This window comes from Psittacula echo (genome assembly GCF_963264785.1).
Source record: "Psittacula echo genome assembly, chromosome: 3".
In the NCBI taxonomy this organism is placed as follows: Eukaryota; Metazoa; Chordata; class Aves; order Psittaciformes; family Psittacidae; genus Psittacula; species Psittacula echo.
The window spans coordinates 127980003-128050348 of NC_137736.1; positions in this window are offsets into that span (position 1 = coordinate 127980003).

Below are 70346 nucleotides of genomic sequence, written 5' to 3' on the forward strand. Positions count from 1 at the left end.
GGATGTTCAAAGGCAGGGTCTCCTCTACACATCATGCAACCGATGCGACATGGAGTAAATGGGCTGCACTAATTACACAACGAGCTCGAATAGGAAATCCCAGTCGTCCAGGCATTCTAGAAGTCATCATGGACTGGCCAGAGGGCAAAGATTTTGGAATGTCACCAGAGGAGGAGGTGATGCGTGCTGAAGAGGCCCCACCATATAATAAACTATCAGAAAGTGAAAAGCAGTATGCCTTGTTTACTGATGGGTCCTGCCGTATTGTGGGAAAACATCGGAGATGGAAGGCAGCTGTATGGAATCCTCAACGACAAGTTGCAGAAACTGCTGAAGGAGAGGGTGAATCGAGTCAGTTTGCCGAGGTGAAAGCCATCCAGCTGGCCCTGGACATTGCTGAACGAGAAAAGTGGCCAGTACTTTATCTCTATACTGACTCATGGATGGTGGCAAATGCCCTGTGGGGGTGGTTGCAGCAATGGAAGCAGAGCAACTGGCAACGCAGAGGTAAACCCATCTGGGCTGCTGCACTGTGGCAAGATATCGCTGCCCGGGTGCAGAACCTGGTGGTGAAGGTATGCCATGTAGACGCCCATGTACCCAAGAGTCGGGCCACTGAGGAACACCAGAACAACCAACAAGTGGACAAAGCTGCTAAGATTGAAGTGGCTCAGATGGACTTAGATTGGCAACATAAAGGTGAATTATTTTTGGCCCGGTGGGCCCATGACACTTCAGGTCATCAGGGCAGAGATGCAACATACAGATGGGCCCGTGATCGAGGGGTGGACTTAACAATGGACACTATTGCCCAGGTTATTCACGAGTGTGAAACATGTGCTGCAATTAAACAAGCCAAACGGTTAAAGCCTCTTTGGTATGGAGGATGATGGCTGAAGTATAAATATGGGGAGGCCTGGCAAATTGATTATATCACACTCCCACCAACCCGCCAAGGCAAGTGCCATGTGCTTACCATGGTGGAAGCAACCACCGGATGGCTGGAAACATACGCTGTACCCCATGCCACTGCCTGGAACACTATCCTGGGCCTTGAGAACCAGATTTTGTGGCGACATGGCACCCCAGAAAGAATTGAATCAGACAATGGGACTCATTTCCGGAATAACCTTATAGACACTTGGGCCAAAGAGCATGGCATTGAGTGGGTATATCACATCCCCTACCATGCACCAGCCTCTGGGAAAATCGAACGGTACAATGGGCTGTTAAAAACTACACTGAGAGCAATGGGTGGGGGAACTTTCAAGCATTGGGATACACACTTACCAAAGGCCACCTGGTTGGTCAACACCAGAGGATCTGCCAACAGGGCTGGCCCAGCCCAGTCAGAACTTTTACATATTGTAGAGGGGGACAAAGTTCCTGTGGTGCACATGAAGAATTTGCTGGGGAAGACAGTCTGGGTTATTCCTGCTTCAGGTAAAGGCAAACCCACTCGTGGGATTGCTTTTGCTCAGGGACCTGGATATACTTGGTGGGTAATGCGGGAAGATGGGGAAGTCCGATGCGTACCTCAAGGGGATTTGATTTTAGGGGAAAACAGACAATGAACTCAATTGTACGCTGTTGCCTGCTATAGTCCATCAACTAGAAGTCTGCAGGGCACCAGCGACTGGCTCTGACTTCCCTCCGACCATCATCCCAACAGAGAATGAACTTTGATAGAACCGGACGAGTTCTACAGTAAAGGAATGATCAGCGTCAGCAGGCAACGATCCAACACTGCATACAGCTTCTTCTGCCCTGAAAGACTGTTCCAAGAGATGGAGCCCAACATCATGAACCGAATGGACTCAGTAGCTTTATAGGAATTGGTCCGTGCACTAAGATAACAGTGCACCGAGATGAGAGTGAGGGTATATGGAAAATGTGGGATCTGAGCATGACGTGAATGGTATGGAACAAGGGGTGGATACTGTCCTGGGTTCAGCAGTGGCAGTCAGTTTTTTTTTTTTCCTTCTTAGTAGCTGTTGCAGCGCTGTGTTTTTGACTTTTGGCTTGGGAACAAAAAACTGGTAACACCGATGTTTAGACTGACCAAGGACTTTGTGAGTCTCATGCTCTGCCAGGGAGGAGGAGGGGCTGGGAGGAAGCGGGGACAGGACACCTGACCCAGACTGGCCAAGGAGGTGTTCCATACCACAGCACGTCATGCCAGGGGATGGAACTGGGAGCTACCCGGAAGGGCACGTCCCCTGGTCGGTCGGGCTGTCTTTTCCGGCGGGCGGTATCGTATTCTTTTCCCTTGTTATTTCTCTTGTCGTTGTTATTGTTGGTGGCGGCAGTGGTGATTTGTGTTATACCTTAGTTATTAAACTGTTCTTATCTCAACCCGTGGGAGCTGCATTCTTTTGATTCTCCTCCCCGTCCCTCCAGAAGCGGAGGGAAGAAAGGTGGGGGGGGCAGTAGACTGCGTGGTTCTGATTTACAGCTTGGGCTTAAACCACGACAGTAGCTCTGAAGAAAGGTAATTGCCAGTAAAACTTTAATGTTTTATAAACTAAAGGACAGCGGATTGAGCATTTAGAAACTTGTGTTAGGTATAATTAACATTGAAATAAATTGCCCTTTTCTTAGTCGTGTGGTGTTAAAGATTGTAAAGGCTAAAATGTGAAGTGGTATTAAAACAATGGCTTATGAAAATGAGCAACAGAGAAGTAGCATCTGAAACCAGATCATGGTTCACCAGAATAACAAGTGGCTGCTTTCCTTGGATAAAGCATCCACAGAAATTCTTTGACTGTCTAGGCTCATCTGTCTCTATATGTGTGTGTTTCCAGAACAAAACCAGAACAAGTCACTCTTGGCTTTAGCTAATGGATTCTATCCCTTTGTTTTCCTGTCTTTCTCCCACCTCTTTCTGTAAGCCCTTACTACTCAGAGTGTCATTCCTTTTGTGGTTAATGAAAAAAGTAAGATATAACATTAAAGTTAATGGAGATATTGTGGTATGTTGAGTGAAACTACAAACACAAGGAGGAGCTGCCAGTGCAAATTAAAAGGGCCATAAACCTGTCAATATTCAACTGTAAAATCATAGATCATAGAATGGTTTGGGTTGGAAGGAACCTTAAAGACCACCTAGTTCCAACCACGCTGCCGTAGGCAGGGATACCTTCCATTAAATCAGATTGCTCTAAGCCCTATCCAACCTGGCCTTGAACACTTGCAGGGATGGGGCAGCCACTTCTCCAAACAGCCTGTTCCAGAGCCTCACCACAGGATTTATTCCTAATATCTAAATCTACTCTCTTTCACTTTAAAACCATTCCCCTTTGTCCTGTCACTTCCTGCCCTTGTAAAAAGTCTCTCTCCAGATTTCCTTTAGGCCCCCTTTAGGTACTGGAAGCCTGCTCTAAGGTCCCCTCTGAGCCTTCTTGTGTCCAGGGTGAACAAGCCCAACTCTTTCAGCCTGTCTTCACAGAAGAGGTGCTCCAGCCCTCTGATCATCTTTGTGATTCTCCTCTGGACGCTGGTCCGTGTCCCCCTTATGGTGGGGATGCCAGAGCTGAACACAGTACTCCAGATGGGGCCTCAGAAGAGCTGAGTAGAGGGGGGGAATCACCTCACTCAACCTTCTGGCCACACTTTTGATGCAGCCCTATAACCTAGGGTGAAAGTTCTACTTATTACTATACAGCTATAGCAAGGTATGCCTGCTGCTATGTTTTGTTCTTGTCGAACTTGTCTTTTCTATTCTGCTTGCCTTTCTTTCTCAAGAAAGCTTCAACTTCTAATGAAATCAGAGAAAATTAGAAAGGGTTATGATAAGTTTTTCAGCAACATAATCAACATAAAGTGACTGTCACAGTGCATGGACGCCCTTTGATATAGAACAGAATGTGGTGTAATCAAGTGGGTTAAGGTACTCTTGACCTATATATTTTTTTTGCTGGAATCCCTTTTTGTTTTCTGTTTATAAGAGTATGGGCTAGGTTAAATGTGGAAATAAAAAGATCTAGTTGTGTTATGATCAGATGTTTGCACGTATTGTACCTGTTAATGTTGGAACGGGAGCTTATTTTTTCATATTCTATGCTTCTAGGATAGGAGGGGTTTTATTACTTTTACTATTTATGTCCTGTCTAACATAACAGGATATAAATTTTGTTTCTATCAGGAATAATGAACAGTATGTAGATTGTACAATATAAATACATTCTATTTGGTCACTGCATTATGGCCTCTTCAATCAATTGCTAAGGGAAGTCTCATGGGAAAGGGTGTACTAGGTGGTAAAGGGGCTCAAGATAGTTGGTCAGCATTCAAGGACCACTTCTTCCAAGCTCAGGATCAGAGCGTCCCAATGGGTAGGAAATCAAGTAAGGGAGCCAGGAGACCAGCATGGTTACACAAGGAACTGCTGGGCAAACTCATGTGGAAAAAGAGAATCTATGGATTATGGAAGGAGGGGCTGGCCACTTGGGCGGAATATAGGACAGTTGTTAGAGGATGTAGGGAGGCAATTAGGACAGCTAAGGCCTCCTTGGAACTTAATCTTGCAAGTCGGGTTAAGGACAATAGAAAGGGCTTCTTCAAATACATAGCGGATAAAGCCAACACAAGAGGCAGTATAGGCCCACTGCTGAACGAGGAGGGTGCCCTGGAGACAGAGGATATGAAGAAGGCAGATGTGCTGAATGCCTTCTTTGCCTCTGTCTTTACTGCTGCAGGCTCTCCCCGGGGGCCCCAGATTCCTATAGCCTCAGAAGGAGTCAGGATAAAGGAGGAGTTTGCTTTGGTAGATGAGGATTGGGTTAGGGATCAGTTAAGCAATCTGGACATCTATAAATCGATGGGTCCGGATGGAATACACCCACGGGTGCTGAGGGAGCTGGCGGAGGTCATTGCTAGGCCACTCTCCATCATCTTCGGTGAGTCGTGGGAAACGGGAGAGGTGCCTGAGGATTGGAGGATGGCAAAAGTCACGACAGTCCATAAGAAGGGCAAGAAGGAGGACCCGGGTAATTATAGACCGGTCAGCCTTACCTCCATCCCTGGAAAGGTGATGGAACAACTTATTCTTGACACCATCTCTAGGCATATCAAGGATGAGGGGGTCATTAAGAGTAGCCAACATGGTTTTACCAAGGGGAAGTCATGTTTGACCAACCTTATAGCCTTCTATGAGGAAGTAACTAGGTGGATGGATGATGGTAGAGCGGTAGATGTGGTTTTTCTTGATTTCAGTAAGGCCTTTGATACTGTCTCCCACAGCATCCTCATAGATAAGCTAAGGAAGTGTGGGCTTGATGATCAGGTAGTGAGGTGGATCAAGAACTGGTTGAAAGGAAGAAGGCAGAGAGTTGTGGTCAATGGGGCAGAATCTAGCTGGAGGTCTGTGACTAGTGGAGTCCCTCAGGGGCCGGTGCTGGCACCAGTGCTGTTTAATATTTTCATCAACGACCTGGATGAGGGAACTGAGTGTACCCTCAGCAAGTTCGCTGATGACACTAAACTGGGAGGAGTGGCTGACACACCAAAAGGCTGTGCTGCCATCCAGCGAGACCTGGACAGGCTGGAGAGTTGGGCGGGGAGAAACTTGATGAAATTCAACAAGGGCAAGTGTAGAGTCTTGCATCTGAGGAGGAATAACCCCATGTACCAGTACGGGTTGGGGGTTGACCTGCTGGAAAGTAGTGAAGGGGAAAGGGACCTGGGGGTCCTGGTGGATAGGAGAATGACCATGAGCCAGCACTGTGCCCTTGTGGCCAAGAAGGCCAATGGCATCCTAGGGTGCATTAGAAAGGGTGTGGTTAAGTAGGTCAAGAGAGGTTCTCCTCCCCCTCTACTCTGCCTTGGTGAGGCCGCATCTGGAATATTGTGTCCAGTTCTGGGCCCCTCAGTTCAAGAAGGACCGGGAATTGCTTGAAAGAGTCCAGCGCAGAGCCACAAAGATGATTAAGGGAGTGGAACATCTCCCTTATGAGGAGAGGCTGAGGGAGCTGGGTCTCTAGCTTGGAGAAGAGGAGACTGAGGGGTGCCCTCATCAATGTTGACAAATATGTAAAGGGTGAGTGTCAGGCTGATGGAGCTAGGTTTTTCTGAGTGATGTCCAGTGATAGGACAAGGGGTAATGGGTGTAAACTGGAGCATAAGAGGTTCCATGTGAACTTCAGGAAGAACTTCTTTACTGTGAGAGTGACAGAGCAGTGGAACAGGTTGCCCAGGGGGGTTGTGGAGTCTCCTACGTTGGAGATATTCAAGGCCCAGCTGGACAAGTTCCTGTGTGATGTACTCTAGGTTACCCTGCTCTTGCAGGGGGGTTGGACTAGATGATCTTTTGAAGTCCCTTCCAACCCTCGGGATTCTGTGATTCTGTGATATGTGGTGGGGTTTTATCATCCCAGTGTAGCTCTCTACTCTTGAAGATGTGTGTGAATGGCCAGAAGAGCTCTGGGAAGAAGCTTGTAATGAATGAGTCAGGGCCCGAGAGTCTGCTTGGGAGTGTGTGTGGGGGAGTGTATTTAGAGTTAGTGTCTGAGGCAGAGGGTGTGAGCGTCTGTGTTCAGAGCGTCTGAATGTCAGTCTGCGTATGGTTGTCAACCTAAGTCTCAGAGCGAGTGTGGCCTGAGACTTAGAGGCAGAAGCAGCTTTTGTTTGGGGTTGCGGTGAATCATGGCAGGTTGTTGTTGCAGATGGGGAGATGGTTAGCCACGTGTCAGAGGCTGATGTAGGAGGCTTGAGAGGAGTGATGGTACCAGGTGGGTGAACTTGTTGTGTCAGAAGGAAGTTCCAGCTTATTCTCCTGGCTGGCTTAGGACTTGCTGTATGTTTTTCATTTGCAGGTGCGGAGCGAGGAGGGAAGGGAGATGGGTGCCCCTGAGCTGACTTGGGCCAGGTGAGCTCTGCTTAGCTGACTGAAGCAGCAAGGGATTCTGTGTCTTGTGATTTTTTGTGGAATTTGAAACATCCCTTTTGTTGTGTTTTGTAGGCGATCCACGATCTCAAAGCGGAGAACCGAAGACCATCAAAGGTCAGCAAAGGAGCAGTAGAATGATGAGAGAGGGAGATGTCACTTTGTGAGGGAAGGGTGCAGCTTTGAGCCCTCTCTGAGCGTTTGTCTGCTTTTGTTTCTTTTCCAGGTGCCGCAGCCGAGTCCGGAGAGCTGATACGGTGCAAAGCGGACGGCTGTGAGCAGGTAACAGGGCCCTGTGTCTGGATGGTGATAGAGAATGTGAGCCGGAGGGTCTCAGCAAGAATGTCTCAGTCATAGTGTCTTAGGCAGAGTTTGAGTCAATGTGTTTGAGCCAGAGAGTCTGAAGACACAGAATCTCATCCACAGTCTGAGCCATAGCCTGAGGTGGAGAGTTGAAGTCAGGCAGTCTGAGTCAGATAGAGTCTGTGTGTGTCTAACGTGAGATTTCAGTCAATCTGTGAACCAATCTCTACGCAAGTGAGCCCGAGTGAGTCTCTTTCGTAGTGTCTGCGTGGTGTGAATGTGAGCCTGAGTCTGAGCCAATCTGTTTGCAAGTGAGATGGCGTGCTCTGTGAGATTTGAATGTGGGTCTGAGCCAGGGAATGAGAGCCAGAAAGTGAAAGACAGAGGGCCAGAGGCAGACAGGCAAAAGAGCAGGTTGTGGCTTATCAGGCTGCTTCTGTCCCAGCTGGTGGTGTGCCCCACCCGGACCCAGGGCATGGAGGGAGGGGTGGTCGTGGGTGGGGCGTGGGGTATATGAAGGCCAGCCATTCACCAGGGAGCTCATTTAGTGACTGGCCTTCATCAGGGCAAGTTTTGTAGTGGTGGTTTGGGTTTTGTGGCTTTAGGGCTTTATGGTTTATTTCTGGTGTTGGGGTTTTTGGCGGGTTTTTTGAAGTGGTCAGGTCTGAATTAAGACCTTGAGGCTATGTCAAGACTTCCTAGTGCATACATTAGTAAATGTCTTTGTGTAGGGTTTTTTTTGTTGTTGTTTTTTGTTTTGTTTTTTCCCTTTTCTCTTTGTTGCTGGCGATGAGCTAAGTGGAAGCCTGTGGCTGGTCTCAGGAGGAGGAGTTGTGGCAAAGGCCAAGTGTGGTCAAGGTACTGATAAATTGTGTAGCGTTCCTGTTGGTTTTTTCAGATGATGAAGAGGAATGTGGCTACTGAAGGAATATCTCAGTTAGGTGAGAAGAGTTTTTTCTCAAGGATGGCTTTGGACCTCTGCCCCTGTGAAAGCTAAGGTAGAAGACTGGGCTCGGGGAGGGTCTGGAAAGAGATGTAAGGTGGGTGTGGGAGAGAAGCTCGTCAAGACCTGGTCTCTGGGCAGGGAAAGGGAGCAGGTTACTGTTCAGCTTGAGCTTTTCTTGCTTTAGAAAGCTGAAGTGTAGATGAGGCTTGTGGCTCAGAGCCTTCAGGTCAGTTGTCTTTTGGGGCATGGCTCCAGATTGCCTCTGCAGCTCTGTTGCCTGTGTCCCTTTGCACAGACCTGACTCTGTGCACCTAGGTTGCTGATTACTGGGAGAACTGACTAGGTGGCTGAAGCGGGAGCTGTATGTGAAAAGGCTTTAAGTAGCCGAAGGCAACATTTGTTAACATTTTGCTAAGGTGGTTTTGTGCTGCGATAGTTGAAGGTCGGGAATGCGCTCGGAGGTGCCTGAGAGGAGAAGGGTCAGCTCTAGAGAAGGTAGCGACTGAGAGTGAAATGCCAGGATGAAAAGGTGACGTTTGTGGGGCTTAAGTCCGGGGTGTTGTGTGAGGGACAACAGGCCACGGTCCGTGGCGAAACACACAAAGGTGGGAAAGTACCGTGGGTCCCCTTTGGCTCCTCCCCGGAGCGTTCTGCTTTGGCTGCTTCCCGAGAAGTCCAGCTTTGGTTCCTACCCAGGAAGTTCTGCTTTAGAAGTGCCTGGAAAAGTCCTGACCCTTGGAGACTTTCCTAGCTCTCGGTGGCCGCTCCTTCCCACGTGGGCTGGCCCCCTGCGTCGCAATGAGTGTGCATTTTTGTGAGTCTGGAAGCCCGAGCCTCATGCTATGCGAGGGAGGCAGAAGCTCATCCCACCCAGGCGAATGTTGCCTGCGCGGGGACGCCCGCTGAGGTTGAGCCTGCCGCCTCGAACTGCCGTGATGATGATTCATGGAGTTGGTTTGCTGATGGTCTTCACAGGGTCCTTGGGGTTGGGAAGAGAAGCAAACAGCAGAAGTATCCTTTAGTGCATCCTGTACTATCTCTATGGTTTCCTGTATTAATCAACTGGTGGAGAGTTCTCTGTTTGTCTTTGGTGTTCTCCCACCTGGAAGCCTCAAAGCCTGGAACAGCTGTGATGGGTTTTTATCATCCCAGTGTAGCTCTCTACTCTTGATGATCTGCATGAATGGATAGAAGAGCTCTGGAAATCAGCTTGCATGTAATGTGTCAAGGCCAGAGAGTCTGCTTGGGAGTGGGTGTGATAGTTTATCTAGAGTAAAGGTCAGAGCCAGAGTGTCTGAATGTCAGTCTCTGTATGCGTGTCAACCTAAGTGTCTGGGTAAGTGTGGCCTGAGACTTAGAGGCCCCATTAAGCTTACCCTGGCAGCACAGTGAATAATGCAAAGTTGTTCTTGCAGATGGCGAGATGGTTAGCCACGTGTCAGAGGCTGATGTCAGAAGGTGGAGCAGAGTGATGTTACCAGGCGGGTAAACTTGTGGCGTCAGAAGGAAGGTATGCCTTATTCTCCTGGCTGGCTTATGACTTGCTGTGTATGTTTTTAATTTGGAGGTGCGGAGCGAGGAGCAAAGGGAGATCTCTGCCCCCGAGCTGACTTGGGCCAGGTGAGCTATGCTGCGCAGACTGAAGCGGCAAGTGAGGGAGTGTCTTGTAATTTTTGTGGAATTTGAAACATCCCTTGCGTTGTGTTCTGTAGGCGATACACGGTCTGAAAGCAGAGAACCGAAGATGTGCAAAGGCCAGCGGATGAGCAGTAAGGTGACGAGAGAGGGAGATGGCACTTGGTGAGGGAAGGGTGCAGCTTTGAGCCCTGTCTGAGCGTGCATCTGCTTCTGTTTCTTTTTCAGGTGGCGCAGCCAAGCCTGGAGAGGTGATGGCACAAACTGCAGAGAGCTGTGAGGAGGTAAGGGGTGTGTGTGTGTGTGTGTGTGTGTGTGTGTGTTGGGTGGGCGTTGAGGAGAACGTGGCAAAAGGGCTCAGTATTTGTGTTTGGGATTGCAAGGTCTAGTGTGTGAGCTTAGGGTCTAGTGTGTGAGCCTAGGGTCTAGTGTGTGAGCTTAGGGTCTAGTGTGTGAGCTTAGGGTCTAGTGTGTGAGCTTAGGGTCTAGTGTGTGAGCTTAGGGTCTAGTGTGTGAGCTTAGGGTCTAGTGTGTGAGCTTAGGGTCTAGTGTGTGAGCTTAGGGTCTGCTTGGAGGACTTAGGGTCAAATTTGTGACATTAGAGTCTCATTTCTGGGTTGAGGGTCTGCTTGGAGGTCTTAGTGTCTAATGTGTGATCTCAGGGTCTGCTTGGAGGACTTAGGGTCTAATGTGTGATCTCGGGGTCTGCTTGGAGGACTTAGTGTCTAATTTGTGATCTCAAGGTCTGCCTAGAGGGCTTCTTGTCTAGTGTGAGATCTCAGAGTTTGCTAGGAGGACTTAGCATCTAATTTGTGACATTAGTGTCTGCTTGGAGGACTTAGTGTATAATTTGTGAGGTTAGGGTCTGTTTGGAGGTCTAAGGTTCCAATATGTGAGCGTAGGGTCCAATATGACAGGTTAGGGACCAAGATGCGAGCTTAGGGTCGAATATGTGAGCTTAGGGTTTAATTTGTGATCTTAGGACCACCTTGGAGGACTTAGTGTCTAATTTGTGATCTTAGTGTCTGCTTGGAGGACTTTGTGTATTATTTGTCATCTTAGGGTGTGCTTGGAGGGCTTAGTGTCTGACCGGTGATCATAGTGTCTGAGCTGTGATCTTAGTGTCTGAGCTGTGGACTTAGTGTTTAATTTGTGATCTTAATGTCTAATTTGTGATCTTATTGTCTGCTTGGAGGACTTATTGTCAAATTTGTCATCTTAGTGTGTTCATGGTAGACTTTGTGTCTAATTTGTGAGCTTAGTGTCTAATTTTTGACCTTAGTGTCTAATTTGTGATCTTAGTGTCTGTTTGAAGGACTTAGTGTCTAATTTGTGACCTTAGTGTCTTCTTGGAGGACTTGGTGTCTAAGATTTGGACTTGTTGTCTAATTTGTGATCGTAGGGTCTGCTTGGAGGACTTATTGTCAAATTTGTGATTTCAGTGTGTTCATGGTGGACTTTGTGTCTAATTTGTGATCTTAGTGCCTGTTTGAAGGACTTAGTGTCTAATTTGTGACCTTAGCGTCTGCTTGGAGGACTTGGTGTCTAAGATTTGGACTTGTTGTCTAATTTGTGATCGTAGGGTCTGCTTGGAGGACTTATTGTCAAATTTGTGATCTCAGTGTGTTCATGGTGGACTTAGTGTCTAATTTGTGCGCTTAGTGTCTCATTTGTGAAATTAGTGTCTGCTTGGAGGACTTAGTGTATAATTTGTGATCTAAGGGTCTCCTTGGAGGACTTAGAGGCGAATTTGTGATCTTAGTGTCTAATTTGTGATCGTAGGGTCTGCTTTGAGGACTTGGTGTCGAATTTGTGGACTTGGTGTCTAAGTTGTGGACGTGATATCTAATTTCTGATCTTAGGGTCTGCTTGGAGCACTTAGTGTCTAATTTGTGATCTTAGTGTCTGCTTGGAGGACTTAATGTCTAATTTGTGATCTTAGTGTCTGCTTGGAGGACTTAGTGTCTAATTTGTGATCTCGTGGTCTGCTTAAAGGACTTAGTGCCTGATTAGTGCTCTTAGTGCCTAATTCGTGGTCTTAGTGTCTAATTCATGATCTTAGGGTCTGCTTGGAGGACTTGGTGTCTAATTTGTCATGTTAGGGTCTAATTTGTCATGTTAGGGTCTAATTTGTCATGTTAGGGTCTAATTTGTCATGTTAGGGTCTGCTTGGAGGACTTAGGGTCTTACTTGTGATGTTAGGTTCTCCTTGCATTTCTTAGTGTCTAATTGATGATCATACTGTCTGCCTGGAGGACTTAGTGTCTAATTTGTGATCTTAGGGTGTGCTTGGAGGATTTTGTGTGTTATTTGTGATCTTAGGGTCTGGTTGGCGGACTTTGTGTATTATTGGTCATCTTAGGGTGTGCTTGGGGGGCTCAGTGTCTGACCGGTGATCTTAGTGTCTGACCGGTGATCTTAGTGTCTGTGATCTTAGTGTCTGTTTGAAGGACTTAGTGTTTAATTTGTGATCTGAGTGTCTGCTTGGAGGACTTAGTGTCTAATTTGTGATCTCTTGGTCTGCTTAAAGGACTTAGTGCCTGATTAGTGATCTTAGTTCCTAATTGGTGCTCTTAGTGCCTAATTCGTGGTCTTAGTGTCTAATTCATGATCTTAGGGTCTGCTTGGAGGACTTGGTGTCTAATTTGTCATGTTAGGGTCTAATTTGTCATGTTAGGGTCTAATTTGTCATGTTAGGGTCTAATTTGTCATGTTAGGGTCTAATTTGTCATGTTAGGGTCTGCTTGGAGGACTTAAGGTCTTACTTGTGATGTTAGGTTCTCCTTGCATTTCTTATTGTCTAATTGGTGATCATACTGTCTGCTTGGAGGACTTATTGTCTAATTTGTGATCTTAGGGTGTGCTTGGAGGATTTTGTGTGTTATTTGTGATCTTAGGGTCTGCTTGGCAGACTTTGTGTATTATTGGTCATCTTAGAGTGTGCTTGGAGGGCTTAGTGTCTGAACTGTGATCTTAGTGTCTGACTGGTGATCTTAGTGTCTGAACCGGTGATCTTAGTGTCTGAGCTGTGGACGTAGTGTTTATTTTATGATCTTAATGTCTGATTTGTGCTCTTAGTGTCTGCTTGGAGGACTTATTGTCAAATTTGTCATCTTAGTGTGTTCATGGTGGACTTTGTGTCTAATTTGTGAGCTTAGTGTCTAATTTGTGATCTCAGTGTCTGTTTGGAGGACTTAGTGTCTAATTTCTTGCTGAAAGTGTCTAATTTGTGACCTTAGGGTTTGCTTGGAGGCCTTAGTGTCTAATTTGTGATCTTAGGGTCTGCTTGGAGGATTTAAGGTCTCATTTGTGATCTTAGCGTCTACTTGGATGACTTAGTCTCTAATTTGTGTGCTTAGTGTCTAATTTTTGAGCTTAAGTTCTAATTTGTGAGCTTGGCGTCTCATTTGTGTTCCTAGGGTCTGCTTGGAGGACTTAGGGTCTAAGTTGTGATCTCAGGGTCTGCTTGGAGAACTTGGTGTCTAATTTGTGACCTTAGGGTCTAATTTGTGACCTGGGGTTTAAGGTGTGATCTCAGGGTCTGCTTGGAGGACTTAGGGTGTAATGTGTGAGCTCAGGGTCTGCTTGGAGTACTTATTGTCTTATTTGTGATCTCAGGGTCTGCTTTGAGGGCTTCTTATCTAGTGTGTGATCGCAGGGTTTGCTAGGAGGACTTAACATCTAATTTATACCATTAGTGTCTGTTTGGAGGACTTAGTGTATAATTTGTGAGGTTAGGATCTGTTTGGAGGTCTTAGGGTCCAGTGTGTGAGCTTAGGGTCCAGTGTGTGAGCTTAGGGTCCAGTGTGTGAGCTTAGGGTCCAATGTGTGAGCTTAGGGTTTAATATGTGATTTTGGCGTCTACTTAGAGGTCTGAGTGTCTTATATGTGAGCTTGGGGTATCCTTGGAGGACTTAGTGTCTAATTTGCAATCTTAGGCCCAGCTTGGAGGTCTTAGTGTCTAATTTGTGATCTTAGGGTCTGCTTGAAGGACTTAGTTCCTACTTAGTGATCTTAGTGCCTAATTAGTGATCTTACTGCCTAATTAGTGATTTCAGTGCCTAATTGGTGCTCTTAGTGCCTAATTCATGGTCTTAGTGTCTAATTCGTGGTCTTAAGGTCTGCTTGGAGGACTTAGTGACTCATTTGTGATCTTAGGGTCTGCTTGGAGGACTTAGGGTCTGATTTGTCATCTTAGGTTCTGCTTGCATTTCTTAGTGTCTAATTGGTGATCATACTGTCTGCCTGGAGGGTTTTGTGTGTTACTTGTGATCCTAGGGTGAGCTTTGACGATTTTGTGTGTTATTTGTGATCTTAGGGTCTGCTTGGAGGACTTTGTGTATTATTGGTCATCTTAGGGTGTGCTTGGGGGGCTCAGTGTCTGACTGGTGATCTTAGTGTCTGACCGGTGATCTTAGTGTCTGTGATCTTAGTGTCTGTTTGAAGGACTTAGTGTTTAATTTGTGATCTGAGTGTCTGCTTGGAGGACTTAGTGTCTAATTTGTGATCTCTTGGTCTGCTTAAAGGACTTAGTGCCTGATTAGTGATCTTAGTGCCTAATTGGTGCTCTTAGTGCCTAATTCGTGGTCTTAGTGTCTAATTCATGATCTTAGGGCCTGCTTGGAGGACTTGGTGTCTAATTTGTGATCTTAGGGTCTAATTTGTCATGTTAGGGTCTAATTTGTCATGTTAGGGTCTAATTTGTCATGTTAGGGTCTAATTTGTCATGTTAGGGTCTGCTTGGAGAACTTAGGGTCTTACTTGTGATGTTAGGTTCTCCTTGCATTTCTTAGTGTCTAATTGGTGATCATACTGTCTGCCTGGAGGACTTAGTGTCTAATTTGTGATCTTAGGGTGTGCTTGGAGGATTTTGTGTGTTATTTGTGATCTTAGGGTCTGGTTGGCGGACTTTGTGTATTATTGGTCATCTTAGGGTGTACTTGGGGGGCTTAGTGTCTGACTGGTGATCTTAGTGTCTGACTGGTGATCTTAGTGTCTGACTGGTGATCTTAGTGTCTGAACCGGTGATCTTAGTGTCTGAACCGGTGATCTTAGTGTCTGAGCTGTGGGCATAGTGTTTAATTTATGATCTTAATGTCTGATTTGTGATCTTAGTGTCTGCTTGGGGGACTTATTGTCAAATTTGTCATCTTAGTGTGTTCATGGTGGACTTTGTGTCTAATTTGTGAGCTTAGTGTCTAATTTGTGATCTCAGTGTCTGTTTGGAGGACTTAGTGTTTAATTTCTTGCTGAAAGTGTCTAATTTGTGACCTTAGGGTTTGCTTGGAGGCCTTAGTGTCTAATTTGTGATCTTAGGGTCTGCTTGGAGGATTTAAGGTCTCATTTGTGATCTTAGCGTCTACTTGGATGACTTAGTCTCTAATTTGTGTGCTTAGTGTCTAATTTTTGAGCTTAAGTTCTAATTTGTGAGCTTGGCGTCTCATTTGTGTTCCTAGGGTCTGCTTGGAGGACTTAGGGTCTAAGTTGTGATCTCAGGGTCTGCTTGGAGAACTTGGTGTCTAATTTGTGACCTTAGGGTCTAATTTGTGACCTGGGGTTTAAGGTGTGATCTCAGGGTCTGCTTGGAGGACTTAGGGTGTAATGTGTGATCTCAGGGTCTGCTTTGAGGGCTTCTTATCTAGTGTGTGATCTCAGGGTTTGCTAGGAGGACTTAACATCTAATTTATACCATTAGTGTCTGTTTGGAGGACTTAGTGTATAATTTGTGAGGTTAGGATCTGTTTGGAGGTCTTAGGGTCCAATGTGTGAGCTTAGGGTCCAATGTGTGAGCTTAGGGTCCAATGTGTGAGCTTAGGGTTTAATATGTGATTTTGGCATCTGCTTAGAGGACTGAGTGTCTTATATGTGAGCTTAGGGTATCCTTGGAGGACTTAGTGTCTAATTTGCAATCTTAGGACCAGCTTGGAGGTCTTAGTGTCTAATTTGTGATCTTAGGGTTTGCTTGAAGGACTTAGTTCCTACTTAGTGATCTTAGTGCGTAATTCGTGATCTTACTGCCTAATTAGTGATTTTAGTGCCTAATTGGTGCTCTTAGTGCCTAATTCATGGTCTTAGTGTCTAATTCGTGGTCTTAAGGTCTGCTTGGAGGACTTAGTGACTCATTTGTGATCTTAGGGTCTGCTTGGAGGACTTAGGGTCTGATTTGTCATCTTAGGTTCTGCTTGCATTTCTTAGTGTCTAATTGGTGATCATACTGTCTGCCTGGAGGGTTTTGTGTGTTACTTGTGATCCTAGGGTGAGCTTTGACGATTTTGTGTGTTATTTGTGATCTTAGAGTCTGTTTGGAGGACTTTGTGTATTATTGGTCATCTTAGGGTGTGCTTGGGGGCCTCAGTGTCTGACCGGTGATCTTAGTGTCTGACCGGTGATCTTAGTGTCTGACCGGTGATCTTAGTGTCTGTGATCTTAGTGTCTGTTTGGAGGACTTAGTGTTTAATTTGTGATCTGAGTGTCTGCTTGGAGGACTTAGTGTCTAATTCGTGATCTCTTGGTCTGCTTAAAGGACTTAGTGCCTGATTAGTGATCTTAGTTCCTAATTGGTGCTCTTAGTGCCTAATTCGTGGTCTTAGTGTCTAATTCATGATCTTAGGGTCTGCTTGGAGGACTTGGTGTCTAATTTGTCATGTTAGGGTCTAATTTGTCATGTTAGGGTCTAATTTGTCATGTTAGGGTCTAATTTGTCATGTTAGGGTCTAATTTGTCATGTTAGGGTCTAATTTGTCATGTTAGGGTCTAATTTGTCATGTTAGGGTCTGCTTGGAGGACTTAGGGTCTTACTTGTGATGTTAGGTTCCCCTTGCATTTCTTAGTGTCTAATTGGTGATCATACTGTCTGCCTGGAGGACTTAGTGTCTAATTTGTGATCTTAGGGTGTGCTTGGAGGATTTTGTGTGTTATTTGTGATCTTAGGGTCTGCTTGGCGGACTTTGTGTATTATTGGTCATCTTAGGGTGTGCTTGGAGGGCTTAGTGTCTAAACTGTGATCTTAGTGTCTGACTGGTGATCTTAGTGTCTGAACCGGTGATCTTAGTGTCTGAGCTGTGGACATAGTGTTTAATTTATGATCTTAATGTCTGATTTGTGATCTTAGTGTCTGCTTGGAGGACTTATTGTCAAATTTGTCATCTTAGTGTGTTCATGGTGGACTTTGTGTCTAATTTGTGAGCTTAGTGTCTAATTTGTGATCTCAGTGTCTGTTTGGAGGACTTAGTGTCTAATTTCTTGCTGAAAGTGTCTAATTTGTGACCTTAGGGTTTGCTTGGAGGCCTTAGTGTCTAATTTGTGATCTTAGGGTCTGCTTGGAGGATTTAAGGTCTCATTTGTGATCTTAGCGTCTACTTGGATGACTTAGTCTCTAATTTGTGTGCTTAGTGTCTAATTTTTGAGCTTAAGTTCTAATTTGTGAGCTTGGCGTCTCATTTGTGTGCCTAGGGTCTGCTTGGAGGACTTAGGGTCTAAGTTGTGATCTCAGGGTCTGCTTGGAGAACTTGGTGTCTAATTTGTGACCTTAGGGTCTAATTTGTGACCTGGGGTTTAAGGTGTGATCTCAGGGTCTGCTTGGAGGACTTAGGGTGTAATGTGTGAGCTCAGGGTCTGCTTGGAGTACTTATTGTCTTATTTGTGATCTCAGGGTCTGCTTTGAGGGCTTCTTATCTAGTGTGTGATCTCAGGGTTTGCTAGGAGGACTTAACATCTAATTTATACCATTAGTGTCTGTTTGGAGGACTTAGTGTATAATTTGTGAGGTTAGGATCTGTTTGGAGGTCTTAGGGTCCAATGTGTGAGCTTAGGGTCCAATGTGTGAGCTTAGGGTCCAATGTGTGAGCTTAGGGTCCAATGTGTGAGCTTAGGGTCCAATGTGTGAGCTTAGGGTTTAATATGTGATTTTGGCGTCTGCTTAGAGGACTGAGTGTCTTATATGTGAGCTTAGGGTATCCTTGGAGGACTTAGTGTCTAATTTGCAATCTTAGGACCAGCTTGGAGGTCTTAGTGTCTAGTTTGTGATCTTAGGGTCTGCTTGAAGGACTTAGTTCCTACTTAGTGATCTTAGTGCCTAATTAGTGATCTTACTGCCTAATTAGTGATTTTAGTGCCTAATTGGTGCTCTTAGTGCCTAATTCATGGTCTTAGTGTCTAATTCGTGGTCTTAAGGTCTGCTTGGAGGACTTAGTGACTCATTTGTGATCTTAAGGTCTGCTTGGAGGACTTAGGGTCTGATTTGTCATCTTAGGTTCTGCTTGCATTTCTTAGTGTCTAATTGGTGATCATACTGTCTGCCTGGAGGGTTTTGTGTGTTACTTGTGATCTTAGGGTTTGCTTGGAGGATTTTGTGTGTTATTTGTGATCTTAGGGTCTGTTTGGAGGACTTTGTGTATTATTGGTCATCTTAGGGTGTGCTTGGGGGGCTCAGTGTCTGACCGGTGATCTTAGTGTCTGACCGGTGATCTTAGTGTCTGTGATCTTAGTGTCTGTTTGAAGGACTTAGTGTTTAATTTGTGATCTGAGTGTCTGCTTGGAGGACTTAGTGTCTAATTTGTGATCTCTTGGTCTGCTTAAAGGACTTAGTGTCTGATTAGTGATCTTAGTGCCTAATTGGTGCTCTTAGTGCCTAATTCGTGGTCTTAGTGTCTAATTCATGATCTTAGGGTCTGCTTGGAGGACTTGGTGTCTAATTTGTAATCTTAGGGTCTAATTTGTCATGTTGGGGTCTAATTTGTCATGTTGGGGTCTAATTTGTCATGTTGGGGTCTAATTTGTCATGTTGGGGTCTAATTTGTCATGTTAGGGTCTAATTTGTCATGTTAGGGTCTGCTTGGAGGACTTAGGGTCTTACTTGTGATGTTAGGTTCTCCTTGCATTTCTTAGTGTCTAATTGGTGATCATGCTGTCTGCCTGGAGGACTTAGTGTCTAATTTGTGATCTTAGGGTGTGCTTGGAGGATTTTGTGTGTTATTTGTGATCTTAGGGTCTGCTTGGCGGACTTTGTGTATTATTGGTCATCTTAGGGTGTGCTTGGAGGGCTTAGTGTCTAAACTGTGATCTTAGTGTCTGACTGGTGATCTTAGTGTCTGAACCGGTGATCTTAGTGTCTGAGCTGTGGACATAGTGTTTAATTTATGATCTTAATGTCTGATTTGTGATCTTAGTGTCTGCTTGGAGGACTTATTGTCAAATTTGTCATCTTAGTGTGTTCATGGTGGACTTTGTGTCTAATTTGTGAGCTTAGTGTCTAATTTGTGATCTCAGTGTCTGTTTGGAGGACTTAGTGTCTAATTTCTTGCTGAAAGTGTCTAATTTGTGACCTTAGGGTTTGCTTGGAGGCCTTAGTGTCTAATTTGTGATCTTAGGGTCTGCTTGGAGGATTTAAGGTCTCATTTGTGATCTTAGCGTCTACTTGGATGACTTAGTCTCTAATTTGTGTGCTTAGTGTCTAATTTTTGAGCTTAAGTTCTAATTTGTGAGCTTGGCGTCTCATTTGTGTTCCTAGGGTCTGCTTGGAGGACTTAGGGTCTAAGTTGTGATCTCAGGGTCTGCTTGGAGAACTTGGTGTCTAATTTGTGACCTTAGGGTCTAATTTGTGACCTGGGGTTTAAGGTGTGATCTCAGGGTCTGCTTGGAGGACTTAGGGTGTAATGTGTGAGCTCAGGGTCTGCTTGGAGTACTTATTGTCTTATTTGTGATCTCAGGGTCTGCTTTGAGGGCTTCTTATCTAGTGTGTGATTGCAGGGTTTGCTAGGAGCACTTAACATCTAATTTATACCATTAGTGTCTGTTTGGAGGACTTAGTGTATAATTTGTGAGGTTAGGATCTGTTTGGAGGTCTTAGAGTCCAATGTGTGAGCTTAGGGTCCAATGTGTGAGCTTAGGGTTTAATATGTGATTTTGGCATCTGCTTAGAGGACTGAGTGTCTTATATGTGAGCTTAGGGTATCCTTGGAGGTCTTAGTGTCTAATTTGTGATCTTAGGGTCTGCTTGAAGGACTTAGTTCCTACTTAGTGATCTTAGTGCCTAATTAGTGATCTTACTGCCTAATTAGTGATTTTAGTGCCTAATTGGTGCTCTTAGTGCCTAATTCATGGTCTTAGTGTCTAATTCGTGGTCTTAAGGTCTGCTTGGAGGACTTAGTGACTCATTTGTGATCTTAGGGTCTGCTTGGAGGACTTAGGGTCTGATTTGTCATCTTAGGTTCTGCTTGCATTTCTTAGTGTCTAATTGGTGATCATACTGTCTGCCTGGAGGGTTTTGTGTGTTACTTGTGATCTTAGGGTTTGCTTGGAGGATTTTGTGTGTTATTTGTGATCTTAGGGTCTGTTTGGAGGACTTTGTGTATTATTGGTCATCTTAGGGTGTGCTTGGGGGGCTCAGTGTCTGACCGGTGATCTTAGTGTCTGACCGGTGATCTTAGTGTCTGTGATCTTAGTGTCTGTTTGAAGGACTTAGTGTTTAATTTGTGATCTGAGTGTCTGCTTGGAGGACTTAGTGTCTAATTTGTGATCTCTTGGTCTGCTTAAAGGACTTAGTGCCTGATTAGTGATCTTAGTTCCTAATTGGTGCTCTTAGTGCCTAATTCGTGGTCTTAGTGTCTAATTCATGATCTTAGGGTCTGCTTGGAGGACTTGGTGTCTAATTTGTCATGTTAGGGTCTAATTTGTCATGTTAGGGTCTTATTTGTCATGTTAGGGTCTGCTTGGAGGACTTAGGGTCTTACTTGTGATGTTAGGTTCTCCTTGCATTTCTTAGTGTCTAATTGGTGATCATACTGTCTGCCTGGAGGACTTAGTGTCTAATTTGTGATCTTAGGGTCTGCTTGGCGGACTTTGTGTATTATTGGTCATCTTAGGGTGTGCTTGGAGGGCTTAGTGTCTGAACTGTGATCTTAGTGTCTGACTGGTGATCTTAGTGTCTGAACCGGTGATCTTAGTGTCTGAGCTGTGGACATAGTGTTTAATTTATGATCTTAATGTCTGATTTGTGATCTTAGTGTCTGCTTGGAGGACTTATTGTCAAATTTGTCATCTTAGTGTGTTCATGGTGGACTTTGTGTCTAATTTGTGAGCTTAGTGTCTAATTTGTGATCTCAGTGTCTGTTTGGAGGACTTAGTGTCTAATTTCTTGCTGAAAGTGTCTAATTTGTGACCTTAGGGTTTGCTTGGAGGCCTTAGTGTCTAATTTGTGATCTTAGGGTCTGCTTGGAGGATTTAAGGTCTCATTTGTGATCTTAGCGTCTACTTGGATGACTTAGTCTCTAATTTGTGTGCTTAGTGTCTAATTTTTGAGCTTAAGTTCTAATTTGTGAGCTTGGCGTCTCATTTGTGTTCCTAGGGTCTGCTTGGAGGACTTAGGGTCTAAGTTGTGATCTCAGGGTCTGCTTGGAGAACTTGGTGTCTAATTTGTGACCTTAGGGTCTAATTTGTGACCTGGGGTTTAAGGTGTGATCTCAGGGTCTGCTTGGAGGACTTAGGGTGTAATGTGTGAGCTCAGGGTCTGCTTGGAGTACTTATTGTCTTATTTGTGATCTCAGGGTCTGCTTTGAGGGCTTCTTATCTAGTGTGTGATCTCAGGGTTTGCTAGGAGGACTTAACATCTAATTTATACCATTAGTGTCTGTTTGGAGGACTTAGTGTATAATTTGTGAGGTTAGGATCTGTTTGGAGGTCTTAGGGTCCAATGTGTGAGCTTAGGGTCCAATGTGTGAGCTTAGGGTCCAATGTGTGAGCTTAGGGTCCAATGTGTGAGCTTAGGGTCCAATGTGTGAGCTTAGGGTTTAATATGTGATTTTGGCGTCTGCTTAGAGGACTGAGTGTCTTATATGTGAGCTTAGGGTATCCTTGGAGGACTTAGTGTCTAATTTGCGATCTTAGGACCAGCTTGGAGGTCTTAGTGTCTAATTTGTGATCTTAGGGTCTGCTTGAAGGACTTAGTTCCTACTTAGAGATCTTAGTGCCTAATTCGTGATCTTACTGCCTAATTAGTGATTTTAGTGCCTAATTGGTGCTCTTAGTGCCTAATTCATGGTCTTAGTGTCTAATTCGTGGTCTTAAGGTCTGCTTGGAGGACTTAGTGACTCATTTGTGATCTTAGGGTCTGCTTGGAGGACTTAGGGTCTGATTTGTCATCTTAGGTTCTGCTTGCATTTCTTAGTGTCTAATTGGTGATCATACTGTCTGCCTGGAGGGTTTTGTGTGTTACTTGTGATCTTAGGGTTTGCTTGGAGGATTTTGTGTGTTATTTGTGATCTTAGGGTCTGTTTGGAGGACTTTGTGTATTATTGGTCATCTTAGGGTGTGCTTGGGGGCCTCAGTGTCTGACCGGTGATCTTAGTGTCTGACCGGTGATCTTAGTGTCTGTGATCTTAGTGTCTGTTTGAAGGACTTAGTGTTTAATTTGTGATCTGAGTGTCTGCTTGGTGGACTTAGTGTCTAATTTGTGATCTCTTGGTCTGCTTAAAGGACTTAGTGCCTGATTAGTGATCTTAGTGCCTAATTGGTGCTCTTAGTGCCTAATTCGTGCTCTTAGTGTCTAATTCATGATCTTAGGGTCTGCTTGGAAGACTTGGTGTCTAATTTGTCATGTTGGGGTCTAATTTGTCATGTTGGGGTCTAATTTGTCATGTTGGGGTCTAATTTGTCATGTTGGGGTCTAATTTGTCATGTTAGGGTCTAATTTGTCATGTTAGGGTCTGCTTGGCGGACTTAGGGTCTTACTTGTGATGTTAGGTTCTCCTTGCATTTCTTAGTGTCTAATTGGTGATCATGCTGTCTGCCTGGAGGACTTAGTGTCTAATTTGTGATCTTAGGGTGTGCTTGGAGGATTTTGTGTGTTATTTGTGATCTTAGGGTCTGCTTGGCGGACTTTGTGTATTATTGGTCATCTTAGGGTGTGCTTGGAGGGCTTAGTGTCTAAACTGTGATCTTAGTGTCTGACTGGTGATCTTAGTGTCTGAACCGGTGATCTTAGTGTCTGAGCTGTGGACATAGTGTTTAATTTATGATCTTAATGTCTGATTTGTGATCTTAGTGTCTGCTTGGAGGACTTATTGTCAAATTTGTCATCTTAGTGTGTTCATGGTGGACTTTGTGTCTAATTTGTGAGCTTAGTGTCTAATTTGTGATCTCAGTGTCTGTTTGGAGGACTTAGTGTCTAATTTCTTGCTGAAAGTGTCTAATTTGTGACCTTAGGGTTTGCTTGGAGGCCTTAGTGTGTAATTTGTGATCTTAGGGTCTGCTTGGAGGATTTAAGGTCTCATTTGTGATCTTAGCGTCTACTTGGATGACTTAGTCTCTAATTTGTGTGCTTAGTGTCTAATTTTTGAGCTTAAGTTCTAATTTGTGAGCTTGGCGTCTCATTTGTGTTCCTAGGGTCTGCTTGGAGGACTTAGGGTCTAAGTTGTGATCTCAGGGTCTGCTTGGAGAACTTGGTGTCTAATTTGTGACCTTAGGGTCTAATTTGTGACCTGGGGTTTAAGGTGTGATCTCAGGGTCTGCTTGGAGGACTTAGGGTGTAATGTGTGAGCTCAGGGTCTGCTTGGAGTACTTATTGTCTTATTTGTGATCTCAGGGTCTGCTTTGAGGGCTTCTTATCTAGTGTGTGATCTCAGGGTTTGCTAGGAGGACTTAACATCTAATTTATACCATTAGTGTCTGTTTGGAGGACTTAGTGTATAATTTGTGAGGTTAGGATCTGTTTGGAGGTCTTAGGGTCCAATGTGTGAGCTTCGGGTCCAATGTGTGAGCTTCGGGTCCAATGTGTGAGCTTCGGGTCCAATGTGTGAGCTTAGGGTTTAATATGTGATTTTGGCGTCTGCTTAGACGACTGAGTGTCTTATATGTGAGCTTAGGGTATCCTTGGATGTCTTAGTGTCTAATTTGTGATCTTAGGGTCTGCTTGAAGGACTTAATTCCTACTTAGTGGTCTTAGTGCCTAATTAGTGATCTTACTGCCTAATTAGTGATTTTAGTGCCTAATTGGTGATCTTAGTGCCTAATTCATGGTCTTAGTGTCTAATTCGTGGTCTTAAGGTCTGCTTGGAGGACTTAGTGACTCATTTGTGATCTTAGGGTCTGCTTGGAGGACTTAGGGTCTGATTTGTCATCTTAGGTTCTGCTTGCATTTCTTAGTGTCTAATTGGTGATCATACTGTCTGCCTGGAGGGTTTTGTGTGTTACTTGTGATCCTAGGGTGGGCTTTGACGATTTTGTGTGTTATTTGTGATCTTAGGGTCTGCTTGGAGGACTTTGTGTATTATTGGTCATCTTAGGGTGTGCTTGGGGGGCTCAGTGTCTGACCGGTGATCTTAGTGTCTGTGATCTTAGTGTCTGTTTGAAGGACTTAGTGTTTAATTTGTGATCTGAGTGTCTGCTTGGAGGACTTAGTGTCTAATTTGTGATCTCTTGGTCTGCTTAAAGGACTTAGTGCCTGATTAGTGATCTTAGTGCCTAATTGGTGCTCTTAGTGCCTAATTCGTGGTCTTAGTGTCTAATTCATGATCTTAGTGTCTGCTTGGAGGACTTGGTGTCTAATTTGTCATGTTAGGGTCTAATTTGTCATGTTAGGGTCTAATTTGTCATGTTAGGGTCTAATTTGTCATGTTAGGGTCTAATTTGTCATGTTAGGGTCTAATTTGTCATGTTAGGGTCTGCTTGGAGGACTTAGGGTCTTACTTGTGATGTTAGGTTCTCCTTGCATTTCTTAGTGTCTAATTGGTGATCATACTGTCTGCTTGGAGGACTTAGTGTCTAATTTGTGATCTTAGGGTGTGCTTGGAGGATTTTGTGTGTTATTTGTGATCTTAGGGTCTGGTTGGCGGACTTTGTGTATTATTGGTCATCTTAGGGTGTGCTTGGAGGGCTTAGTGTCTGAACTGTGATCTTAGTGTCTGACTGGTGATCTTAGTGTCTGAACCGGTGATCTTAGTGTCTGAGCTGTGGACATAGTGTTTAATTTATGATCTTAATGTCTGATTTGTGCTCTTAGTGTCTGCTTGGAGGACTTATTGTCAAATTTGTCATCTTAGTGTGTTCATGGTGGACTTTGTGTCTAATTTGTGAGCTTAGTGTCTAATTTGTGATCTCAGTGTCTGTTTGGAGGACTTAGTGTCTAATTTCTTGCTGAAAGTGTCTAATTTGTGACCTTAGGGTTTGCTTGGAGGCCTTAGTGTCTAATTTGTGATCTTAGGGTCTGCTTGGAGGATTTAAGGTCTCATTTGTGATCTTAGCGTCTACTTGGATGACTTAGTCTCTAATTTGTGTGCTTAGTGTCTAATTTTTGAGCTTAAGTTCTAATTTGTGAGCTTGGCGTCTCATTTGTGTTCCTAGGGTCTGCTTGGAGGACTTAGGGTCTAAGTTGTGATCTCAGGGTCTGCTTGGAGAACTTGGTGTCTAATTTGTGACCTTAGGGTCTAATTTGTGACCTGGGGTTTAAGGTGTGATCTCAGGGTCTGCTTGGAGGACTTAGGGTGTAATGTGTGAGCTCAGGGTCTGCTTGGAGTACTTACTGTCTTATTTGTGATCTCAGGGTCTGCTTTGAGGGCTTCTTATCTAGTGTGTGATCGCAGGGTTTGCTAGGAGCACTTAACATCTAATTTATACCATTAGTGTCTGTTTGGAGGACTTAGTGTATAATTTGTGAGGTTAGGATCTGTTTGGAGGTCTTCGGGTCCAATGTGTGAGCTTCGGGTCCAATGTGTGAGCTTCGGGTCCAATGTGTGAGCTTCGGGTCCAATGTGTGAGCTTCGGGTCCAATGTGTGAGCTTCGGGTCCAATGTGTGAGCTTAGGGTTTAATATGTGATTTTGGCATCTGCTTAGAGGACTGAGTGTCTTATATGTGAGCTTAGGGTATCTTGGAGGACTTAGTGTCTAATTTGCGATCTTAGGACCAGCTTGGAGGTCTTAGTGTCTAATTTGTGATCTTAGGGTCTGCTTGAAGGACTTAGTTCCTACTTAGTGATCTTAGTGCCTAATTAGTGATCTTACTGCCTAATTAGTGATTTTAGTGCCTAATTGGTGCTCTTAGTGCCTAATTCATGGTCTTAGTGTCTAATTCGTGGTCTTAAGGTCTGCTTGGAGGACTTAGTGACTCATTTGTGATCTTAGGGTCTGCTTGGAGGACTTAGGGTCTGATTTGTCATCTTAGGTTCTGCTTGCATTTCTTAGTGTCTAATTGGTGATCATACTGTCTGCCTGGAGGGTTTTGTGTGTTACTTGTGATCCTAGGGTGAGCTTTGAAGATTTTGTGTGTTATTTGTGATCTTAGGGTCTGCTTGGAGGACTTTGTGTATTATTGGTCATCTTAGGGTGTGCTTGGGGGGCTCAGTGTCTGACCGGTGATCATAGTGTCTGACCGGTGATCATAGTGTCTGACCGGTGATCATAGTGTCTGACCGGTGATCTTAGTGTCTGTGATCTTAGTGTCTGTTTGAAGGACTTAGTGTTTAATTTGTGATCTGATTGTCTGCTTGGAGGACTTAGTGTCTAATTTGTGATCTCTTGGTCTGCTTAAAGGACTTAGTGCCTGATTAGTGATCTTCATGCCTAATTGGTGCTCTTAGTGCCTAATTCGTGGTCTTAGTGTCTAATTCATGATCTTAGGGTCTGCTTGGAGGACTTGGTGTCTAATTTGTGATCTTAGGGTCTAATTTGTCATGTTAGGGTCTAAATTGTCATGTTAGGGTCTGCTTGGAGGACTTAGGGTCTTACTTGTGATGTTAGGTTCTCCTTGCATTTCTTAGTGTCTAATTGGTGATCATACTGTCTGCTTGGAGGACTTAGTGTCTAATTTGTGATCTTAGGGTGTGCTTGGAGGATTTTGTGTGTTATTTGTGATCTTAGGGTCTGGTTGGCGGACTTTGTGTATTATTGGTCATCTTAGGGTGTGCTTGGAGGGCTTAGTGTCTAAACTGTGATCTTAGTGTCTGACTGGTGATCTTAGTGTCTGAACCGGTGATCTTAGTGTCTGAGCTGTGGACATAGTGTTTAATTTATGATCTTAATGTCTGATTTGTGCTCTTAGTGTCTGCTTGGAGGACTTATTGTCAAATTTGTCATCTTAGTGTGTTCATGGTGGACTTTGTGTCTAATTTGTGAGCTTAGTGTCTAATTTGTGATCTCAGTGTCTGTTTGGAGGACTTAGTGTCTAATTTCTTGCTGAAAGTGTCTAATTTGTGACCTTAGGGTTTGCTTGGAGGCCTTAGTGTGTAATTTGTGATCTTAGGGTCTGCTTGGAGGATTTAAGGTCTCATTTGTGATCTTAGCGTCTACTTGGATGACTTAGTCTCTAATTTGTGTGCTTAGTGTCTAATTTTTGAGCTTAAGTTCTAATTTGTGAGCTTGGCGTCTCATTTGTGTTCCTAGGGTCTGCTTGGAGGACTTAGGGTCTAAGTTGTGATCTCAGGGTCTGCTTGGAGAACTTGGTGTCTAATTTGTGACCTTAGGGTCTAATTTGTGACTTGGGGTTTAAGGTGTGATCTCAGGGTCTGCTTGGAGGACTTAGGGTGTAATGTGTGAGCTCAGGGTCTGCTTGGAGTACTTATTGTCTTATTTGTGATCTCAGGGTCTGCTTTGAGGGCTTCTTATCTAGTGTGTGATCTCAGGGTTTGCTAGGAGGACTTAACATCTAATTTATACCATTAGTGTCTGTTTGGAGGACTTAGTGTATAATTTGTGAGGTTAGGATCTGTTTGGAGGTCTTAGGGTCCAATGTGTGAGCTTCGGGTCCAATGTGTGAGCTTCGGGTCCAATGTGTGAGCTTCGGGTCCAATGTGTGAGCTTCGGGTCCAATGTGTGAGCTTCGGGTCCAATGTGTGAGCTTAGGGTCCAGTGTGTGAGCTTCGGGTCCAATGTGTGAGCTTCGGGTTTAATATGTGATTTTGGCATCTGCTTAGAGGACTGAGTGTCTTATATGTGAGCTTAGGGTATCCTTGGAGGACTTAGTGTCTAATTTGCGATCTTAGGACCAGCTTGGAGGTCTTAGTGTCTAGTTTGTGATCTTAGGGTCTGCTTGAAGGACTTAGTTCCTAATTCGTGATCTTAGTGCCTAATTAGTGATCTTACTGCCTAATTAGTGCTTTTAGGGCCTAATTGGTGCTCTTAGTGCCTAATTCATGGTCTTAGTGTCTAATTGGTGGTCTTAAGGTCTGCTTGGAGGACTTAGTGACTCATTTGTGATCTTAGGGTCTGCTTGGAGGACTTAGGGTCTGATTTGTCATCTTAGGTTCTGCTTGCATTTCTTAGTGTCTAATTGGTGATCATACTGTCTGCCTGGAGGGTTTTGTGTGTTACTTGTGATCCTAGGGTGAGCTTTGACGGTTTTGTGTGTTATTTGTGATCTTAGGGTCTGTTTGGAGGACTTTGTGTATTATTGGTCATCTTAGGGTGTGCTTGGGGGGCTCAGTGTCTGACCGGTGATCTTAGTGTCTGACCGGTGATCTTAGTGTCTGTGATCTTAGTGTCTGTTTGAAGGACTTAGTGTTTAATTTGTGATCTGAGTGTCTGCTTGGAGGACTTAGTGTCTAATTTGTGATCTCTTGGTCTGCTTAAAGGACTTAGTGCCTGATTAGTGATCTTCATGCCTAATTGGTGCTCTTAGTGCCTAATTCGTGCTCTTAGTGTCTAATTCATGATCTTAGGGTCTGCTTGGAGGACTTGGTGTCTAATTTGTGATCTTAGGGTCTAATTTGTCATGTTAGGGCCTAAATTATCATGTTAGGGTCTGCTTGGAGGACTTAGGGTCTTACTTGTGATGTTAGGTTCTCCTTGCATTTCTTAGTGTCTAATTGGTGATCATACTGTCTGCTTGGAGGACTTAGTGTCTAATTTGTGATCTTAGGGTGTGCTTGGAGGATTTTGTGTGTTATTTGTGATCTTAGGGTCTGCTTGGCAGACTTTGTGTATTATTGGTCATCTTAGGGTGTGCTTGGAGGGCTTAGTGTCTGAACTGTGATCTTAGTGTGACTGGTGATCTTAGGGTCTGAACTGGTGATCTTAGTGTCTGAGCTGTGGACATAGTGTTTAATTTATGATCTTAATGTCTGATTTGTGCTCTTAGTGTCTACTTGGAGGACTTATTGTCAAATTTGTCATCTTAGTGTGTTCATGGTGGACTTTGTGTCTAATTTGTGAGCTCAGTGTCTAATTTGTGATCTCAGTGTCTGTTTGGAGGACTTAGTGTCTAATTTCTTGCTGAAAGTGTCTAATTTGTGACCTTAGGGTTTGCTTGGAGGCCTTAGTGTGTAATTTGTGATCTTAGGGTCTGCTTGGAGGATTTAAGGTCTCATTTGTGATCTTAGCGTCTACTTGGATGACTTAGTCTCTAATTTGTGTGCTTAGTGTCTAATTTTTGAGCTTAAGTTCTAATTTGTGAGCTTGGCGTCTCATTTGTGTTCCTAGGGTCTGCTTGGAGGACTTAGGGTCTAAGTTGTGATCTCAGGGTCTGCTTGGAGAACTTGGTGTCTAATTTGTGACCTTAGGGTCTAATTTGTGACCTGGGGTTTAAGGTGTGATCTCAGGGTCTGCTTGGAGGACTTAGGGTGTAATGTGTGAGCTCAGGGTCTGCTTGGAGTACTTATTGTCTTATTTGTGATCTCAGGGTCTGCTTTGAGGGCTTCTTATCTAGTGTGTGATCTCAGGGTTTGCTAGGAGGACTTAACATCTAATTTATACCATTAGTGTCTGTTTGGAGGACTTAGTGTATAATTTGTGAGGTTAGGATCTGTTTGGAGGTCTTCGGGTCCAATGTGTGAGCTTCGGGTCCAATGTGTGAGCTTCGGGTCCAATGTGTGAGCTTCGGGTCCAATGTGTGAGCTTCGGGTCCAATGTGTGAGCTTCGGGTCCAATGTGTGAGCTTCGGGTCCAATGTGTGAGCTTAGGGTTTAATATGTGATTTTGGCATCTGCTTAGAGGACTGAGTGTCTTATATGTGAGCTTAGGGTATCTTGGAGGACTTAGTGTCTAATTTGCGATCTTAGGACCAGCTTGGAGGTCTTAGTGTCTAATTTGTGATCTTAGGGTCTGCTTGAAGGACTTAGTTCCTACTTAGTGATCTTAGTGCCTAATTAGTGATCTTACTGCCTAATTAGTGATTTTAGTGCCTAATTGGTGCTCTTAGTGCCTAATTCATGGTCTTAGTGTCTAATTCGTGGTCTTAAGGTCTGCTTGGAGGACTTAGTGACTCATTTGTGATCTTAGGGTCTGCTTGGAGGACTTAGGGTCTGATTTGTCATCTTAGGTTCTGCTTGCATTTCTTAGTGTCTAATTGGTGATCATACTGTCTGCCTGGAGGGTTTTGTGTGTTACTTGTGATCCTAGGGTGAGCTTTGAAGATTTTGTGTGTTATTTGTGATCTTAGGGTCTGCTTGGAGGACTTTGTGTATTATTGGTCATCTTAGGGTGTGCTTGGGGGGCTCAGTGTCTGACCGGTGATCATAGTGTCTGACCGGTGATCATAGTGTCTGACCGGTGATCATAGTGTCTGACCGGTGATCTTAGTGTCTGTGATCTTAGTGTCTGTTTGAAGGACTTAGTGTTTAATTTGTGATCTGATTGTCTGCTTGGAGGACTTAGTGTCTAATTTGTGATCTCTTGGTCTGCTTAAAGGACTTAGTGCCTGATTAGTGATCTTCATGCCTAATTGGTGCTCTTAGTGCCTAATTCGTGGTCTTAGTGTCTAATTCATGATCTTAGGGTCTGCTTGGAGGACTTGGTGTCTAATTTGTGATCTTAGGGTCTAATTTGTCATGTTAGGGTCTAAATTGTCATGTTAGGGTCTGCTTGGAGGACTTAGGGTCTTACTTGTGATGTTAGGTTCTCCTTGCATTTCTTAGTGTCTAATTGGTGATCATACTGTCTGCTTGGAGGACTTAGTGTCTAATTTGTGATCTTAGGGTGTGCTTGGAGGATTTTGTGTGTTATTTGTGATCTTAGGGTCTGGTTGGCGGACTTTGTGTATTATTGGTCATCTTAGGGTGTGCTTGGAGGGCTTAGTGTCTAAACTGTGATCTTAGTGTCTGACTGGTGATCTTAGTGTCTGAACCGGTGATCTTAGTGTCTGAGCTGTGGACATAGTGTTTAATTTATGATCTTAATGTCTGATTTGTGCTCTTAGTGTCTGCTTGGAGGACTTATTGTCAAATTTGTCATCTTAGTGTGTTCATGGTGGACTTTGTGTCTAATTTGTGAGCTTAGTGTCTAATTTGTGATCTCAGTGTCTGTTTGGAGGACTTAGTGTCTAATTTCTTGCTGAAAGTGTCTAATTTGTGACCTTAGGGTTTGCTTGGAGGCCTTAGTGTGTAATTTGTGATCTTAGGGTCTGCTTGGAGGATTTAAGGTCTCATTTGTGATCTTAGCGTCTACTTGGATGACTTAGTCTCTAATTTGTGTGCTTAGTGTCTAATTTTTGAGCTTAAGTTCTAATTTGTGAGCTTGGCGTCTCATTTGTGTTCCTAGGGTCTGCTTGGAGGACTTAGGGTCTAAGTTGTGATCTCAGGGTCTGCTTGGAGAACTTGGTGTCTAATTTGTGACCTTAGGGTCTAATTTGTGACTTGGGGTTTAAGGTGTGATCTCAGGGTCTGCTTGGAGGACTTAGGGTGTAATGTGTGAGCTCAGGGTCTGCTTGGAGTACTTATTGTCTTATTTGTGATCTCAGGGTCTGCTTTGAGGGCTTCTTATCTAGTGTGTGATCTCAGGGTTTGCTAGGAGGACTTAACATCTAATTTATACCATTAGTGTCTGTTTGGAGGACTTAGTGTATAATTTGTGAGGTTAGGATCTGTTTGGAGGTCTTAGGGTCCAATGTGTGAGCTTCGGGTCCAATGTGTGAGCTTCGGGTCCAATGTGTGAGCTTCGGGTCCAATGTGTGAGCTTCGGGTCCAATGTGTGAGCTTCGGGTCCAATGTGTGAGCTTAGGGTCCAGTGTGTGAGCTTCGGGTCCAATGTGTGAGCTTCGGGTTTAATATGTGATTTTGGCATCTGCTTAGAGGACTGAGTGTCTTATATGTGAGCTTAGGGTATCCTTGGAGGACTTAGTGTCTAATTTGCGATCTTAGGACCAGCTTGGAGGTCTTAGTGTCTAGTTTGTGATCTTAGGGTCTGCTTGAAGGACTTAGTTCCTAATTCGTGATCTTAGTGCCTAATTAGTGATCTTACTGCCTAATTAGTGCTTTTAGGGCCTAATTGGTGCTCTTAGTGCCTAATTCATGGTCTTAGTGTCTAATTGGTGGTCTTAAGGTCTGCTTGGAGGACTTAGTGACTCATTTGTGATCTTAGGGTCTGCTTGGAGGACTTAGGGTCTGATTTGTCATCTTAGGTTCTGCTTGCATTTCTTAGTGTCTAATTGGTGATCATACTGTCTGCCTGGAGGGTTTTGTGTGTTACTTGTGATCCTAGGGTGAGCTTTGACGGTTTTGTGTGTTATTTGTGATCTTAGGGTCTGTTTGGAGGACTTTGTGTATTATTGGTCATCTTAGGGTGTGCTTGGGGGGCTCAGTGTCTGACCGGTGATCTTAGTGTCTGACCGGTGATCTTAGTGTCTGTGATCTTAGTGTCTGTTTGAAGGACTTAGTGTTTAATTTGTGATCTGAGTGTCTGCTTGGAGGACTTAGTGTCTAATTTGTGATCTCTTGGTCTGCTTAAAGGACTTAGTGCCTGATTAGTGATCTTCATGCCTAATTGGTGCTCTTAGTGCCTAATTCGTGCTCTTAGTGTCTAATTCATGATCTTAGGGTCTGCTTGGAGGACTTGGTGTCTAATTTGTGATCTTAGGGTCTAATTTGTCATGTTAGGGCCTAAATTATCATGTTAGGGTCTGCTTGGAGGACTTAGGGTCTTACTTGTGATGTTAGGTTCTCCTTGCATTTCTTAGTGTCTAATTGGTGATCATACTGTCTGCTTGGAGGACTTAGTGTCTAATTTGTGATCTTAGGGTGTGCTTGGAGGATTTTGTGTGTTATTTGTGATCTTAGGGTCTGCTTGGCAGACTTTGTGTATTATTGGTCATCTTAGGGTGTGCTTGGAGGGCTTAGTGTCTGAACTGTGATCTTAGTGTGACTGGTGATCTTAGGGTCTGAACTGGTGATCTTAGTGTCTGAGCTGTGGACATAGTGTTTAATTTATGATCTTAATGTCTGATTTGTGCTCTTAGTGTCTACTTGGAGGACTTATTGTCAAATTTGTCATCTTAGTGTGTTCATGGTGGACTTTGTGTCTAATTTGTGAGCTCAGTGTCTAATTTGTGATCTCAGTGTCTGTTTGGAGGACTTAGTGTCTAATTTCTTGCTGAAAGTGTCTAATTTGTGACCTTAGGGTTTGCTTGGAGGCCTTAGTGTGTAATTTGTGATCTTAGGGTCTGCTTGGAGGATTTAAGGTCTCATTTGTGATCTTAGCGTCTACTTGGATGACTTAGTCTCTAATTTGTGTGCTTAGTGTCTAATTTTTGAGCTTAAGTTCTAATTTGTGAGCTTGGCGTCTCATTTGTGTTCCTAGGGTCTGCTTGGAGGACTTAGGGTCTAAGTTGTGATCTCAGGGTCTGCTTGGAGAACTTGGTGTCTAATTTGTGACCTTAGGGTCTAATTTGTGACCTGGGGTTTAAGGTGTGATCTCAGGGTCTGCTTGGAGGACTTAGGGTGTAATGTGTGAGCTCAGGGTCTGCTTGGAGTACTTATTGTCTTATTTGTGATCTCAGGGTCTGCTTTGAGGGCTTCTTATCTAGTGTGTGATCTCAGGGTTTGCTAGGAGGACTTAACATCTAATTTATACCATTAGTGTCTGTTTGGAGGACTTAGTGTATAATTTGTGAGGTTAGGATCTGTTTGGAGGTCTTCGGGTCCAATGTGTGAGCTTCGGGTCCAATGTGTGAGCTTCGGGTCCAATGTGTGAGCTTCGGGTCCAATGTGTGAGCTTCGGGTCCAATGTGTGAGCTTCGGGTCCAATGTGTGAGCTTAGGGTTTAATATGTGATTTTGGCATCTGCTTAGAGAACTGAGTGTCTTATATGTGAGCTTAGGGTATCTTGGAGGACTTAGTGTCTAATTTGCGATCTTAGGACCAGCTTGGAGGTCTTAGTGTCTAATTTGTGATCTTAGGGTATCCTTGAAGGACTTAGTTCCTAATTCATGATCTTAGTGCCTAATTAGTGATCTTACTGCCTAATTAGTGATTTTAGTGCCTAATTGGTGCTCTTAGTGCCTAATTCATGGTCTTAGTGTCTAATTCGTGGTCTTAAGTTCTGCTTGGAGGACTTAGTGACTCATTTGTGATCTTAGGGTCTGCTTGGAGGACTTAGGGTCTGATTTGTCATCTTAGGTTCTGCTTGCATTTCTTAGTGTCTAATTGGTGATCATACTGTCTGCCTGGAGGGTTTTGTGTGTTACTTGTGATCCTAGGGTGAGCTTTGAAGTTTTTGTGTGTTATTTGTGATCTTAGGGTCTGCTTGGAGGACTTTGTGTATTATTGGTCATCTTAGGGTGTGCTTGGGGGGCCTAGTGTCTGACCGGTGATCATAGTGTCTGACCGGTGATCTTAGTGTCTGTGATCTTAGTGTCTGTTTGAAGGACTTAGTGTTTAATTTGTGATCTGAGTGTCTGCTTGGAGGACTTAGTGTCTAATTTGTGATCTCTTGGTCTGCTTAAAGGACTTAGTGCCTGATTAGTGATCTTAGTGCCTAATTGGTGCTCTTAGTGCCTAATTCGTGGTCTTAGTGTCTAATTCATGATCTTAGGGTCTGCTTGGAGGACTTGGTGTCTAATTTGTCATGTTAGGGTCTAATTTGTCATGTTAGGGTCTAATTTGTCATGTTAGGGTCTAATTTGTCATGTTAGGGTCTAATTTGTCATGTTAGGGTCTGCTTGGAGGACTTAGGGTCTTACTTGTGATGTTAGGTTCTCCTTGCATTTCTTAGTGTCTAATTGGTGATCATACTGTCTGCTTGGAGGACTTAGTGTCTAATTTGTGATCTTAGGGTGTGCTTGGAGGATTTTGTGTGTTATTTGTGATCTTAGGGTCTGGTTGGCGGACTTTGTGTATTATTGGTCATCTTAGGGTGTGCTTGGAGGGCTTAGTGTCTGAACTGTGATCTTAGTGTCTGACTGGTGATCTTAGTGTCTGAACCGGTGATCTTAGTGTCTGAGCTGTGGACATAGTGTTTAATTTATGATCTTAATGTCTGATTTGTGCTCTTAGTGTCTGCTTGGAGGACTTATTGTCAAATTTGTCATCTTAGTGTGTTCATGGTGGACTTTGTGTCTAATTTGTGAGCTTAGTGTCTAATTTGTGATCTCAGTGTCTGTTTGGAGGACTTAGTGTCTAATTTCTTGCTGAAAGTGTCTAATTTGTGACCTTAGGGTTTGCTTGGAGGCCTTAGTGTCTAATTTGTGATCTTAGGGTCTGCTTGGAGGATTTAAGGTCTCATTTGTGATCTTAGCGTCTACTTGGATGACTTAGTCTCTAATTTGTGTGCTTAGTGTCTAATTTTTGAGCTTAAGTTCTAATTTGTGAGCTTGGCGTCTCATTTGTGTTCCTAGGGTCTGCTTGGAGGACTTAGGGTCTAAGATGTGATCTCAGGGTCTGCTTGGAGAACTTGGTGTCTAATTTGTGACCTTAGGGTCTAATTTGTGACCTGGGGTTTAAGGTGTGATCTCAGGGTCTGCTTGGAGGACTTAGGGTGTAATGTGTGAGCTCAGGGTCTGCTTGGAGTACTTATTGTCTTATTTGTGATCTCAGGGTCTGCTTTGAGGGCTTCTTATCTAGTGTGTGATCTCAGGGTTTGCTAGGAGGACTTAACATCTAATTTATACCATTAGTGTCTGTTTGGAGGACTTAGTGTATAATTTGTGAGGTTAGGATCTGTTTGGAGGTCTTCGGGTCCAATGTGTGAGCTTCGGGTCCAATGTGTGAGCTTCGGGTCCAATGTGTGAGCTTCGGGTTTAATATGTGATTTTGGCGTCTGCTTAGAGGACTGAGTGTCTTATATGTGAGCTTAGGGTATCCTTGGATGTCTTAGTGTCTAATTTGTGATCTTAGGGTCTGCTTGAAGGACTTAATTCCTACTTAGTGGTCTTAGTGCCTAATTAGTGATCTTACTGCCTAATTAGTGATTTCAGTGCCTAATTGGTGCTCTTAGTGCCTAATTCATGGTCTTAGTGTCTAATTCGTGGTCTTAAGGTCTGCTTGGAGGACTTAGTGACTCATTTGTGATCTTAGGGTCTGCTTGGAGGACTTAGGGTCTGATTTGTCATCTTAGCTTCTGCTTGCATTTCTTAGTGTCTAATTGGTGATCATACTGTCTGCCTGGAGGGTTTTGTGTGTTACTTGTGATCCTAGGGTGAGCTTTGACGATTTTGTGTGTTATTTGTGATCTTAGGGTCTGCTTGGAGGACTTTGTGTATTATTGGTCATCTTAGGGTGTGCTTGGGGGGCTCAGTGTCTGACCGGTGATTTTAGTGTCTGACCGGTGATCTTAGTGTCTGTGATCTTAGTGTCTGTTTGAAGGACTTAGTGTTTAATTTGTGATCTGAGTGTCTGCTTGGAGGACTTAGTGTCTAATTTGTGATCTCTTGGTCTGCTTAAAGGACTTAGTGCCTGATTAGTGATCTTCATGCCTAATTGGTGCTCTTAGTGCCTAATTCGTGGTCTTAGTGTCTAATTCATGATCTTAGTGTCTGCTTGGAGGACTTGGTGTCTAATTTGTCATGTTAGGGTCTAATTTGTCATGTTAGGGTCTAATTTGTCATGTTAGGGTCTAATTTGTCATGTTAGGGTCTAATTTGTCATGTTAGGGTCTAATTTGTCATGTTAGGGTCTGCTTGGAGGACTTAGGGTCTTACTTGTGATGTTAGGTTCTCCTTGCATTTCTTATTGTCTAATTGGTGATCATACTGTCTGCTTGGAGGACTTAGTGTCTAATTTGTGATCTTAGGGTGTGCTTGGAGGATTTTGTGTGTTATTTGTGATCTTAGGGTCTGGTTGGCGGACTTTGTGTATTATTGGTCATCTTAGGGTGTGCTTGGAGGGCTTAGTGTCTGAACTGTGATCTTAGTGTCTGACTGGTGATCTTAGTGTCTGAACCGGTGATCTTAGTGTCTGAGCTGTGGACATAGTGTTTAATTTATGATCTTAATGTCAGATTTGTGCTCTTAGTGTCTGCTTGGAGGACTTATTGTCAAATTTGTCATCTTAGTGTGTTCATGGTGGACTTTGTGTCTAATTTGTGAGCTTAGTGTCTAATTTGTGATCTCAGTGTCTGTTTGGAGGACTTAGTGTCTAATTTCTTGCTGAAAGTGTCTAATTTGTGACCTTAGGGTTTGCTTGGAGGCCTTAGTGTCTAATTTGTGATCTTAGGGTCTGCTTGGAGGATTTAAGGTCTCATTTGTGATCTTAGCGTCTACTTGGATGACTTAGTCTCTAATTTGTGTGCTTAGTGTCTAATTTTTGAGCTTAAGTTCTAATTTGTGAGCTTGGCGTCTCATTTGTGTTCCTAGGGTCTGCTTGGAGGACTTAGGGTCTAAGTTGTGATCTCAGGGTCTGCTTGGAGAACTTGGTGTCTAATTTGTGACCTTAGGGTCTAATTTGTGACTTGGGGTTTAAGGTGTGATCTCAGGGTCTGCTTGGAGGACTTAGGGTGTAATGTGTGAGCTCAGGGTCTGCTTGGAGTACTTACTGTCTTATTTGTGATCTCAGGGTCTGCTTTGAGGGCTTCTTATCTAGTGTGTGATCGCAGGGTTTGCTAGGAGGACTTAACATCTAATTTATACCATTAGTGTCTGTTTGGAGGACTTAGTGTATAATTTGTGAGGTTAGGATCTGTTTGGAGGTCTTAGGGTCCAATGTGTGAGCTTCGGGTCCAATGTGTGAGCTTCGGGTCCAATGTGTGAGCTTCGGGTCCAATGTGTGAGCTTCGGGTCCAATGTGTGAGCTTCGGGTCCAATGTGTGAGCTTCGGGTCCAATGTGTGAGCTTCGGGTCCAATGTGTGAGCTTCGGGTCCAATGTGTGAGCTTAGGGTTTAATATGTGATTTTGGCATCTGCTTAGAGGTCTGAGTGTCTTATATGTGAGCTTAGGGTATCCTTGGAGGACTTAGTGTCTAATTTGCGATCTTAGGACCAGCTTGGAGGTCTTAGTGTCTAATTTGTGATCTTAGGGTCTGCTTGAAGGACTTAGTTCCTAATTCGTGATCTTAGTGCCTAATTAGTGATCTTACTGCCTAATTAGTGATTTTAGTGCCTAATTGGTGCTCTTAGTGCCTAATTCATGGTCTTAGTGTCTAATTCGTGGTCTTAAGTTCTGCTTGGAGGACTTAGTGACTCATTTGTGATCTTAGGGTCTGCTTGGAGGACTTAGGGTCTGATTTGTCATCTTAGGTTCTGCTTGCATTTCTTAGTGTCTAATTGGTGATCATACTGTCTGCCTGGAGGGTTTTGTGTGTTACTTGTGATCCTAGGGTGAGCTTTCAAGTTTTTGTGTGTTATTTGTGATCTTAGGGTCTGCTTGGAGGACTTTGTGTATTATTGGTCATCTTAGGGTGTGCTTGGGGGGCTCAGTGTCTGACCGGTGATCTTAGTGTCTGACCGGTGATCTTAGTGTCTGACCGGTGATCTTAGTGTCTGTGATCTTAGTGTCTGTTTGAAGGACTTAGTGTTTAATTTGTGATCTGAGTGTCTGCTTGGAGGACTTAGTGTCTAATTTGTGATCTCTTGGTCTGCTTAAAGGACTTAGTGCCTGATTAGTGATCTTAGTGCCTAATTGGTGCTCTTAGTGCCTAATTCGTTGTCTTAGTGTCTAATTCATGATCTTAGGGTCTGCTTGGAGGACTTGGTGTCTAATTTGTCATGTTAGGGTCTAATTTGTCATGTTAGGGTCTAATTTGTCATGTTAGGGTCTAATTTGTCATGTTAGGGTCTAATTTGTCATGTTAGGGTCTAATTTGTCATGTTAGGGTCTAATTTGTCATGTTAGGGTCTAATTTGTCATGTTAGGGTCCAATTTGTCATGTTAGGGTCTGCTTGGAGGACTTAGGGTCTTACTTGTGATGTTAGGTTCTCCTTGCATTTCTTAGTGTCTAATTGGTGATCATACTGTCTGCTTGGAGGACTTAGTGTCTAATTTGTGATCTTAGGGTGTGCTTGGAGGATTTTGTGTGTTATTTGTGATCTTAGGGTCTGCTTGGCAGACTTTGTGTATTATTGGTCATCTTAGGGTGTGCTTGGAGGGCTTAGTGTCTGAACTGTGATCTTAGTGTCTGACTGGTGATCTTAGTGTCTGAACCGGTGATCTTAGTGTCTGAGCTGTGGACATAGTGTTTAATTTATGATCTTAATGTCTGATTTGTGCTCTTAGTGTCTGCTTGGAGGACTTATTGTCAAATTTGTCATCTTAGTGTGTTCATGGTGGACTTTGTGTCTAATTTGTGAGCTTAGTGTCTAATTTGTGACCTTAGGGTTTGCTTGGAGGCCTTAGTGTCTAATTTGTGATCTTAGGGTCTGCTTGGAGGATTTAAGGTCTCATTTGTGATCTTAGCGTCTACTTGGATGACTTAGTCTCTAATTTGTGTGCTTAGTGTCTAATTTTTGAGCTTAAGTTCTAATTTGTGAGCTTGGCGTCTCATTTGTGTTCCTAGGGTCTGCTTGGAGGACTTAGGGTCTAAGTTGTGATCTCAGGATCTGCTTGGAGAACTTGGTGTCTAATTTGTGACCTTAGGGTCTAATTTGTGACTTGGGGTTTAAGGTGTGATCTCAGGGTCTGCTTGGAGGACTTAGGGTGTAATGTGTGAGCTCAGGGTCTGCTTGGAGTACTTACTGTCTTATTTGTGATCTCAGGGTCTGCTTTGAGGGCTTCTTATCTAGTGTGTGATCGCAGGGTTTGCTAGGAGGACTTAACATCTAATTTATACCATTAGTGTCTGTTTGGAGGACTTAGTGTATAATTTGTGAGGTTAGGATCTGTTTGGAGGTCTTAGGGTCCAATGTGTGAGCTTCGGGTCCAATGTGTGAGCTTCGGGTCCAATGTGTGAGCTTCGGGTCCAATGTGTGAGCTTCGGGTCCAATGTGTGAGCTTCGGGTCCAATGTGTGAGCTTCGGGTCCAATGTGTGAGCTTAGGGTTTAATATGTGATTTTGGCATCTGCTTAGAGGACTGAGTGTCTTATATGTGAGCTTAGGGTATCCTTGGAGGACTTAGTGTCTAATTTGCGATCTTAGGACCAGCTTGGAGGTCTTAGTGTCTAATTTGTGATCTTAGGGTCTGCTTGAAGGACTTAGTTCCTAATTCGTGATCTTAGTGCCTAATTAGTGATCTTACTGCCTAATTAGTGATTTTAGTGCCTAATTGGTGCTCTTAGTGCCTAATTCATGGTCTTAGTGTCTAATTCGTGGTCTTAAGTTCTGCTTGGAGGACTTAGTGACTCATTTGTGATCTTAGGGTCTGCTTGGAGGACTTAGGGTCTGATTTGTCATCTTAGGTTCTGCTTGCATTTCTTAGTGTCTAATTGGTGATCATACTGTCTGCCTGGAGGGTTTTGTGTGTTACTTGTGATCCTAGGGTGAGCTTTGAAGTTTTTGTGTGTTATTTGTGATCTTAGGGTCTGCTTGGAGGACTTTGTGTATTATTGGTCATCTTAGGGTGTGCTTGGGGGGCTCAGTGTCTGACCGGTGATCTTAGTGTCTGACCGGTGATCTTAGTGTCTGTGATCTTAGTGTCTGTTTGAAGGACTTAGTGTTTAATTTGTGATCTGAGTGTCTGCTTGGAGGACTTAGTGTCTAATTTGTGATCTCTTGGTCTGCTTAAAGGACTTAGTGCCTGATTAGTGATCTTAGTGCCTAATTGGTGCTCTTAGTGCCTAATTCGTTGTCTTAGTGTCTAATTCATGATCTTAGGGTCTGCTTGGAGGACTTGGTGTCTAATTTGTCATGTTAGGGTCTAATTTGTCATGTTAGGGTCTAATTTGTCATGTTAGGGTCTAATTTGTCATGTTAGGGTCTAATTTGTCATGTTAGGGTCTAATTTGTCATGTTAGGGTCTAATTTGTCATGTTAGGGTCTAATTTGTCATGTTAGGGTCCAATTTGTCATGTTAGGGTCTGCTTGGAGGACTTAGGGTCTTACTTGTGATGTTAGGTTCTCCTTGCATTTCTTAGTGTCTAATTGGTGATCATACTGTCTGCTTGGAGGACTTAGTGTCTAATTTGTGATCTTAGGGTGTGCTTGGAGGATTTTGTGTGTTATTTGTGATCTTAGGGTCTGCTTGGCAGACTTTGTGTATTATTGGTCATCTTAGGGTGTGCTTGGAGGGCTTAGTGTCTGAACTGTGATCTTAGTGTCTGACTGGTGATCTTAGTGTCTGAACCGGTGATCTTAGTGTCTGAGCTGTGGACATAGTGTTTAATTTATGATCTTAATGTCTGATTTGTGCTCTTAGTGTCTGCTTGGAGGACTTATTGTCAAATTTGTCATCTTAGTGTGTTCATGGTGGACTTTGTGTCTAATTTGTGAGCTTAGTGTCTAATTTGTGTCCTTAGGGTTTGCTTGGAGGCCTTAGTGTCTAATTTGTGATCTTAGGGTCTGCTTGGAGGATTTAAGGTCTCATTTGTGATCTTAGCGTCTACTTGGATGACTTAGTCTCTAATTTGTGTGCTTAGTGTCTAATTTTTGAGCTTAAGTTCTAATTTGTGAGCTTGGCGTCTCATTTGTGTTCCTAGGGTCTGCTTGGAGGACTTAGGGTCTAAGTTGTGATCTCAAGGTCTGCTTGGAGAACTTGGTGTCTAATTTGTGACCTTAGGGTCTAATTTGTGACCTGGGGTTTAAGGTGTGATCTCAGGGTCTGCTTGGAGGACTTAGGGTGTAATGTGTGAGCTCAGGGTCTGCTTGGAGTACTTACTGTCTTATTTGTGATCTCAGGGTCTGCTTTGAGGGCTTCTTATCTAGTGTGTGATCACAGGGTTTGCTAGGAGGACTTAACATCTAATTTATACCATTAGTGTCTGTTTGGAGGACTTAGTGTATAATTTGTGAGGTTAGGATCTGTTTGGAGGTCTTAGGGTCCAATGTGTGAGCTTCGGGTCCAATGTGTGAGCTTCGGGTCCAATGTGTGAGCTTCGGGTCCAATGTGTGAGCTTCGGGTCCAGTGTGTGAGCTTCGGGTCCAGTGTGTGAGCTTCGGGTCCAGTGTGTGAGCTTCGGGTCCAGTGTGTGAGCTTCGGGTCCAGTGTGTGAGCTTCGGGTCCAGTGTGTGAGCTTCGGGTCCAGTGTGTGAGCTTCGGGTCCAGTGTGTGAGCTTCGGGTCCAGTGTGTGAGCTTCGGGTCCAGTGTGTGAGCTTCGGGTCCAGTGTGTGAGCTTCGGGTCCAGTGTGTGAGCTTCGGGTCCAGTGTGTGAGCTTCGGGTCCAGTGTGTGAGCTTCGGGTCCAGTGTGTGAGCTTCGGGTCCAGTGTGTGAGCTTCGGGTCCAGTGTGTGAGCTTCGGGTCCAGTGTGTGAGCTTCGGATTTAATATGTGATTTTGGCGTCTACTTAGAGGACTGAGTGTCTTATATGTGAGCTTGGGGTATCCTTGGAGGACTTAGTGTCTAATTTGCAATCTTAGGCCCAGCTTGGAGGTCTTAGTGTCTTATTTGTGATCTTAGGGTCTGCTTGAAGGACTTAGTTCCTACTTAGTGATCTTAGTGCCTAATTAGTGATCTTACTGCCTAATTAGTGATTTCAGTGCCTAATTGGTGATCTTAGTGCCTAATTCATGGTCTTAGTGTCTAATTCGTGGTCTTAAGGTCTGCTTGGAGGACTTAGTGACTCATTTGTGATCTTAGGGTCTGCTTGGAGGACTTAGGGTCTGATTTGTCATCTTAGCTTCTGCTTGCATTTCTTAGTGTCTAATTGGTGATCATACTGTCTGCCTGGAGGGTTTTGTGTGTTACTTGTGATCCTAGGGTGAGCTTTGACGGTTTTGTGTGTTATTTGTGATCTTAGGGTCTGTTTGGAGTATTTTGTGTATTATTGGTCATCTTAGGGTGTGCTTGGGGGGCCTAGTGTCTGACCGGTGATCATAGTGTCTGACCGGTGATCATAGTGTCTGACCGGTGATCATAGTGTCTGACCGGTTATCTTAGTGTCTGTGATCTTAGTGTCTGTTTGAAGGACTTAGTGTTTAATTTGTGATCTGAGTGTCTGCTTGGAGGACTTAGTGTCTAATTTGTGATCTCTTGGTCTGCTTAAAGGACTTAGTGCCTGATTAGTGCTCTTAGTGCCTAATTGGTGCTCTTAGTGCCTAATTCGTGGTCTTAGTGTCTAATTCATGATCTTAGGGTCTGCTTGAAGGACTTGGTGTCTAATTTGTCATGTTAGGGTCTAATTTGTCATGTTAGGGTCTAATTTGTCATGTTAGGGTCTAATTTGTCATGTTAGGGTCTAATTTGTCATGTTAGGGTCTGCTTGGAGGACTTAGGGTCTTACTTGTGATGTTAGGTTCTCCTTGCATTTCTTATTGTCTAATTGGTGATCATACTGTCTGCTTGGAGGACTTAGTGTCTAATTTGTGATCTTAGGGTCTGCTTGGCGGACTTTGTGTATTATTGGTCATCTTAGGGTGTGCTTGGAGGGCTTAGTGTCTGAACTGTGATCTTAGTGTCTGACTGGTGATCTTAGTGTCTGAACCGGTGATCTTAGTGTCTGAGCTGTGGACATAGTGTTTAATTTATGATCTTAATGTCTGATTTGTGCTCTTAGTGTCTGCTTGGAGGACTTATTGTCAAATTTGTCATCTTAGTGTGTTCATGGTGGACTTTGTGTCTAATTTGTGAGCTTAGTGTCTAATTTGTGATCTCAGTGTCTGTTTGGAGGACTTAGTGTCTAATTTCTTGCTGAAAGTGTCTAATTTGTGACCTTAGGGTTTGCTTGGAGGCCTTAGTGTCTAATTTGTGATCTTAGGGTCTGCTTGGAGGATTTAAGGTCTCATTTGTGATCTTAGCGTCTACTTGGATGACTTAGTCTCTAATTTGTGTGCTTAGTGTCTAATTTTTGAGCTTAAGTTCTAATTTGTGAGCTTGGCGTCTCATTTGTGTTCCTAGGGTCTGCTTGGAGGACTTAGGGTCTAAGTTGTGATCTCAGGGTCTGCTTGGAGAACTTGGTGTCTAATTTGTGACCTTAGGGTCTAATTTGTGACCTGGGGTTTAAGGTGTGATCTCAGGGTCTGCTTGGAGGACTTAGGGTGTAATGTGTGAGCTCAGGGTCTGCTTGGAGTACTTATTGTCTTATTTGTGATCTCAGGGTCTGCTTTGAGGGCTTCTTATCTAGTGTGTGATCGCAGGGTTTGCTAGGAGGACTTAACATCTAATTTATACCATTAGTGTCTGTTTGGAGGACTTAGTGTATAATTTGTGAGGTTAGGATCTGTTTGGAGGTCTTAGGGTCCAATGTGTGAGCTTCGGGTCCAATGTGTGAGCTTCGGGTCCAATGTGTGAGCTTCGGGTTTAATATGTGATTTTGGCATCTGCTTAGAGGACTGAGTGTCTTATATGTGAGCTTAGGGTATCCTTGGATGTCTTAGTGTCTAATTTGTGATCTTAGGGTCTGCTTGAAGGACTTAGTTCCTACTTAGTGATCTTAGTACCTAATTAGTGATCTTACTGCCTAATTAGTGATTTTAGTGCCTAATTGGTGATCTTAGTGCCTAATTCATGGTCTTAGTGTCTAATTCGTGGTCTTAAGGTCTGCTTGGAGGACTTAGTGACTCATTTGTGATCTTAGGGTCTGCTTGGAGGACTTAGGGTCTGATTTGTCATCTTAGGTTCTGCTTGCATTTCTTAGTGTCTAATTGGTGATCATACTGTCTGCCTGGAGGGTTTTGTGTGTTACTTGTGATCCTAGGGTGAGCTTTCAAGTTTTTGTGTGTTATTTGTGATCTTAGGGTCTGCTTGGAGGACTTTGTGTATTATTGGTCATCTTAGGGTGTGCTTGGGGGGCTCAGTGTCTGACCGGTGATCTTAGTGTCTGACCGGTGATCTTAGTGTCTGACCGGTGATCTTAGTGTCTGTGATCTTAGTGTCTGTTTGAAGGACTTAGTGTTTAATTTGTGATCTGAGTGTCTGCTTGGAGGACTTAGTGTCTAATTTGTGATCTCTTGGTCTGCTTAAAGGACTTAGTGCCTGATTAGTGATCTTAGTGCCTAATTGGTGCTCTTAGTGCCTAATTCGTTGTCTTAGTGTCTAATTCATGATCTTAGGGTCTGCTTGGAGGACTTGGTGTCTAATTTGTCATGTTAGGGTCTAATTTGTCATGTTAGGGTCTAATTTGTCATGTTAGGGTCTAATTTGTCATGTTAGGGTCTAATTTGTCATGTTAGGGTCTAATTTGTCATGTTAGGGTCTAATTTGTCATGTTAGGGTCTAATTTGTCATGTTAGGGTCCAATTTGTCATGTTAGGGTCTGCTTGGAGGACTTAGGGTCTTACTTGTGATGTTAGGTTCTCCTTGCATTTCTTAGTGTCTAATTGGTGATCATACTGTCTGCTTGGAGGACTTAGTGTCTAATTTGTGATCTTAGGGTGTGCTTGGAGGATTTTGTGTGTTATTTGTGATCTTAGGGTCTGCTTGGCAGACTTTGTGTATTATTGGTCATCTTAGGGTGTGCTTGGAGGGCTTAGTGTCTGAACTGTGATCTTAGTGTCTGACTGGTGATCTTAGTGTCTGAACCGGTGATCTTAGTGTCTGAGCTGTGGACATAGTGTTTAATTTATGATCTTAATGTCTGATTTGTGCTCTTAGTGTCTGCTTGGAGGACTTATTGTCAAATTTGTCATCTTAGTGTGTTCATGGTGGACTTTGTGTCTAATTTGTGAGCTTAGTGTCTAATTTGTGACCTTAGGGTTTGCTTGGAGGCCTTAGTGTCTAATTTGTGATCTTAGGGTCTGCTTGGAGGATTTAAGGTCTCATTTGTGATCTTAGCGTCTACTTGGATGACTTAGTCTCTAATTTGTGTGCTTAGTGTCTAATTTTTGAGCTTAAGTTCTAATTTGTGAGCTTGGCGTCTCATTTGTGTTCCTAGGGTCTGCTTGGAGGACTTAGGGTCTAAGTTGTGATCTCAGGATCTGCTTGGAGAACTTGGTGTCTAATTTGTGACCTTAGGGTCTAATTTGTGACTTGGGGTTTAAGGTGTGATCTCAGGGTCTGCTTGGAGGACTTAGGGTGTAATGTGTGAGCTCAGGGTCTGCTTGGAGTACTTACTGTCTTATTTGTGATCTCAGGGTCTGCTTTGAGGGCTTCTTATCTAGTGTGTGATCGCAGGGTTTGCTAGGAGGACTTAACATCTAATTTATACCATTAGTGTCTGTTTGGAGGACTTAGTGTATAATTTGTGAGGTTAGGATCTGTTTGGAGGTCTTAGGGTCCAATGTGTGAGCTTCGGGTCCAATGTGTGAGCTTCGGGTCCAATGTGTGAGCTTCGGGTCCAATGTGTGAGCTTCGGGTCCAATGTGTGAGCTTCGGGTCCAATGTGTGAGCTTCGGGTCCAATGTGTGAGCTTAGGGTTTAATATGTGATTTTGGCATCTGCTTAGAGGACTGAGTGTCTTATATGTGAGCTTAGGGTATCCTTGGAGGACTTAGTGTCTAATTTGCGATCTTAGGACCAGCTTGGAGGTCTTAGTGTCTAATTTGTGATCTTAGGGTCTGCTTGAAGGACTTAGTTCCTAATTCGTGATCTTAGTGCCTAATTAGTGATCTTACTGCCTAATTAGTGATTTTAGTGCCTAATTGGTGCTCTTAGTGCCTAATTCATGGTCTTAGTGTCTAATTCGTGGTCTTAAGTTCTGCTTGGAGGACTTAGTGACTCATTTGTGATCTTAGGGTCTGCTTGGAGGACTTAGGGTCTGATTTGTCATCTTAGGTTCTGCTTGCATTTCTTAGTGTCTAATTGGTGATCATACTGTCTGCCTGGAGGGTTTTGTGTGTTACTTGTGATCCTAGGGTGAGCTTTGAAGTTTTTGTGTGTTATTTGTGATCTTAGGGTCTGCTTGGAGGACTTTGTGTATTATTGGTCATCTTAGGGTGTGCTTGGGGGGCTCAGTGTCTGACCGGTGATCTTAGTGTCTGACCGGTGATCTTAGTGTCTGTGATCTTAGTGTCTGTTTGAAGGACTTAGTGTTTAATTTGTGATCTGAGTGTCTGCTTGGAGGACTTAGTGTCTAATTTGTGATCTCTTGGTCTGCTTAAAGGACTTAGTGCCTGATTAGTGATCTTAGTGCCTAATTGGTGCTCTTAGTGCCTAATTCGTTGTCTTAGTGTCTAATTCATGATCTTAGGGTCTGCTTGGAGGACTTGGTGTCTAATTTGTCATGTTAGGGTCTAATTTGTCATGTTAGGGTCTAATTTGTCATGTTAGGGTCTAATTTGTCATGTTAGGGTCTAATTTGTCATGTTAGGGTCTAATTTGTCATGTTAGGGTCTAATTTGTCATGTTAGGGTCTAATTTGTCATGTTAGGGTCCAATTTGTCATGTTAGGGTCTGCTTGGAGGACTTAGGGTCTTACTTGTGATGTTAGGTTCTCCTTGCATTTCTTAGTGTCTAATTGGTGATCATACTGTCTGCTTGGAGGACTTAGTGTCTAATTTGTGATCTTAGGGTGTGCTTGGAGGATTTTGTGTGTTATTTGTGATCTTAGGGTCTGCTTGGCAGACTTTGTGTATTATTGGTCATCTTAGGGTGTGCTTGGAGGGCTTAGTGTCTGAACTGTGATCTTAGTGTCTGACTGGTGATCTTAGTGTCTGAACCGGTGATCTTAGTGTCTGAGCTGTGGACATAGTGTTTAATTTATGATCTTAATGTCTGATTTGTGCTCTTAGTGTCTGCTTGGAGGACTTATTGTCAAATTTGTCATCTTAGTGTGTTCATGGTGGACTTTGTGTCTAATTTGTGAGCTTAGTGTCTAATTTGTGTCCTTAGGGTTTGCTTGGAGGCCTTAGTGTCTAATTTGTGATCTTAGGGTCTGCTTGGAGGATTTAAGGTCTCATTTGTGATCTTAGCGTCTACTTGGATGACTTAGTCTCTAATTTGTGTGCTTAGTGTCTAATTTTTGAGCTTAAGTTCTAATTTGTGAGCTTGGCGTCTCATTTGTGTTCCTAGGGTCTGCTTGGAGGACTTAGGGTCTAAGTTGTGATCTCAAGGTCTGCTTGGAGAACTTGGTGTCTAATTTGTGACCTTAGGGTCTAATTTGTGACCTGGGGTTTAAGGTGTGATCTCAGGGTCTGCTTGGAGGACTTAGGGTGTAATGTGTGAGCTCAGGGTCTGCTTGGAGTACTTACTGTCTTATTTGTGATCTCAGGGTCTGCTTTGAGGGCTTCTTATCTAGTGTGTGATCACAGGGTTTGCTAGGAGGACTTAACATCTAATTTATACCATTAGTGTCTGTTTGGAGGACTTAGTGTATAATTTGTGAGGTTAGGATCTGTTTGGAGGTCTTAGGGTCCAATGTGTGAGCTTCGGGTCCAATGTGTGAGCTTCGGGTCCAATGTGTGAGCTTCGGGTCCAATGTGTGAGCTTCGGGTCCAGTGTGTGAGCTTCGGGTCCAGTGTGTGAGCTTCGGGTCCAGTGTGTGAGCTTCGGGTCCAGTGTGTGAGCTTCGGGTCCAGTGTGTGAGCTTCGGGTCCAGTGTGTGAGCTTCGGGTCCAGTGTGTGAGCTTCGGGTCCAGTGTGTGAGCTTCGGGTCCAGTGTGTGAGCTTCGGGTCCAGTGTGTGAGCTTCGGGTCCAGTGTGTGAGCTTCGGGTCCAGTGTGTGAGCTTCGGGTCCAGTGTGTGAGCTTCGGGTCCAGTGTGTGAGCTTCGGGTCCAGTGTGTGAGCTTCGGGTCCAGTGTGTGAGCTTCGGGTCCAGTGTGTGAGCTTCGGATTTAATATGTGATTTTGGCGTCTACTTAGAGGACTGAGTGTCTTATATGTGAGCTTGGGGTATCCTTGGAGGACTTAGTGTCTAATTTGCAATCTTAGGCCCAGCTTGGAGGTCTTAGTGTCTTATTTGTGATCTTAGGGTCTGCTTGAAGGACTTAGTTCCTACTTAGTGATCTTAGTGCCTAATTAGTGATCTTACTGCCTAATTAGTGATTTCAGTGCCTAATTGGTGATCTTAGTGCCTAATTCATGGTCTTAGTGTCTAATTCGTGGTCTTAAGGTCTGCTTGGAGGACTTAGTGACTCATTTGTGATCTTAGGGTCTGCTTGGAGGACTTAGGGTCTGATTTGTCATCTTAGCTTCTGCTTGCATTTCTTAGTGTCTAATTGGTGATCATACTGTCTGCCTGGAGGGTTTTGTGTGTTACTTGTGATCCTAGGGTGAGCTTTGACGGTTTTGTGTGTTATTTGTGATCTTAGGGTCTGTTTGGAGTATTTTGTGTATTATTGGTCATCTTAGGGTGTGCTTGGGGGGCCTAGTGTCTGACCGGTGATCATAGTGTCTGACCGGTGATCATAGTGTCTGACCGGTGATCATAGTGTCTGACCGGTTATCTTAGTGTCTGTGATCTTAGTGTCTGTTTGAAGGACTTAGTGTTTAATTTGTGATCTGAGTGTCTGCTTGGAGGACTTAGTGTCTAATTTGTGATCTCTTGGTCTGCTTAAAGGACTTAGTGCCTGATTAGTGCTCTTAGTGCCTAATTGGTGCTCTTAGTGCCTAATTCGTGGTCTTAGTGTCTAATTCATGATCTTAGGGTCTGCTTGAAGGACTTGGTGTCTAATTTGTCATGTTAGGGTCTAATTTGTCATGTTAGGGTCTAATTTGTCATGTTAGGGTCTAATTTGTCATGTTAGGGTCTAATTTGTCATGTTAGGGTCTGCTTGGAGGACTTAGGGTCTTACTTGTGATGTTAGGTTCTCCTTGCATTTCTTATTGTCTAATTGGTGATCATACTGTCTGCTTGGAGGACTTAGTGTCTAATTTGTGATCTTAGGGTCTGCTTGGCGGACTTTGTGTATTATTGGTCATCTTAGGGTGTGCTTGGAGGGCTTAGTGTCTGAACTGTGATCTTAGTGTCTGACTGGTGATCTTAGTGTCTGAACCGGTGATCTTAGTGTCTGAGCTGTGGACATAGTGTTTAATTTATGATCTTAATGTCTGATTTGTGCTCTTAGTGTCTGCTTGGAGGACTTATTGTCAAATTTGTCATCTTAGTGTGTTCATGGTGGACTTTGTGTCTAATTTGTGAGCTTAGTGTCTAATTTGTGATCTCAGTGTCTGTTTGGAGGACTTAGTGTCTAATTTCTTGCTGAAAGTGTCTAATTTGTGACCTTAGGGTTTGCTTGGAGGCCTTAGTGTCTAATTTGTGATCTTAGGGTCTGCTTGGAGGATTTAAGGTCTCATTTGTGATCTTAGCGTCTACTTGGATGACTTAGTCTCTAATTTGTGTGCTTAGTGTCTAATTTTTGAGCTTAAGTTCTAATTTGTGAGCTTGGCGTCTCATTTGTGTTCCTAGGGTCTGCTTGGAGGACTTAGGGTCTAAGTTGTGATCTCAGGGTCTGCTTGGAGAACTTGGTGTCTAATTTGTGACCTTAGGGTCTAATTTGTGACCTGGGGTTTAAGGTGTGATCTCAGGGTCTGCTTGGAGGACTTAGGGTGTAATGTGTGAGCTCAGGGTCTGCTTGGAGTACTTATTGTCTTATTTGTGATCTCAGGGTCTGCTTTGAGGGCTTCTTATCTAGTGTGTGATCGCAGGGTTTGCTAGGAGGACTTAACATCTAATTTATACCATTAGTGTCTGTTTGGAGGACTTAGTGTATAATTTGTGAGGTTAGGATCTGTTTGGAGGTCTTAGGGTCCAATGTGTGAGCTTCGGGTCCAATGTGTGAGCTTCGGGTCCAATGTGTGAGCTTCGGGTTTAATATGTGATTTTGGCATCTGCTTAGAGGACTGAGTGTCTTATATGTGAGCTTAGGGTATCCTTGGATGTCTTAGTGTCTAATTTGTGATCTTAGGGTCTGCTTGAAGGACTTAGTTCCTACTTAGTGATCTTAGTACCTAATTAGTGATCTTACTGCCTAATTAGTGATTTTAGTGCCTAATTGGTGATCTTAGTGCCTAATTCATGGTCTTAGTGTCTAATTCGTGGTCTTAAGGTCTGCTTGGAGGACTTAGTGACTCATTTGTGATCTTAGGGTCTGCTTGGAGGACTTAGGGTCTGATTTGTCATCTTAGGTTCTGCTTGCATTTCTTAGTGTCTAATTGGTGATCATACTGTCTGCCTGGAGGGTTTTGTGTGTTACTTGTGATCCTAGGGTGGGCTTTGACGATTTTGTGTGTTATTTGTGATCTTAGGGTCTGTTTGGAGGACTTTGTGTATTATTGGTCATCTTAGGGTGTGCTTGGGGGGCTCAGTGTCTGACCGGTGATCTTAGTGTCTGTGATCTTAGTGTCTGTTTGAAGGACTTAGTGTTTACTTTGTGATCTGAGTGTCTGCTTGGAGGACTTAGTGTCTAATTTGTGATCTCTTGGTCTGCTTAAAGGACTTAGTGCCTGATTAGTGATCTTAGTGCCTAATTGGTGCTCTTAGTGCCTAATTCGTTGTCTTAGTGTCTAATTCATGATCTTAGGGTCTGCTTGGAGGACTTGGTGTCTAATTTGTCATGTTAGGGTCTAATTTGTCATGTTAGGGTCTAATTTGTCATGTTAGGGTCTAATTTGTCATGTTAGGGTCTGCTTGGAGGACTTAGGGTCTTACTTGTGATGTTAGGTTCTCCTTGCATTTCTTAGTGTCTAATTGGTGATCATACTGTCTGCTTGGAGGACTTAGTGTCTAATTTGTGATCTTTGGGTGTGCTTGGAGGATTTTGTGTGTTATTTGTGATCTTAGGGTCTGCTTGGCGGACTTTGTGTATTATTGGTCATCTTAGGGTGTGCTTGGAGGGCTTAGTGTCTGAACTGTGATCTTAGTGTCTGACTGGTGATCTTAGTGTCTGAACCGGTGATCTTAGTGTCTGAGCTGTGGACATAGTGTTTAATTTATGATCTTAATGTCTGATTTGTGCTCTTAGTGTCTGCTTGGAGGACTTATTGTCAAATTTGTCATCTTAGTGTGTTCATGGTGGACTTTGTGTCTAATTTGTGAGCTTAGTGTCTAATTTGTGATCTCAGTGTCTGTTTGAAGGACTTAGTGTCTAATTTCTTGCTGAAAGTGTCTAATTTGTGACCTTAGGGTTTGCTTGGAGGCCTTAGTGTCTAATTTGTGATCTTAGGGTCTGCTTGGAGGATTTAAGGTCTCATTTGTGATCTTAGCGTCTACTTGGATGACTTAGTCTCTAATTTGTGTGCTTAGTGTCTAATTTTTGAGCTTAAGTTCTAATTTGTGAGCTTGGCGTCTCATTTGTGTTCCTAGGGTCTGCTTGGAGGACTTAGGGTCTAAGTTGTGATCTCAGGGTCTGCTTGGAGGACTTAGGGTGTAATGTGTGATCTCAGGGTCTGCTTGGAGTACTTACTGTCTTATTTGTGATCTCAGGGTCTGCTTTGAGGGCTTCTTATCTAGTGTGTGATCGCAGGGTTTGCTAGGAGGACTTAACATCTAATTTATACCATTAGTGTCTGTTTGGAGGACTTAGTGTATAATTTGTGAGGTTAGGATCTGTTTGGAGGTCTTAGGGTCCAATGTGTGAGCTTAGGGTCCAGTGTGTGAGCTTAGGGTCCAGTGTGTGAGCTTCGGGTCCAATGTGTGAGCTTCGGGTCCAATGTGTGAGCTTCGGGTCCAATGTGTGAGCTTCGGGTCCAATGTGTGAGCTTCGGGTCCAATGTGTGAGCTTCGGGTCCAATGTGTGAGCTTCGGGTCCAATGTGTGAGCTTCGGGTCCAATGTGTGAGCTTCGGGTCCAATGTGTGAGCTTCGGGTCCAATGTGTGAGCTTAGGGTTTAATATGTGATTTTGGCATCTGCTTAGAGGACTGAGTGTCTTACATGTGAGCTTAGGGTATCTTGGAGGACTTAGTGTCTAATTTGCGATCTTAGGACCAGCTTGGAGGTCTTAGTGTCTAATTTGTGATCTTAGGGTCTGCTTGAAGGACTTAGTTCCTAATTCGTGATCTTAGTGCCTAATTAGTGATCTTACTGCCTAATTAGTGATTTTAGTGCCTAATTGGTGCTCTTAGTGCCTAATTCATGGTCTTAGTGTCTAATTCGTGGTCTTAAGGTCTGCTTGGAGGACTTAGTGACTCATTTGTGATCTTAGGGTCTGCTTGGAGGACTTAGGGTCTGATTTGTCATCTTAGGTTCTGCTTGCATTTCTTAGTGTCTAATTGGTGATCATACTGTCTGCCTGAAGGGTTTTGTGTGTTACTTGTGATCCTAGGGTGAGCTTTGACGATTTTGTGTGTTATTTGTGATCTTAGGGTCTGTTTGGAGGACTTTGTGTATTATTGGTCATCTTAGGGTGTGCTTGGGGGGCTCAGTGTCTGACCGGTGATCTTAGTGTCTGACCGGTGATCTTAGTGTCTGTGATCTTAGTGTCTGTTTGAAGGACTTAGTGTTTAATTTGTGATCTGAGTGTCTGCTTGGAGGACTTAGTGTCTAATTTGTGATCTCTTGGTCTGCTTAAAGGACTTAGTGCCTGATTAGTGATCTTAGTGCCTAATTGGTGCTCTTAGTGCCTAATTCGTTGTCTTAGTGTCTAATTCATGATCTTAGGGTCTGCTTGGAGGACTTGGTGTCTAATTTGTCATGTTAGGGTCTAATTTGTCATGTTAGGGTCTAATTTGTCATGTTAGGGTCTAATTTGTCATGTTAGGGTCTAATTTGTCATGTTAGGGTCCAATTTGTCATGTTAGGGTCTGCTTGGAGGACTTAGGGTCTTACTTGTGATGTTAGGTTCTCCTTGCATTTCTTAGTGTCTAATTGGTGATCATACTGTCTGCTTGGAGGACTTAGTGTCTAATTTGTGATCTTAGGGTGTGCTTGGAGGATTTTGTGTGTTATTTGTGATCTTAGGGTCTGCTTGGCAGACTTTGTGTATTATTGGTCATCTTAGGGTGTGCTTGGAGGGCTTAGTGTCTGAACTGTGATCTTAGTGTCTGACTGGTGATCTTAGTGTCTGAACCGGTGATCTTAGTGTCTGAGCTGTGGACATAGTGTTTAATTTATGATCTTAATGTCTGATTTGTGCTCTTAGTGTCTGCTTGGAGGACTTATTGTCAAATTTGTCATCTTAGTGTGTTCATGGTGGACTTTGTGTCTAATTTGTGAGCTTAGTGTCTAATTTGTGACCTTAGGGTTTGCTTGGAGGCCTTAGTGTCTAATTTGTGATCTTAGGGTCTGCTTGGAGGATTTAAGGTCTCATTTGTGATCTTAGCGTCTACTTGGATGACTTAGTCTCTAATTTGTGTGCTTAGTGTCTAATTTTTGAGCTTAAGTTCTAATTTGTGAGCTTGGCGTCTCATTTGTGTTCCTAGGGTCTGCTTGGAGGACTTAGGGTCTAAGTTGTGATCTCAGGGTCTGCTTGGAGAACTTGGTGTCTAATTTGTGACCTTAGGGTCTAATTTGTGACCTGGGGTTTAAGGTGTGATCTCAGGGTCTGCTTGGAGGACTTAGGGTGTAATGTGTGAGCTCAGGGTCTGCTTGGAGTACTTATTGTCTTATTTGTGATCTCAGGGTCTGCTTTGAGGGCTTCTTATCTAGTGTGTGATCGCAGGGTTTGCTAGGAGGACTTAACATCTAATTTATACCATTAGTGTCTGTTTGGAGGACTTAGTGTATAATTTGTGAGGTTAGGATCTGTTTGGAGGTCTTAGGGTCCAATGTGTGAGCTTCGGGTCCAATGTGTGAGCTTCGGGTCCAATGTGTGAGCTTCGGGTCCAATGTGTGAGCTTCGGGTCCAATGTGTGAGCTTCGGGTCCAATGTGTGAGCTTCGGGTCCAATATGTGATTTTGGCGTCTACTTAGAGGACTGAGTGTCTTATATGTGAGCTTGGGGTATCCTTGGAGGACTTAGTGTCTAATTTGCAATCTTAGGCCCAGCTTGGAGGTCTTAGTGTCTAATTTGTGATCTTAGGGTCTGCTTGAAGGACTTAGTTCCTACTTAGTGATCTTAGTGCCTAATTAGTGATCTTACTGCCTAATTAGTGATTTCAGTGCCTAATTGGTGATCTTAGTGCCTAATTCATGGTCTTAGTGTCTAATTCGTGGTCTTAAGGTCTGCTTGGAGGACTTAGTGACTCATTTGTGATCTTAGGGTCTGCTTGGAGGACTTAGGGTCTGATTTGTCATCTTAGGTTCTGCTTGCATTTCTTAGTGTCTAATTGGTGATCATACTGTCTGCCTGGAGGGTTTTGTGTGTTACTTGTGATCCTAGGGTGGGCTTTGACGATTTTGTGTGTTATTTGTGATCTTAGGGTCTGTTTGGAGGACTTTGTGTATTATTGGTCATCTTAGGGTGTGCTTGGGGGGCTCAGTGTCTGACCGGTGATCTTAGTGTCTGACCGGTGATCTTAGTGTCTGACCGGTGATCTTAGTGTCTATTTGAAGGACTTAGTGTTTAATTTGTGATCTGAGTGTCTGCTTGGAGGACTTAGTGTCTAATTTGTGATCTCTTGGTCTGCTTAAAGGACTTAGTGCCTGATTAGTGATCTTAGTGCCTAATTGGTGCTCTTAGTGCCTAATTCGTGGTCTTAGTGTCTAATTCATGATCTTAGGGTCTGCTTGGAGGACTTGGTGTCTAATTTGTCATGTTAGGGTCTAATTTGTCATGTTAGGGTCTAATTTGTCATGTTAGGGTCTAATTTGTCATGTTAGGGTCTAATTTGTCATGTTAGGGTCCAATTTGTCATGTTAGGGTCTGCTTGGAGGACTTAGGGTCTTACTTGTGATGTTAGGTTCTCCTTGCATTTCTTAGTGTCTAATTGGTGATCATACTGTCTGCTTGGAGGACTTAGTGTCTAATTTGTGATCTTAGGGTGTGCTTGGAGGATTTTGTGTGTTATTTGTGATCTTAGGGTCTGCTTGGCGGACTTTGTGTATTATTGGTCATCTTAGGGTGTGCTTGGAGGGCTTAGTGTCTGAACTGTGATCTTAGTGTCTGACTGGTGATCTTAGTGTCTGAACCGGTGATCTTAGTGTCTGAGCTGTGGACATAGTGTTTAATTTATGATCTTAATGTCTGATTTGTGATCTTAGTGTCTGCTTGGAGGACTTATTGTCAAATTTGTCATCTTAGTGTGTTCATGGTGGACTTTGTGTCTAATTTGTGAGCTTAGTGTCTAATTTGTGATCTCAGTGTCTGTTTGGAGGACTTAGTGTCTAATTTCTTGCTGAAAGTGTCTAATTTGTGACCTTAGGGTTTGCTTGGAGGCCTTAGTGTCTAATTTGTGATCTTAGGGTCTGCTTGGAGGATTTAAGGTCTCATTTGTGATCTTAGCGTCTACTTGGATGACTTAGTCTCTAATTTGTGTGCTTAGTGTCTAATTTGTGAGCTTAAGTTCTAATTTGTGAGCTTGGCGTCTCATTTGTGTTCCTAGGGTCTGCTTGGAGGACTTAGGGTCTAAGTTGTGATCTCAGGGTCTGCTTGGAGAACTTGGTGTCTAATTTGTGACCTTAGGGTCTAATTTGTGACCTGGGGTTTAAGGTGTGATCTCAGGGTCTGCTTGGAGTACTTATTGTCTTATTTGTGATCTCAGGGTCTGCTTTGAGGGCTTCTTATCTAGTGTGTGATCTCAGGGTTTGCTAGGAGGACTTAACATCTAATTTATACCATTAGTGTCTGTTTGGAGGACTTAGTGTATAATTTGTGAGGTTAGGATCTGTTTGGAGGTCTTAGGGTCCAATGTGTGAGCTTAGGGTCCAATGTGTGAGCTTAGGGTCCAGTGTGTGAGCTTAGGGTCCAATGTGTGAGCTTAGGGTTTAATATGTGATTTTGGCATCTGCTTAGAGGACTGAGTGTCTTATATGTGAGCTTAGGGTATCCTTGGAGGACTTAGTGTCTAATTTGCGATCTTAGGGTGTGCTTGAAGGACTTAGTTCCTACTTAGTGATCTTAGTGCGTAATTCGTGATCTTACTGCCTAATTAGTGATTTTAGTGCCTAATTGGTGCTCTTAGTGCCTAATTCATGGTCTTAGTGTCTAATTCGTGGTCTTAAGGTCTGCTTGGAGGACTTAGTGACTCATTTGTGATCTTAGGGTCTGCTTGGAGGACTTAGGGTCTGATTTGTCATCTTAGCTTCTGCTTGCATTTCTTAGTGTCTAATTGGTGATCATACTGTCTGCCTGGAGGGTTTTGTGTGTTACTTGTGATCCTAGGGTGAGCTTTGACGATTTTGTGTGTTATTTGTGATCTTAGGGTCTGCTTGGAGGACTTTGTGTATTATTGGTCATCTTAGGGTGTGCTTGGGGGCCTCAGTGTCTGACCGGTGATCTTAGTGTCTGACCGGTGATCTTAGTGTCTGTGATCTTAGTGTCTGTTTGAAGGACTTAGTGTTTAATTTGTGATCTGAGTGTCTGCTTGGAGGACTTAGTGTCTAATTTGTGATCTCTTGGTCTGCTTAAAGGACTTAGTGCCTGATTAGTGATCTTAGTTCCTAATTGGTGCTCTTAGTGCCTAATTCGTGGTCTTAGTGTCTAATTCATGATCTTAGGGTCTGCTTGGAGGACTTGGTGTCTAATTTGTCATGTTAGGGTCTAATTTGTCATGTTAGGGTCTAATTTGTCATGTTAGGGTCTAATTTGTCATGTTAGGGTCTAATTTGTCATGTTAGGGTCTAATTTGTCATGTTAGGGTCTGCTTGGAGGACTTAAGGTCTTACTTGTGATGTTAGGTTCTCCTTGCATTTCTTAGTGTCTAATTGGTGATCATACTGTCTGCTTGGAGGACTTATTGTCTAATTTGTGATCTTAGGGTGTGCTTGGAGGATTTTGTGTGTTATTTGTGATCTTAGGGTCTGCTTGGCAGACTTTGTGTATTATTGGTCATCTTAGAGTGTGCTTGGAGGGCTTAGTGTCTGAACTGTGATCTTAGTGTCTGACTGGTGATCTTAGTGTCTGAACCGGTGATCTTAGTGTCTGAGCTGTGGACGTAGTGTTTATTTTATGATCTTAATGTCTGATTTGTGCTCTTAGTGTCTGCTTGGAGGACTTATTGTCAAATTTGTCATCTTAGTGTGTTCATGGTGGACTTTGTGTCTAATTTGTGAGCTTAGTGTCTAATTTGTGATCTCAGTGTCTGTTTGGAGGACTTAGTGTCTAATTTCTTGCTGAAAGTGTCTAATTTGTGACCTTAGGGTTTGCTTGGAGGCCTTAGTGTCTAATTTGTGATCTTAGGGTCTGCTTGGAGGATTTAAGGTCTCATTTGTGATCTTAGCGTCTACTTGGATGACTTAGTCTCTAATTTGTGTGCTTAGTGTCTAATTTTTGAGCTTAAGTTCTAATTTGTGAGCTTGGCGTCTCATTTGTGTTCCTAGGGTCTGCTTGGAGGACTTAGGGTCTAAGTTGTGATCTCAGGGTCTGCTTGGAGAACTTGGTGTCTAATTTGTGACCTTAGGGTCTAATTTGTGACCTGGGGTTTAAGGTGTGATCTCAGGGTCTGCTTGGAGGACTTAGGGTGTAATGTGTGAGCTCAGGGTCTGCTTGGAGTACTTATTGTCTTATTTGTGATCTCAGGGTCTGCTTTGAGGGCTTCTTATCTAGTGTGTGATCGCAGGGTTTGCTAGGAGGACTTAACATCTAATTTATACCATTAGTGTCTGTTTGGAGGACTTAGTGTATAATTTGTGAGGTTAGGATCTGTTTGGAGGTCTTAGGGTCCAGTGTGTGAGCTTAGGGTCCAGTGTGTGAGCTTAGGGTCCAGTGTGTGAGCTTAGGGTCCAGTGTGTGAGCTTAGGGTCCAGTGTGTGAGCTTAGGGTCCAGTGTGTGAGCTTAGGGTTTAATATGTGATTTTGGCGTCTACTTAGAGGTCTGAGTGTCTTATATGTGAGCTTGGGGTATCCTTGGAGGACTTAGTGTCTAATTTGCAATCTTAGGCCCAGCTTGGAGGTCTTAGTGTCTAATTTGTGATCTTAGGGTCTGCTTGAAGGACTTAGTTCCTACTTAGTGATCTTAGTGCCTAATTAGTGATCTTACTGCCTAATTAGTGATTTCAGTGCCTAATTGGTGCTCTTAGTGCCTAATTCATGGTCTTAGTGTCTAATTCGTGGTCTTAAGGTCTGCTTGGAGGACTTAGTGACTCATTTGTGATCTTAGGGTCTGCTTGGAGGACTTAGGGTCTGATTTGTCATCTTAGGTTCTGCTTGCATTTCTTAGTGTCTAATTGGTGGTCATACTGTCTGCCTGGAGGGTTTTGTGTGTTACTTGTGATCGTAGAGTGAGCTTTGACGATTTTGTGTGTTATTTGTGATCTTAGGGTCTGCTTGGAGGACTTTGTGTATTATTGGTCATCTTAGGGTGTGCTTGGGGGCCTCAGTGTCTGACCGGTGATCTTAGTGTCTGACCGGTGATCTTAGTGTCTGTGATCTTAGTGTCTGTTTGAAGGACTTAGTGTTTAATTTGTGATCTGAGTGTCTGCTTGGAGGACTTAGTGTCTAATTTGTGATCTCTTGGTCTGCTTAAAGGACTTAGTGCCTGATTAGTGATCTTAGTTCCTAATTGGTGCTCTTAGTGCCTAATTCGTGGTCTTAGTGTCTAATTCATGATCTTAGGGTCTGCTTGGAGGACTTGGTGTCTAATTTGTCATGTTAGGGTCTAATTTGTCATGTTGGGGTCTAATTTGTCATGTTAGGGTCTAATTTGTCATGTTAGGGTCTGCTTGGAGGACTTAAGGTCTTACTTGTGATGTTAGGTTCTCCTTGCATTTCTTATTGTCTAATTGGTGATCATACTGTCTGCTTGGAGGACTTATTGTCTAATTTGTGATCTTAGGGTGTGCTTGGAGGATTTTGTGTGTTATTTGTGATCTTAGGGTCTGCTTGGCAGACTTTGTGTATTATTGGTCATCTTAGAGTGTGCTTGGAGGGCTTAGTGTCTGAACTGTGATCTTAGTGTCTGACTGGTGATCTTAGTGTCTGAACCGGTGATCTTAGTGTCTGAGCTGTGGACGTAGTGTTTATTTTATGATCTTAATGTCTGATTTGTGCTCTTAGTGTCTGCTTGGAGGACTTATTGTCAAATTTGTCATCTTAGTGTGTTCATGGTGGACTTTGTGTCTAATTTGTGAGCTTAGTGTCTAATTTGTGATCTCAGTGTCTGTTTGGAGGACTTAGTGTCTAATTTCTTGCTGAAAGTGTCTAATTTGTGACCTTAGGGTTTGCTTGGAGGCCTTAGTGTCTAATTTGTGATCTTAGGGTCTGCTTGGAGGATTTAAGGTCTCATTTGTGATCTTAGCGTCTACTTGGATGACTTAGTCTCTAATTTGTGTGCTTAGTGTCTAATTTTTGAGCTTAAGTTCTAATTTGTGAGCTTGGCGTCTCATTTGTGTTCCTAGGGTCTGCTTGGAGGACTTAGGGTCTAAGTTGTGATCTCAGGGTCTGCTTGGAGAACTTGGTGTCTAATTTGTGACCTTAGGGTCTAATTTGTGACCTGGGGTTTAAGGTGTGATCTCAGGGTCTGCTTGGAGGACTTAGGGTGTAATGTGTGAGCTCAGGGTCTGCTTGGAGTACTTATTGTCTTATTTGTGATCTCAGGGTCTGCTTTGAGGGCTTCTTATCTAGTGTGTGATCGCAGGGTTTGCTAGGAGGACTTAACATCTAATTTATACCATTAGTGTCTGTTTGGAGGACTTAGTGTATAATTTGTGAGGTTAGGATCTGTTTGGAGGTCTTAGGGTCCAGTGTGTGAGCTTAGGGTCCAGTGTGTGAGCTTAGGGTCCAGTGTGTGAGCTTAGGGTCCAGTGTGTGAGCTTAGGGTCCAGTGTGTGAGCTTAGGGTCCAATGTGTGAGCTTAGGGTTTAATATGTGATTTTGGCGTCTACTTAGAGGTCTGAGTGTCTTATATGTGAGCTTGGGGTATCCTTGGAGGACTTAGTGTCTAATTTGCAATCTTAGGCCCAGCTTGGAGGTCTTAGTGTCTAATTTGTGATCTTAGGGTCTGCTTGAAGGACTTAGTTCCTACTTAGTGATCTTAGTGCCTAATTAGTGATCTTACTGCCTAATTAGTGATTTCAGTGCCTAATTGGTGCTCTTAGTGCCTAATTCATGGTCTTAGTGTCTAATTCGTGGTCTTAAGGTCTGCTTGGAGGACTTAGTGACTCATTTGTGATCTTAGGGTCTGCTTGGAGGACTTAGGGTCTGATTTGTCATCTTAGGTTCTGCTTGCATTTCTTAGTGTCTAATTGGTGATCATACTGTCTGCCTGGAGGGTTTTGTGTGTTACTTGTGATCCTAGGGTGAGCTTTGACGATTTTGTGTGTTATTTGTGATCTTAGGGTCTGCTTGGAGGACTTTGTGTATTATTGGTCATCTTAGGGTGTGCTTGGGGGGCTCAGTGTCTGACCGGTGATCTTAGTGTCTGACCGGTGATCTTAGTGTCTGTGATCTTAGTGTCTGTTTGAAGGACTTAGTGTTTAATTTGTGATCTGAGTGTCTGCTTGGAGGACTTAGTGTCTAATTTGTGATCTCTTGGTCTGCTTAAAGGACTTAGTGCCTGATTAGTGATCTTAGTTCCTAATTGGTGCTCTTAGTGCCTAATTCGTGGTCTTAGTGTCTAATTCATGATCTTAGGGTCTGCTTGGAGGACTTGGTGTCTAATTTGTCATGTTAGGGTCTAATTTGTCATGTTAGGGTCTAATTTGTCATGTTAGGGTCTAATTTGTCATGTTAGGGTCTAATTTGTCATGTTAGGGTCTAGTTTGTCATGTTAGGGTCTAGTTTGTCATGTTAGGGTCTAATTTGTCATGTTAGGGTCTGCTTGGAGGACTTAAGGTCTTACTTGTGATGTTAGGTTCTCCTTGCATTTCTTAGTGTCTAATTGGTTATCATACTGTCTGCTTGGAGGACTTATTGTCTAATTTGTGATCTTAGGGTGTGCTTGGAGGATTTTGTGTGTTATTTGTGATCTTAGGGTCTGCTTGGCAGACTTTGTGTATTATTGGTCATCTTAGAGTGTGCTTGGAGGGCTTAGTGTCTGAACTGTGATCTTAGTGTCTGACTGGTGATCTTAGTGTCTGAACCGGTGATCTTAGTGTCTGAGCTGTGGACGTAGTGTTTATTTTATGATCTTAATGTCTGATTTGTGATCTTAGTGTCTGCTTGGAGGACTTATTGTCAAATTTGTCATCTTAGTGTGTTCATGGTGGACTTTGTGTCTAATTTGTGAGCTTAGTGTCTAATTTGTGATCTCAGTGTCTGTTTGGAGGACTTAGTGTCTAATTTCTTGCTGAAAGTGTCTAATTTGTGACCTTAGGGTTTGCTTGGAGGCCTTAGTGTCTAATTTGTGATCTTAGGGTCTGCTTGGAGGATTTAAGGTCTCATTTGTGATCTTAGCGTCTACTTGGATGACTTAGTCTCTAATTTGTGTGCTTAGTGTCTAATTTTTGAGCTTAAGTTCTAATTTGTGAGCTTGGCGTCTCATTTGTGTTCCTAGGGTCTGCTTGGAGGACTTAGGGTCTAAGTTGTGATCTCAGGGTCTGCTTGGAGAACTTGGTGTCTAATTTGTGACCTTAGGGTCTAATTTGTGACCTGGGGTTTAAGGTGTGATCTCAGGGTCTGCTTGGAGGACTTAGGGTGTAATGTGTGAGCTCAGGGTCTGCTTGGAGTACTTATTGTCTTATTTGTGATCTCAGGGTCTGCTTTGAGGGCTTCTTATCTAGTGTGTGATCGCAGGGTTTGCTAGGAGGACTTAACATCTAATTTATACCATTAGTGTCTGTTTGGAGGACTTAGTGTATAATTTATGAGGTTAGGATCTGTTTGGAGGTCTTAGGGTCCAGTGTGTGAGCTTAGGGTCCAGTGTGTGAGCTTAGGGTCCAGTGTGTGAGCTTAGGGTCCAGTGTGTGAGCTTAGGGTCCAGTGTGTGAGCTTAGGGTCCAGTGTGTGAGCTTAGGGTTTAATATGTGATTTTGGCGTCTACTTAGAGGTCTGAGTGTCTTATATGTGAGCTTGGGGTATCCTTGGAGGACTTAGTGTCTAATTTGCAATCTTAGGCCCAGCTTGGAGGTCTTAGTGTCTAATTTGTGATCTTAGGGTCTGCTTGAAGGACTTAGTTCCTACTTAGTGATCTTAGTGCCTAATTAGTGATCTTACTGCCTAATTAGTGATTTCAGTGCCTAATTGGTGCTCTTAGTGCCTAATTCATGGTCTTAGTGTCTAATTCGTGGTCTTAAGGTCTGCTTGGAGGACTTAGTGACTCATTTGTGATCTTAGGGTCTGCTTGGAGGACTTAGGGTCTGATTTGTCATCTTAGGTTCTGCTTGCATTTCTTAGTGTCTAATTGGTGATCATACTGTCTGCCTGGAGGGTTTTGTGTGTTACTTGTGATCCTAGAGTGAGCTTTGACGATTTTGTGTGTTATTTGTGATCTTAGGGTCTGCTTGGAGGACTTTGTGTATTATTGGTCATCTTAGGGTGTGCTTGGGGGGCTCAGTGTCTGACTGGTGATCTTAGTGTCTGACCGGTGATCTTAGTGTCTGTGATCTTAGTGTCTGTTTGAAGGACTTAGTGTTTAATTTGTGATCTGAGTGTCTGCTTGGAGGACTTAGTGTCTAATTTGTGATCTCTTGGTCTGCTTAAAGGACTTAGTGCCTGATTAGTGATCTTAGTGCCTAATTGGTGCTCTTAGTGCCTAATTCGTGGTCTTAGTGTCTAATTCATGATCTTAGGGCCTGCTTGGAGGACTTGGTGTCTAATTTGTGATCTTAGGGTCTAATTTGTGATCTTAGGGTCTAATTTGTCATGTTAGGGTCTAATTTGTCATGTTAGGGTCTAATTTGTCATGTTAGGGTCTGCTTGGAGAACTTAGGGTCTTACTTGTGATGTTAGGTTCTCCTTGCATTTCTTAGTGTCTAATTGGTGATCATACTGTCTGCCTGGAGGACTTAGTGTCTAATTTGTGATCTTAGGGTGTGCTTGGAGGATTTTGTGTGTTATTTGTGATCTTAGGGTCTGCTTGGCGGACTTTGTGTATTATTGGTCATCTTAGGGTGTACTTGGGGGGCTTAGTGTCTGACTGGTGATCTTAGTGTCTGACTGGTGATCTTAGTGTCTGACTGGTGATCTTAGTGTCTGACTGGTGATCTTAGTGTCTGAACCGGTGATCTTAGTGTCTGAGCTGTGGGCATAGTGTTTAATTTATGATCTTAATGTCTGATTTGTGATCTTAGTGTCTGCTTGGGGGACTTATTGTCAAATTTGTCATCTTAGTGTGTTCATGGTGGACTTTGTGTCTAATTTGTGAGCTTAGTGTCTAATTTGTGATCTCAGTGTCTGTTTGGAGGACTTAGTGTTTAATTTCTTGCTGAAAGTGTCTAATTTGTGACCTTAGGGTTTGCTTGGAGGCCTTAGTGTCTAATTTGTGATCTTAGGGTCTGCTTGGAGGATTTAAGGTCTCATTTGTGATCTTAGCGTCTACTTGGATGACTTAGTCTCTAATTTGTGTGCTTAGTGTCTAATTTTTGAGCTTAAGTTCTAATTTGTGAGCTTGGCGTCTCATTTGTGTTCCTAGGGTCTGCTTGGAGGACTTAGGGTCTAAGTTGTGATCTCAGGGTCTGCTTGGAGAACTTGGTGTCTAATTTGTGACCTTAGGGTCTAATTTGTGACCTGGGGTTTAAGGTGTGATCTCAGGGTCTGCTTGGAGTACTTATTGTCTTATTTGTGATCTCAGGGTCTGCTTTGAGGGCTTCTTATCTAGTGTGTGATCTCAGGGTTTGCTAGGAGGACTTAACATCTAATTTATACCATTAGTGTCTGTTTGGAGGACTTAGTGTATAATTTGTGAGGTTAGGATCTGTTTGGAGGTCTTAGGGTCCAATGTGTGAGCTTAGGGTCCAATGTGTGAGCTTAGGGTCCAATGTGTGAGCTTAGGGTTTAATATGTGATTTTGGCATCTGCTTAGAGGACTGAGTGTCTTATATGTGAGCTTAGGGTATCCTTGGAGGACTTAGTGTCTAATTTGCAATCTTAGGACCAGCTTGGAGGTCTTAGTGTCTAATTTGTGATCTTAGGGTTTGCTTGAAGGACTTAGTTCCTACTTAGTGATCTTAGTGCGTAATTCGTGATCTTACTGCCTAATTAGTGATTTTAGTGCCTAATTGGTGCTCTTAGTGCCTAATTCATGGTCTTAGTGTCTAATTCGTGGTCTTAAGGTCTGCTTGGAGGACTTAGTGACTCATTTGTGATCTTAGGGTCTGCTTGGAGGACTTAGGGTCTGATTTGTCATCTTAGGTTCTGCTTGCATTTCTTAGTGTCTAATTGGTGATCATACTGTCTGCCTGGAGGGTTTTGTGTGTTACTTGTGATCCTAGGGTGAGCTTTGACGATTTTGTGTGTTATTTGTGATCTTAGAGTCTGTTTGGAGGACTTTGTGTATTATTGGTCATCTTAGGGTGTGCTTGGGGGCCTCAGTGTCTGACCGGTGATCTTAGTGTCTGACCGGTGATCTTAGTGTCTGACCGGTGATCTTAGTGTCTGTGATCTTAGTGTCTGTTTGGAGGACTTAGTGTTTAATTTGTGATCTGAGTGTCTGCTTGGAGGACTTAGTGTCTAATTCGTGATCTCTTGGTCTGCTTAAAGGACTTAGTGCCTGATTAGTGATCTTAGTTCCTAATTGGTGCTCTTAGTGCCTAATTCGTGGTCTTAGTGTCTAATTCATGATCTTAGGGTCTGCTTGGAGGACTTGGTGTCTAATTTGTCATGTTAGGGTCTAATTTGTCATGTTAGGGTCTAATTTGTCATGTTAGGGTCTAATTTGTCATGTTAGGGTCTAATTTGTCATGTTAGGGTCTAATTTGTCATGTTAGGGTCTAATTTGTCATGTTAGGGTCTGCTTGGAGGACTTAGGGTCTTACTTGTGATGTTAGGTTCCCCTTGCATTTCTTAGTGTCTAATTGGTGATCATACTGTCTGCCTGGAGGACTTAGTGTCTAATTTGTGATCTTAGGGTGTGCTTGGAGGATTTTGTGTGTTATTTGTGATCTTAGGGTCTGCTTGGCGGACTTTGTGTATTATTGGTCATCTTAGGGTGTGCTTGGAGGGCTTAGTGTCTAAACTGTGATCTTAGTGTCTGACTGGTGATCTTAGTGTCTGAACCGGTGATCTTAGTGTCTGAGCTGTGGACATAGTGTTTAATTTATGATCTTAATGTCTGATTTGTGATCTTAGTGTCTGCTTGGAGGACTTATTGTCAAATTTGTCATCTTAGTGTGTTCATGGTGGACTTTGTGTCTAATTTGTGAGCTTAGTGTCTAATTTGTGATCTCAGTGTCTGTTTGGAGGACTTAGTGTCTAATTTCTTGCTGAAAGTGTCTAATTTGTGACCTTAGGGTTTGCTTGGAGGCCTTAGTGTCTAATTTGTGATCTTAGGGTCTGCTTGGAGGATTTAAGGTCTCATTTGTGATCTTAGCGTCTACTTGGATGACTTAGTCTCTAATTTGTGTGCTTAGTGTCTAATTTTTGAGCTTAAGTTCTAATTTGTGAGCTTGGCGTCTCATTTGTGTGCCTAGGGTCTGCTTGGAGGACTTAGGGTCTAAGTTGTGATCTCAGGGTCTGCTTGGAGAACTTGGTGTCTAATTTGTGACCTTAGGGTCTAATTTGTGACCTGGGGTTTAAGGTGTGATCTCAGGGTCTGCTTGGAGGACTTAGGGTGTAATGTGTGAGCTCAGGGTCTGCTTGGAGTACTTATTGTCTTATTTGTGATCTCAGGGTCTGCTTTGAGGGCTTCTTATCTAGTGTGTGATCTCAGGGTTTGCTAGGAGGACTTAACATCTAATTTATACCATTAGTGTCTGTTTGGAGGACTTAGTGTATAATTTGTGAGGTTAGGATCTGTTTGGAGGTCTTAGGGTCCAATGTGTGAGCTTAGGGTCCAATGTGTGAGCTTAGGGTCCAATGTGTGAGCTTAGGGTCCAATGTGTGAGCTTAGGGTCCAATGTGTGAGCTTAGGGTTTAATATGTGATTTTGGCGTCTGCTTAGAGGACTGAGTGTCTTATATGTGAGCTTAGGGTATCCTTGGAGGACTTAGTGTCTAATTTGCAATCTTAGGACCAGCTTGGAGGTCTTAGTGTCTAGTTTGTGATCTTAGGGTCTGCTTGAAGGACTTAGTTCCTACTTAGTGATCTTAGTGCCTAATTAGTGATCTTACTGCCTAATTAGTGATTTTAGTGCCTAATTGGTGCTCTTAGTGCCTAATTCATGGTCTTAGTGTCTAATTCGTGGTCTTAAGGTCTGCTTGGAGGACTTAGTGACTCATTTGTGATCTTAAGGTCTGCTTGGAGGACTTAGGGTCTGATTTGTCATCTTAGGTTCTGCTTGCATTTCTTAGTGTCTAATTGGTGATCATACTGTCTGCCTGGAGGGTTTTGTGTGTTACTTGTGATCTTAGGGTTTGCTTGGAGGATTTTGTGTGTTATTTGTGATCTTAGGGTCTGTTTGGAGGACTTTGTGTATTATTGGTCATCTTAGGGTGTGCTTGGGGGGCTCAGTGTCTGACCGGTGATCTTAGTGTCTGACCGGTGATCTTAGTGTCTGTGATCTTAGTGTCTGTTTGAAGGACTTAGTGTTTAATTTGTGATCTGAGTGTCTGCTTGGAGGACTTAGTGTCTAATTTGTGATCTCTTGGTCTGCTTAAAGGACTTAGTGCCTGATTAGTGATCTTAGTGCCTAATTGGTGCTCTTAGTGCCTAATTCGTGGTCTTAGTGTCTAATTCATGATCTTAGGGTCTGCTTGGAGGACTTGGTGTCTAATTTGTAATCTTAGGGTCTAATTTGTCATGTTGGGGTCTAATTTGTCATGTTGGGGTCTAATTTGTCATGTTGGGGTCTAATTTGTCATGTTAGGGTCTAATTTGTCATGTTAGGGTCTGCTTGGAGGACTTAGGGTCTTACTTGTGATGTTAGGTTCTCCTTGCATTTCTTAGTGTCTAATTGGTGATCATGCTGTCTGCCTGGAGGACTTAGTGTCTAATTTGTGATCTTAGGGTGTGCTTGGAGGATTTTGTGTGTTATTTGTGATCTTAGGGTCTGCTTGGCGGACTTTGTGTATTATTGGTCATCTTAGGGTGTGCTTGGAGGGCTTAGTGTCTAAACTGTGATCTTAGTGTCTGACTGGTGATCTTAGTGTCTGAACCGGTGATCTTAGTGTCTGAGCTGTGGACATAGTGTTTAATTTATGATCTTAATGTCTGATTTGTGATCTTAGTGTCTGCTTGGAGGACTTATTGTCAAATTTGTCATCTTAGTGTGTTCATGGTGGACTTTGTGTCTAATTTGTGAGCTTAGTGTCTAATTTGTGATCTCAGTGTCTGTTTGGAGGACTTAGTGTCTAATTTCTTGCTGAAAGTGTCTAATTTGTGACCTTAGGGTTTGCTTGGAGGCCTTAGTGTCTAATTTGTGATCTTAGGGTCTGCTTGGAGGATTTAAGGTCTCATTTGTGATCTTAGCGTCTACTTGGATGACTTAGTCTCTAATTTGTGTGCTTAGTGTCTAATTTTTGAGCTTAAGTTCTAATTTGTGAGCTTGGCGTCTCATTTGTGTTCCTAGGGTCTGCTTGGAGGACTTAGGGTCTAAGTTGTGATCTCAGGGTCTGCTTGGAGAACTTGGTGTCTAATTTGTGACCTTAGGGTCTAATTTGTGACCTGGGGTTTAAGGTGTGATCTCAGGGTCTGCTTGGAGGACTTAGGGTGTAATGTGTGAGCTCAGGGTCTGCTTGGAGTACTTATTGTCTTATTTGTGATCTCAGGGTCTGCTTTGAGGGCTTCTTATCTAGTGTGTGATTGCAGGGTTTGCTAGGAGCACTTAACATCTAATTTATACCATTAGTGTCTGTTTGGAGGACTTAGTGTATAATTTGTGAGGTTAGGATCTGTTTGGAGGTCTTAGAGTCCAATGTGTGAGCTTAGGGTCCAATGTGTGAGCTTAGGGTTTAATATGTGATTTTGGCGTCTGCTTAGAGGACTGAGTGTCTTATATGTGAGCTTAGGGTATCCTTGGAGGTCTTAGTGTCTAATTTGTGATCTTAGGGTCTGCTTGAAGGACTTAGTTCCTACTTAGTGATCTTAGTGCCTAATTAGTGATCTTACTGCCTAATTAGTGATTTTAGTGCCTAATTGGTGCTCTTAGTGCCTAATTCATGGTCTTAGTGTCTAATTCGTGGTCTTAAGGTCTGCTTGGAGGACTTAGTGACTCATTTGTGATCTTAGGGTCTGCTTGGAGGACTTAGGGTCTGATTTGTCATCTTAGGTTCTGCTTGCATTTCTTAGTGTCTAATTGGTGATCATACTGTCTGCCTGGAGGGTTTTGTGTGTTACTTGTGATCTTAGGGTTTGCTTGGAGGATTTTGTGTGTTATTTGTGATCTTAGGGTCTGTTTGGAGGACTTTGTGTATTATTGGTCATCTTAGGGTGTGCTTGGGGGGCTCAGTGTCTGACCGGTGATCTTAGTGTCTGACCGGTGATCTTAGTGTCTGTGATCTTAGTGTCTGTTTGAAGGACTTAGTGTTTAATTTGTGATCTGAGTGTCTGCTTGGAGGACTTAGTGTCTAATTTGTGATCTCTTGGTCTGCTTAAAGGACTTAGTGCCTGATTAGTGATCTTAGTTCCTAATTGGTGCTCTTAGTGCCTAATTCGTGGTCTTAGTGTCTAATTCATGATCTTAGGGTCTGCTTGGAGGACTTGGTGTCTAATTTGTCATGTTAGGGTCTAATTTGTCATGTTAGGGTCTTATTTGTCATGTTAGGGTCTGCTTGGAGGACTTAGGGTCTTACTTGTGATGTTAGGTTCTCCTTGCATTTCTTAGTGTCTAATTGGTGATCATACTGTCTGCCTGGAGGACTTAGTGTCTAATTTGTGATCTTAGGGTCTGCTTGGCGGACTTTGTGTATTATTGGTCATCTTAGGGTGTGCTTGGAGGGCTTAGTGTCTGAACTGTGATCTTAGTGTCTGACTGGTGATCTTAGTGTCTGAACCGGTGATCTTAGTGTCTGAGCTGTGGACATAGTGTTTAATTTATGATCTTAATGTCTGATTTGTGATCTTAGTGTCTGCTTGGAGGACTTATTGTCAAATTTGTCATCTTAGTGTGTTCATGGTGGACTTTGTGTCTAATTTGTGAGCTTAGTGTCTAATTTGTGATCTCAGTGTCTGTTTGGAGGACTTAGTGTCTAATTTCTTGCTGAAAGTGTCTAATTTGTGACCTTAGGGTTTGCTTGGAGGCCTTAGTGTCTAATTTGTGATCTTAGGGTCTGCTTGGAGGATTTAAGGTCTCATTTGTGATCTTAGCGTCTACTTGGATGACTTAGTCTCTAATTTGTGTGCTTAGTGTCTAATTTTTGAGCTTAAGTTCTAATTTGTGAGCTTGGCGTCTCATTTGTGTTCCTAGGGTCTGCTTGGAGGACTTAGGGTCTAAGTTGTGATCTCAGGGTCTGCTTGGAGAACTTGGTGTCTAATTTGTGACCTTAGGGTCTAATTTGTGACCTGGGGTTTAAGGTGTGATCTCAGGGTCTGCTTGGAGGACTTA